Below are 72,089 nucleotides of genomic sequence, written 5' to 3' on the forward strand. Positions count from 1 at the left end.
TATCTAAAACATTTAATTTTCAGAAAAACACACATTCACTGAATGATGTCATCAGTAATGTCATCAGTGATGTCATTTGTGATGTCATCAGTTATTGCATGCGTGATGTTACTGATCATGTCATGAATGATGTAATATGTGACGTCATCAGCGGTGCATTGCGGGCGCGTGAGTTATAGTTTGCTGAACTATCTATAACGGGGGAATTTCAATGGTTTTGTACGAGTGAAATGTTCAACTAACTATAACGCCCCTGAAACCTATGTTTTTTTTCAGTGAATTTCTAAGGTTTTTTAAATGCTAGTTTCTAACTATACGTGCCTGAAGCCTATGGTTTATATATATATATATATATATATATATATATATATATATATGCTGCAAATATCCAAGCATTAACCGCCTCCACCTGATCGAGAGCTGCGTCGTTACAGTAAGACTCCTTGGATCGAGTCTCTTTCACTTCAAAATACAAACGACCACGCCGTGTGAGATTCAAGTTTTCTTTATTTCTGCCGCTGCCAAACGCGTTTCGACTACACAGTAGTCTTGATCACTGGTTACGGTTAAGAAAGCACGCGGCCATTTTTAAAGAAAAATAACAGTTCATACTACGTCATTAGCATCACCTGTCAAACGACAGGAAAGACAGACTTTAACTTGACTAAATGTTACGTTTTCACTTTTTTGTACAAGTTAGCTTCAACATAATTATACATTTCATTAAAGCGCATAATCTTTGCCGATTACCTTAATTCATGGATAACCTTATGTTTTTAGTAAAGTGCTGGGTGCGAGCGTTTGTACTTTTCAACTCCCTTGTGAAAACTTTATTGACAATGACGCACGTTGGTATAATTGCGCTTTGTATCTACATATTATGTGCCCTTTGTCAATGTCATTCACAAGTTTAATATATATATATTCAATGAAAAAACCATTGGTTTTAGGCCATATATAGTTAGGGATTTGCATTTACAAAACCTTATTTTACTCGCATAAAACCATTGAAATTCCATATATAGTTATAAGCGCTAACTATATATCGCGCACCCGCAATCCACTGCTGATGATGTCACATATTACATCATTCATGACATGGTTAGTGACATCACTGATGACATCACTGATGACATCTCAAATGACATCACTGATGACATCACTGATGACATCATCCAGTGACTGTATGTTTCTGTAAAGTTAAAATATCTCTTACATATTGAAGAATGAGTGGATATATAAGTGTCTGGATGAAAGATTTAGTAGGTGCATGACTGACTGTATGAGTGAGTGATTAAATGTGTCTCACTGAGTGCATGGGTTAGTGACTAAACTGTCTTAATTTGTGCATCATTATGTCTGTTGTTCTGTAAACTGTTGCATGTGTTGATAAGTAGCTATATGAGTAACTATATGGGTTATTGATTGGTTGCCCAAGTATTTGTATGGGATACTGAGTGTGTGTGTGGGTGGCTGGGAGGTGTGTGACTCTGTGCATAGATGTGTGAGCAGTTGATTCACTAGATGTATGGTTTCAAAAGTGCATGTGGAAACAGCTGTATGGGCGGTTGACTGTGTGCATGAGTGTATTGGTGAGTGAATGGATATCTCAGTGCTACATGTCAAAGTAAGTACATATGTAAAACACAGTACATGTGAGAGTTGACATATATAAATAACTGTGCATAAGAGCCAGTGAATGTGTGAGTGGCTGTATGGATCATTGTGAACTTGTATCAGGGATTGTATAAGAGAGTAAATATGTGTTAGTATATGTTTGAATAAGTAAAGTTTGTATAACTGTATATTTGAGGAAATGGAGGTGTGATTGATTCTTTGCATGACTGACTAGGTGTGTGAGTAACTCCATGGATGAGTGACAGTCTGTGAGTGTCTGTTTACACTGATTGTATCTAAGGTTATATTAGAGTCTGAAGAGGTTCATCGTATTATCACATGAATGATATCATCAGTGATGTTATCAGTCATGTCAAATGAGATGTTTTCAGTGATGTCATCAGTGATGTCATTTGAGATGTCATCAGTGATGTCATCAGTGATGTCACTAACCATGTCATGAATGATGTAATATGTGACATCATCAGCAGTGGATTGCGGGTGCGCGATATATAGTTAGCGCTTATAACTATATATGGAATTTCAATGGTTTTATGCGAGTAAAATAAGGTTTTGTAAATGCAAATCCCTAACTATATATGGCCTAAAACCAATAGTTTTTTCATTGAATTTTCAAGGTTTTGTAAATGCAAATTCCTAACTATATATCCACTATAACCTATGGTTTTTTCTGTGAATTTCATTGGTTTTTTAATAGCAAATATGAAAAGCTTTAAAATGTCAAGTACGTGATAAATAAAAACATTTTCGTATTTATGCACGCTGATGTGCTTTGAACGCTGCACCCCCCCCCCCTCCCCTCTTTTGTCTTAGTAGTACTCTCTCTTTGCAGATACTGAAGGGTAGTTAACGCAGGCCTTTACCCCCGTTGTAATCCGTCGTGGCTGCTTGTCTCTCCATTTGATTGATTGTTGTCCAAGCATTTACTATTTTAGAATTGGTTCTCTTTGGATCATTCTCTATTTACAAACAAGCACAAAGTCGCAATACTCTGTTTAGTCTTTGCAGATAGTGAAAAATCGTGTAAAAAAAATAAAAGTAATCGAGCAAAATCAGTAGGCCACTAATTGGATCTCTTTTTGACCTCGCTAAAATAGAAATATTAGGAACAACCCTTCATGAGAAATACGAAAATAGTGAGATGAACTGAGCTCCACACCATGAGGGCTGCAAGACAGCTCGGCTCCATCACCCATCCCGCACAAAATAACGACAAACCGTATGCAAATATTAAAAATATAGACAACACACCAGCAAAGAAACAGGGTAAAACATTTTATTAAAAAACTATTTACATAACGTTGGTTTATAAGATGATGTCAGTAGTGGACCGATGTGTGAATAGATCGAAAGCAGCACAAGGCTCCAAGATCCGGATGGCAAGCTCCTGGATGTTGGGTGCCATAGTTTAGAGTTCTGAATTTGAGCCTTTTTGAATGTCTGTGCTTTGTTGAATCAAATTTGCGGCTTGACACAAAGCTGACTCAAGCGTTGCTACTGATGCTATGCAGACCAAAACTGGTTTTCAGTTTGTACATTTTTCTAGATTTTTAATCCAAGTTTGGTTGACTTTGTAGAACGATGGCTTCAAATTTTCAACATACGGTGTGGTGGCGCTGACTGGGAGGGGGCGCTTCGCTCCTGCCCCCTCCCCAAGTAAGATTTTCATACGTGAAAGTACGTTAATGGTTTTGGTCCCTGAGATGTTTCGATGTCACTGCCATTCTCAAATAGCATAAGTTCTGGATGTTGGGTGCCATAGTTAAGAGTTCTGAGCAGCGCTTGTAACACTGTCTGAAGCTTATTTCCACCTACTGCAGCTTCACTATTCTCAAAGTAAGTGAGTGTCGTTTGTGGACCTGACTGCATTAGAAAACAATGTAATATGTTACCTTCCTAAACAGCTTGACGGAGGCCCCTGAGGGGCGGTGTGATGGCCATGGACTCGGAGAAGACGCTTGGCTCCGACACCCTCCCCAAGTCTTATAGCACTGGTGTAGCCTGAGATTGCCCCCGACATAGGCCGCCGGCTCCCGGGATCCGGCGGAACTTTTTGCCTTTTGATGACTCTTCAATTCTGAACCTTGTCCCATCCAGCTGAGTTGCGCCCACTCTTGCGGCTACAGCGTCTTGCCCACCATCCAGCTGAATTGCGCCCACTCTTGCGGTGCAGCGATAGGCGGCTGCCACAGGACTCTCAAAATGGCGGCCGGCTCGTCGGTTTTGGGCCTGGTCCACTAAAATGGCCCTGGGACACCTTTGAACTCGGACGCTTCCCTGATAGGGCTTGGGTCCCATTCTCGAAAAGCGTCCCCTCAGCCGTGAAGATTCTACAAAAGTCTTGGGGGCCTCCGACTCCCGCAGGCTTCTGGTGGGGAGCGGCTGCCATGATTGCTCGTGGAATGGCCACGACAGAGCTACGAGATGGTAGTGGTCTCATGCTGACGCCAGCTTTAGTCTGAAACATCCAGAAACACTGTAGACTACCAATTCGATCAGTTCCGGTAGCGCCCCAACATGACCCGGAAGAGAAGAACTTGCCCTCCCCTCTTTGACTGATGGTTCTTGTTGCCTGTCCCCTCTGTTGTCATTTAACAGAACTTTTTGGACTGCTGAAAGGAGTTGTGTTCCGAACGCTGGTTGGTGGAGACATTTTGACTATATTCTTGACCTACGTTGTCGCGTAATGCGTTATATGACACGCCGCGTTACCGCACCCGGAAGTGATCCGAGGCCCGGCGCGCAGCGCGTAACGTAAGCATAACAGGACATGTTACTTGTTAATAAAACTTTTCATTGGTTCATTTTACTTTTGTTAATTTAATGATGAAAAGCTTGGTCATATGACCTAAAAATTACGCTTTTTATTGTTTTCGAACAATATTTTTTTTTCAAACATATGTTATAATATTCCAGGCTAATGTACTTTCCCGGAAAATTTACAACTGTCTTGTAAGTAAAATATATTCCTTTTTCGAGAAAAAGGGCGTTTCTTCCTTCCATAACGGAGCCGTTCAGTAAAAGAGATTCGGCCTGCTATCTTAGTCGCCGATACGCCTGATTATCAGATTCTTATCGATCACTTTATATTGCAGACATGAAAAACACAACTGCCCTTAAGCATTTATCTTTACTGCGTTCCTACATATTATACCTTTTATCCGTCATGTAATTGGACTGCTTTATTTCACTTGCCTTTACTGATTCGAAAACAGTGACTAAAAGTAAAAACTTTACCAATGTAAATACTACTACCGTGTTTTGTTTTAAAAACCTTTATTGTGAAAATGTCAGTATACAAATACGGGCCTATAACCACGTGGGCCGGCCACGGAGCAAACTGAAATCGTATATGATGAGGAGACATTTACACTGTAGAAGAACGTAACGAGCGGGCCATTAGGTTGCAAGAACAAAGGTGTCTAACAGTTGCGGAATCGGTGGACGTACATTTTGTAATTAAAATACGATACAGCCACTTACAATAACATTTTCTAGATATACATTTGCGGGCAAGGAGTTACGAGTCCCATTTATACCGGCGCCATTTTGGGCGAGGCCGGGCAGGTCCAAGATATAGTCAAAATGTCTCCACCAACCATCGGCCAGACCAGAACCCCTTTCGGCCCTTTATGCTACAAGATGGTGTCTTCCATTCAGAAAATAGTGTTGGCAGCATTTTGAAAGGAAACAGAAACAGCCATTCTCCTAGTGAGTTTCACATTGTTACATTTAGGAAGAATGTTGAAGAGTAGTATGTGGAAAATCTGAAGCCATTTTTCTACAAACTCTCAATCAGACTTGGATGGAAAAAAAAAACCTGAAGAATGTACAAACTGAAAACCAATTTTTGTCTGTATAGCATCAACAGTAACGCTTGAGTCAGCTTTGTGTCAAGCCGCCATTTTCATTCAATCAATAGCGTCCCGCTGCACACATTCAGGGACCTGGTCGTGTCTTCAGATGAAACGGATTGTAGGAAAAGAAGCAGAAAGGAAAAGGAAAAAAGTTCTGCCGCACCTCGGGAGCCGGCCGCCTATGTCATGTGCCACCTTTGGCCACACCAGGGCAATAGTGAAGCTGCAGCAGGTGCAAATAAGCTTCAGACAGTCTTACAAGCACTGCTCAGAACTCTCAACTGAGGCACTCAACATCCAGGACTTGCCATTCGGATCTTGGCGCCTTGTGCTGGTTCCGACCTATTCACACATCAGTCCACTACTGACATCACCTCATAAGCCAACGGGGCACCCCACGCCGACTTTCGGCGCAGCATTGTAGGATGGCCACACCAGTGCGGCAACTTGCTGGACACAACATCGGGGCCATCCAGATCTCGGCGCGTTCGACTCACTGTACCGCAAGAGTGACCGCAACTCAGCTGGAAACGCCATCTTTCGGCGCAGCATTGTAGGATGGCCACACCAGTGCGGCAATTTGCTGGACACCACCTCGGTGCCATCCGGATCTCGGCGCGTTCGAGTCACTGTACCGCAACAGTGACCGCAACTCAGCTGGACACGCCGTCTTTCGGCGCAGCATTGTAGGATGGCCACACCAGTGCTGCAATTTGCTGGACACCACCTCGGTGCCATCCGGATCTCGGCGCGTTCGAGTCACTGTACCGCAACAGTGACCGCAACTCAGCTGGACACGCCGTCTTTCGGCGCAGCATTGTAGGATGGCCACACCAGTGCGGCAATTTGCTGGACACCACCTCGGTGCCATCCGAATCTCGGCGCGTTGTGCTGCCTTCGGCCTATTCGCACATGGGTCCGCTACTGACGCCGCCTCACGTGCCAACGGATTTTCTACGCTTTTTGTAGCCCTATGCCGCATAACAGGTCATGTGACTTGTTTATAAAACTTTTCATTGGTTCATTTTACTTTTGGTTTCCTAAAGATGGAAGGCTTGGTCATATGACCTAAAAATAACACTTTTCATTGGTTTAGAACATTTTTTTTTCCCAAACGATGAAAGCCCCACCTTGTTTCTGAATCATTCAGACTGAAGCTGGCGTCAGCATGAGAGCACCACCATCTCGTGGCTCCGTCGTGGTCATTCCGCGAGCAATCATGGCAGCCGCTCCCCACCGGAAGCCTGCGGGAGTCGGGGGCCCCCAAGACTTTTGTAGAATCTTCACGGCAGAGGGGACGCTTTTCGAGAATGGAGCCCAAGCCCTAGCAGGCAAGCGTCCGAGTTCCAAGGTGTCCCAGGGCCATTTCAGTGGACCAGGCCCAAAACCGAGGAGCCGTCCGCCATTTTAAGAGCCATGTGGCAGCCGCCTATCACTGCACTGCAAGAGTGGGAGCAACTCAACAACATGGTGAGCGAGACACTGTAGCCGCAAGAGCGGGCGCAACTCAGCTAGATGGCCGCCACCTGGGGAGGCCCGTTCACGCCGCCTCCCCCACCCCTGGGCCGCCGCACGCCAATTTTCGGAGCAGCATTGTAGGATACCAAAACCAGTGCGGCAGTTTACTGGACATCACCTGGGTGCCTGTCGTACATGTTGTGTCAGCCATGTGACACTGGACACAGTCCCATCAACATCTCAACGCGTTCTGCTGCCTTGGGACTATTCGCACAACAGACCGCTACTGACGAGGCCTCCCCCCGCACCACCCGGGACGCCCCACGCTGTTTTTCTGTGCTGCATTGTAGGATCCCAAAACCAGTGCGGCACCCAGGCGACATCACCTGGGTGCCGTCCAGAACTCTGCACGTTGTGCTGCCTTGGGACTATTCGCACAAAAGACAGCTTCTAACCATTGTTGCTTTTTGTGTTGAAAAATGTTTAAATGTTTTTAGTTTTTGTTCCGTTCGTTATAGTTAATAGTTAATAAAGTTTTATAATCTTACTTTGTTGGAGTGTTATCTATTTTTTTTAAAACGGGTGAATGGGGCCTTGAATCGGGTTATTGTCATGTGTGGGCTTTGGAAGTGTGCTGCTGCAGGATCGGACATTTCAAACTCAAATGCACGTTCTTTTTCTTACCTTTCCGAAGCATGGAGCGCAATAGCAGGCAGAGAAAGGGTGATGCACGTGTTGAACACTACCTGACCTGGCAAGTTGCTGGTGGTGCCCCCCCGCCCGCTCCTAAAAGAGGCCACACACACACCGCCGCCTCGAGTACTTCACAAATCTTTAAAAGACCATGCGCTTGTTCATGAGGCTTAAATGGTTTATCACCTCTTCTAGAACCCCTGCATCGACCCTCTGACGTTTCCTGGAAAAATTACCATGTAACACAATACCAAGCCCTGTCAGCTGAAACCCCCAAGGAATCGTGGGGCATATTATCAAGGGGGTTTATCTCCGCTTTTTTGGCTTTAAAAGCCATGAAAGCGGAGATAAAATTATCTCCCTATTACCAAGCTGTCGCTAACACCAGTTAGTGACAGCTAAAAGGAGATAGCGACCATCTTGGGCCCCGCTTTGCATGTCAGTGATACTTATCACTAATGACATGCAAAGTGGCGTACCAAGATGTTAGCGACTGGAAACAGTCCCTAACATCGCTATCTTCTATTACCAACTTTTGGAGATATTCGCGCTAAGCGCGAATATCTCCAAAATCTAACACCTGCCCTGAGCAGTTCTTAGCCATGTTATCCAATGGGAGGTGGATAACATGGCTAAGAGCATTTGCTCGATAATACATGAATATCGCTGACTTTTCTGCGATAATAGCAAGGTTTATCTGCGATAAAAATCGCCGATGTGCGGCGATAATTTTTGTCTCTAAACAAGTTAGAGACAAAAATTATCGCTAGTTGTTCGTAATATGCCCCCGGGTTTTTGCTTGCAGAAATCGGGAGGCGGGAGACTAGCACTGAAATCAGTAGTCACACGCCTGAATCAGGAGGGTTGGCATGTCTGAATTCTCTACAGCTGGGGCCATAAACTACATCCGCAGGGGTAGGTGATAGCCTGGGACCAGCCTGGCATCTAAAATGGCTGCCGTGCACGACAAAATTGTGGCATTGGAAAAAAGGCAAGATGGCGCAGCCGCTGGAAGAGATGTATCAACATATATCAGCCTCCTCAGCCACCCTCAGGAAACATAGGGGATTAGGATACGTCTCCCGCACCCCCTTATACCTAGTAATTTAATTAACGAAGCACAAAATGGCGAATTCCCGTTTCGCTACCAGTTTGCGGCCCAGTTCGCGGCCCGTGAAGAGCTTCTACCGTGAAAAATCATTTTTTTTTCTTTTCCCCACGGGACCATTTAATAACCCCAACAACATTCCTAGGGGGTCAAGAGGGGGATACCTTGCCCCCTTTCATTAAATTCCCCCTTAGTTTTTCACCTCTTCTTCTCTCTCGATCCTACCGAGAGACAAGATGGCGGCCGCTCCGGACTGTCACGCAGCAAAATAAAAAAAAGCTCACGCACAGCCGCTGGAAGAGATGTATCAACATATATCAGCCTCCTCAGCCACCCTCAGGAAACATAGGGGATTAGGATACGTCTCCCGCACCCCCTTATACCTAGTAATTTAATTAACGAAGCACAAAATGGCGAATTCCCGTTTTGCTACCAGTTTGCGGCCCAGTTCGCGGCCCGTGAAGCGCTTCTACCGTGAAAAATCATTTTTTTTTCCTTTTCCCCACGGGACCCTTTAATAACCCCAACAACATTCCTAGGGGGTCAAGAGGGGGATACCTTGCCCCCTTTCATTAAATTCCCCTTTCGTTTTTCACCTCTTCTTCTCTCTCGATCCTACCGAGAGACAAGATGGCGGCCGCTCCGGACTGTTTAGAATGTTGACAGACACCGGAGAGCCAATCAGCTTTCTGCGCGCAAAGTTCCGAAACGCGAAAAGTAAGCGGACCGGATCGCTGCCCGGAGCGCTGTTACAGATATATATCTTGATTTAAACGTTAATTTCTCAAAATCCACTGAAGCACATATATTGAGACCTAGCAAAGGCACATCGGGCTACCAGTCCCTACAATTTTGCCAAGTTTCGTGCAAATCCATTCAGCCGTTCGAGCTAAAAGTGAGGCCAACCACCCTATGGAAAACTCAATGTAAAAAACGCGTTTTGGGACCCCCCTTTTTTCTCAGCCCCCCCTTGACGAAACCCCACCAAATTTTCAGGGGCTGCTCAGAAACAAAATGTGCCATTTTCCTGAAAATTTCAGCCAATTCCGTCCACAAACGCCAAAGTTATTAGACATAGAATTTTCAGAAATCCCATAGGGAATTAATCCTAACTATATATACCTACTGGCGATAGCCAGTAGGTAATATATATATATATATATATAGATATATATAGATATATAGATATATATAGATATATATTTGGAAAACCCATAGGCTTCAGGCTCGTTATAGTATATATATGTATATATATATATATATATATATATATATATATATTCACTGAAAAAACCATAGGTTTCACACCAGTTATAGTTAGGAATTAGCATTTAAAAAACCTATTAAATTCACTGAAAAAACCATAGGTTTCACACCAGTTATAGTTAGCTGGAAATTTTACTGATATAAAACCATTGAAATTCCCACGTTATAGTTAGTCGGACTCACTATAACTTGCGCGTGCAATGCACTGCTGATGACATCACATATTACATCACTCATGACATGGTCAGTGACATCACTCATGACACCATCCTTGTGACATAGTGACAGACCTCCTTTCACTATAATGTAACCCTTGAGACACATATTCAAAAATAGAAACTGAAATTTTTAAAAAAATGGAGATACCTATATCAGTTACAACAAGCAATTCAGTAATTCCACTATCTATATACACATCCACTCATTCACCAATAGTTTTATATAGTCACTCATACATATACTCACTCATCATATGAAGTGATACACCTATACATCCTGTTACACACCGACATTCATCCAAAAGTTACTCACACACATATTCACACGTGCAGATAAACTATTGGACATCCATTTATTTGAATATAGAGTTATACACACACTTCCACCTTACTTCTATTTAAAATTACACATATTTATTCTCTTAAACAATCACTTATAGAAACACATACTTATTTAAACAGGAACTCTTACAATCTCTTACTCTCACATATACTCACTTATATACATCAATATTCATATATACTAGATTAAAACATATGTAGTTACTGATAAAGACACTAGTGAGACAGTCATTCACTCACTAACAAACACATATAGACACTCATCCACCCATACAGTCCTGTACATATGCTGTCTTCAAAACATAGAAACAGAGAGTCAGTCACTCATGCATCTATGTGCTAAGTAATACCCCCACCAAACCATATAGACACTCATACTGATACTAAGAGAAACATCTAATAACCCATATACATACGCATGTAGCTACTTACCAACACATGTAGCCACTTATACACAAAGTAAAACACTAATATATATATTTAAATATTTAAACATTACTCACTAATATTTACTTTTTCAGAAAGGCACATATTCACTGGATGGTGTCATCAGTGATGTCATGAGTGATGTCACTGACCATGTCATGAGTGATGTAATATGTGATGTCATCAGCAGTGCATTGCACGCGCAAGTTATAGTGAGTCCGACTAACTATAACGTGGGAATTTCAATGGTTTTATATCAGTAAAATTTCCAGCTAACTATAACTGGTGTGAAACCTATGGTTTTTTCAGTGAATTTAATAGGTTTTTTAAATGCTAATTCCTAACTATAACTGGTGTGAAACCTATGGTTTTTTCAGTGAATTTCATAGGTTTTTTAAATGCTAATTCCTAACTATAACTGGTGTGAAACCTTTGGTTTTTTCAGTGAATTTCATAGGTTTTTTTAATGCTAATTCCTAACTTTTTATATAGACTCATACCTATGTGTTTTTTAGTGAATTGCTAAAGTATGTTTTTGTAAAAATGAACACTATAATGTATATTGAGATAATATTTTTAATTTAAAATATTTTTTTTTATATTTCGCTTTCGGTGCGCGCACCGGTGCGCGTACCGTCAGCGCACTAACAAAAAAAAAGAAAAAAAAATGAAGGAGGGACTGTGTAATAGATAGTAAGACAGATAAAAAGTGTAAAAGGAAGTAACTGAGAAAAGAAAAATGAATAAGGGAGCAAAAGAAAGAAGAAATAGGAAGAAGACTAAAGCAGAGGTTAAGGGAGATTGTAAATGGATGTTGAAAGTAAAAAGAAGGACAGTTAAGTATGGGAATGTCAGGTAGTGACGGAATCAGAGGAAAAGAATAGCAGTGATTGAGGGAAAGTAAATATCAGTGAATATAAGTAAAAAGGGGTGAAAGAGGGTACATGTAAGTGAATAAGGGTAACACATGGGGAGTAATAGAGACAAACAAGAGAGAGAGTAAAAGAAGGACTGTCACAAAGGGACTAAGTGAACCAGTAAAAAAGGTAAGTGAAGGAGTGTGCATAGGCAGAAGTACTGAAAGAAATTGAATGTGGTCGGAAGTAAACATGGAACAAAAGAATAAGTGAGGGAAGCAAAGTAAGGAAATAGGGGTGCGGTAGGGTGACAGAAAAATAGTGAAAATAAAACAAAAGGTGATAACAAAAAAGATTTTGTAAACACACTTACCATATAATCAATGCAAACTTGTATCTATGAAAGATAAAAGAAAAAACACGTTATAATTTCTTAAAAATATATAATAAAATAGAAACAACAGTTCATGAGGTTTAAAAATCTACAAAAGTTTACTAAGAAATGATGCAATAGTGAAGGATACAAAAACAGAAAGAAAGTAATGTAGAAAGAGAAAAAAAAAGGAAAAAGAAATAGAAAGAGAACAAATTCCTAAAGGTAAATAAGATACTAAAAGAATGTAAGATATCAAATCAAAATCAGTAAAGATAAGAAAATAAAAGAAAAATGAGTGAAAAGGAGAGAAGTCTGATTGAGAAACTATAAATAAAAAAGAGGAATAGAAGATGATTGAGAGTGAGTGAAGTAAAGTAACAGAGTGAAGGGATGAAAGGAATGAAGTTAGTATAGAACGATGGATAAAACAGGAGTGAGAGAGTAAGTACACAGAAAGACAAAAGGAAGAACTAAGTGAACTACAGTACAATGGATGCGAAAGAAAAAAAAAGGAGAAAAAGAAAGAGAGGGTTAGGAAACTAAAGCAGTGGTACTGTGAGAATATGAAAAAGATAAAAAGTGGTGGAAGGAACAGAGGAAATGCAGACAGTTCCTATTAGATTAAGAAGTTGTGAATGAAGTGCACTAAAGAAACAGCGATGAAAAAAGAGTGTAAATTAGTAAAGAGAGGTAAATAAGGGTGAAAAAGAAAATGAGTATAAGACAATGTGAACACAATATAAATTACACAATGCAAACTACACAATAACTTCTACAATATGTTACATTATTTATTTTTGCTGTTCTCAGAATATATTGAATTTCACTTAAATTAGTGAGATCAAAGTCTTCATCATATAACAGCGGGAAAAAAAAAACACAATCTAAAAGATTGTGTTTAAAAAAACCCATTCAAACATACATCTCATATAAGTACACTAATCTTTGATTCACTTACTTTTCCGTGAGACCAAATTGCAGATAGTGAAGGTCCTTTTGGTGGAAAAAAGTCTGCTGTGCTCTATAACTTCCATTTCATCGACTTCCTATGAAAAAAGATCTAACAACATCATATGTTACACTTTCCTCACGGCCAATTTGTGTCAGATATATCAGTATTTTTTACTTTGAGATCCACTTAAAGTATCTACATGAGATTGCAGATAGTGAAGGTCCTTTTGGTGAAAAAAAGTCTGCTGTGCTCTATAACTTCGATTTCATCAACTTCTAACAACATCATATCTTACATTTTCCTCACGGCCAATTTGTGTCAGATATATCAGTATTTTTTACTTTGAGATCCACTTAAAGTATCTACATGAGATAAATAATTTCAAATATTAGATTAACTAACTAACTAACTAACTTTTATTAACTATTCCCGTCTTCAAAGGCCAATTCCCTTTACTAAAACTTTGGTTTTAAAAACACTAGATAAGAATTTGTAGAGTCATAAGGCAAACGTTGTTTATAAGTTAAATGAGAATCATTGCAGTAACTCCATCCATTTTCAGATTTTAAGTAGCATGTATAATGTCCTGAGGTGGTCGAAGATCCATCATGATAAATAATAGCTTCAGTTGTAAAGGTCCTTCCAGAAATTGATAACTGAGAAGCCACAAAATTTTTGATAGAAGTTGTCAATTTAGTTCCATCAGGTCTACATCGTTGGAAAACTAAAATAATATACTGCCCATACCTTTGTATAAATAATGTGGACAGCATTGTACAGTTACATTGGGTACACACCATATTATGATCTGCTGCTTTAACTAGATTTTTAAAAGACACTGATTTACAGTCTGGTAAAGTCAAATATATAAATCTTTCAGTGTCTATTGTAGTAGTACTTGATAAACTACAATTGTGGCAGTCATGCTGCCATTGATAAGAAAGACTGAAAAGATTATCTACATCTACACCTTCATCTTCCAAAACACCAAACATATACATTAAAAATTCCTGACAATCCTGCTGAATGTTCTGTGAAAATTTATCTTGACCAGAACACAAATCTAAAATATTTCGAATTTCTGTTACACTTTCTATTTGTGCTGTAACACTGCTACATTTCTGAAACACAGAATTCAATAAACCACACAATCTTTGATCCCGATTTTCAACAATCTGTTCTTGTAAACTTTTAAGAAAAAAAACAACATTAACCACTACATTAGCATAGCAGTTGACACCAGAACTGTTTTCAAACTGAAATCCAACAACATTTTCTCCACAATTCTTTTTCTTCCTGTTTTCAATTACAGTTTTCTCTACTTTTTGTCTTTTTGCAACTACCTCACTACAATTATCCTCATTTCTTCTTTTTCGGCCTACCACACGTTTTTCAAACAGAGGATATTGAGGCAAATGTGGAGCATACTCTCTTCTTAACCTATTGTATTCTTTAACACAATCTAGATCGGCAGAAATCTTTGTCTCATCACACGCAATCAAGTACAATCCTGATAAAGTTCTGACTCGAGATAATGCCACATATGCCATACCCTCTTTAAACACAGATCTTCCAATGTTCACCAATGCACTATCTACACTTAAACCTTGAGATTTATGAATTGTCACCGCATACGCCAAACAAACAGGAAACTGTTTTCGGCGAACATATAAGTCTTTTACAAGTAAAAATCTAGCAGAACAACGACTTATTTGTTGTACTTGTTCAATGCCATCAAATTTTATTTTTAAAAATTCAATTCCATCTCTATTTCTGTAATTCACAAAATCAACAACATAACCCATTGCTCCATTTACCAGACCGCTTTCAACATTTAAATTCCTTCTCAAAATGATACGACAATTTAAACACACATTCAGAGTCTTTTCAAAACCAGCTGTTTTTGAAATACTTTTCTCCAATGAATGCAATTTAGTTTTCAAATTTTCTGACAAAACAATTGTTGCACCCATATGCTCTATTTTATCTATTGCTTCCAGTTTCACAATCTCTTCATTTTCTAAGTCTAACATTTTTTGATTGAAGATGGAACATTCTTGCAGAGTTGGCATCAAACATATCCCAGATTTCTTCTCAGTCATTTTTTTAAAAATATTCTCTGGAAGAATGTTTTCATTTGCATACAAATTTGAAATTAATCGACTATGCAAAGCTTTTTTCCCTTTCTCAGTCATTTTTCCAATTCTTACATCTTGTAGAATATTTTTATAATCTTCATCCTTGGCCTGTCGCATATTTTGAAGCAGTTCAGCATATTTAAAATTTAGCCATATATTAACATTTCCAATGCTTCCAAGGGACTTCCTGGTATCTTCATGCGTGAGCATTTTAAACACTGGTTGTCCTTTTACTGGAGTCAACTGCAATAGATCTCCAAAAACAATAATGTGTTTTCCTCCAAATAACACATCATAGTCTGTTTTAAGAATTTCTTGCATTCTCAAATGCACAAAAGCAAGCATTAGATTTGAGACCATGCTTACTTCATCTATGATAAGAAGTTTCATTTTCTTCAAGACTCTTGAAACTTCAGAACACGCATCTCCAGATAGCTTGTTGTAATGCAATTTATTATCATGTTCAACTGGCAGCATCAATAAACGATGTAGAGTAATCCCTTTAATGTTATGTGCTGCCAGACCAGTTGGAGCAGTTACAACACAAGACAGTGGTGAATCAGTCCTTTTCTGCAGATAACTTGCAACGGCTTTAATTAGAAAACTTTTTCCTGTCCCCGCTTCTCCACTTACATACAGTCGGACAGGGTCAAATAATATACATGAGCACTCTTTTTTCTCATGTCTGAATCCATGTTCAATCTGCTCTGTGACTTCATCATATATCTTTTTCTGCTCAATGTTTAGTTGCGTTACCAAATCTTCTAAGTTAACTCCATCCTCTTGAGCTTGTTCCATAGCTCTTTCCACCTCATCCATGGCAGTGGCAGCTTCATTTTGGATAATTGGTCCTCCTAGTGGATCCTGGCTCAATGAAGTAGAACTCTGACTATCTTGAGAACTGTTTCTAGCTATCTCTTCAGCAATTGTGGTTTCTTGCTCCATTTCTTCATTCAACATTTGCAGATAATTTAGAAAAATAGGACATTCTATGGTATCCTTAGTTGCATTAAAAGAGTCTTCATAACAGAGAAAATCTCCAAGTAGTTCCTCTTCTGTACGCCATGGCTTAAAGAGTTGCAAAAGAGCTAAATAGTAAAATTCTCTTTTGTCTGGAACTTCACAACTCAATTTTCGATGATTAATCAAATGGCCTTTTTTCTGCTTCACTAGACATCCTTCATAGCCAATGAGTGCATATTTTCCATTATTGATATCTTCTGTGATGTTCCTCTTATAACTGTAGTTTTGAAGAACTTCATACAAACATGTGTTCTCAAGGTGAGTACTTCTATTTGGATAGTATGTATCCAACATATTTGTCTTCAAAATATCTGTACTGTTTGGTTCTTTTTCCGCCAAATATTCAATTTCTTGTACAGATTTCAAAACTCGGTTTCGTGTTGCAGCAAGACCAAGACTCACCCAAATGATTGTTCTTGATTTGGCATAGAGACTTGCTGATGATAACCGATCAGAACATTCATATGCTCCAATTTCTCGATGCGACAACATCTTCAGACTGAAACTGTATAATTTCTTGCTTAGACTCTTTTCATGTGAAATGTCCTCCCACATTTCCTTCAGTTCTGTCTTTTCTTTTTTGGTGATGTAAGATGTCACATATCGAGCCACAGCAATAGAGTTGTCAGCAACGAACTGAATATCCATGTTAGCATTCCACATGGACAAAATCACTGGGTTGTAATCGTTGATGTACTTAGATTCTTCATTTCTTTTCAAATTATATGTGTTTTTGGGAGATTTTCTCGTCACAGTATGTCGTAGAGATGACATCAAATTATTTACTCTTCCTTTAGAAATCACTGGTCGAGGAAATGCAAAACGACATTTCGTGTAGTACTTTTCCTTGTTTTTAAATTTTCGACGACAGTACTTTCCACAACGATGAGATTGAAAACGTAAAACTTGTTGCCTTAAATTGTTTTCTTCAGTAGATTTTGGAACAGCACATGTTGAATACTCTTCAATGAAACTCATCACTGTTTCATCTGAATCTGATCCAAATTTGGGTGCATCTTTAATCCACAACAACATATGTATATGAGGAGCACCTCTCGCTTGATATTCCTTCCTCCAAAAGAAATCCAAAACCTCTCCAAGGGGAGGATTTTTTTTGTTGGTAATAAAAGACATCATAGCTTCAAATCTATGATTAAAATATCTGCAAACATTCACTGGATCTAAAGAACACAGTTCTCCTGGTGTTTTCAATTCTATATTTGGTATGTTTTCATTTGCCTCTCGTAGAAATTGAAGTAAATCGTCCCAGGCATACTCAGCACAGCTAAGAGTGAGGAACCATGTAGGAGTTCCTAAGTTTCTTAGCATACATTTCAATTCTCCATGACGACGAAACCAATACTCGTTGGTTCCACGTTGACATGCCATGAGATTGATTAGCTGAGATTCCAAAATACTGTCTTGCAGATTAACTTTCTCCATAAAGTCCCTTGCACATACATTTTGCAAATGAGGTCCACTTTTTAATATATGATTAACTGCATAAGAAAGCCCAGACAAATCACTTTCAAACAGTAGATGAAATAAATATGGAATGCATTGACGAAACCTTGGATCTTCTGCATATAATCTTAGAGTCCGGTATTCAGCTGCAGGAATTTGAACTGGTCGATCATCATATCGTCCACCACAACCTGTTGGAAATAATTGTGGAAAACAACGAGCTTCCAAACTTTCTTCCCATACACTAATGGGACTTCCTTTTGCTGCCTTCATTTGAAACAAGTCAATTGCATTTCCCATTACTTCTTTGGAATGCAAAGGATGAACAGTATAATGTTCATATATTTCTTCAGTTCTAGACACATCAACTTTTTCAATTTGACCAACTGAAGAATCACTATCTTCTTCTGTAGCTGTTTCCTCTACTCCAACACTTACATGTTTGTAGTACTCATTGTTTTTAACTAAATACAACGTTGCCTTCTTGACTTTTTTAACATCCACTAAATCTTGCCAAATTTTCTTACTCTTTGTTGGAACCCCATTAACTAGAATAACTAAAGGATCTTCTTCTACTCTTTCTACACCAATTGTATTAATATTTTTCTTTACATCTAGAGGCAAATAAACAACTCTTCCCTTTAATCCTCTCAGTAAATCTGATGGAGGCAATTTCCCTGTCTTAGGCTCCATGCGAACAATAGCCTGAAAAGGATGGACACATTGAATCAAAATAGATTCATAAGTATTTAGATCCATCAATTCAGAAGGAATATCTATCAACTGAAGATTATTATAAACTGCTCTTGCAGGCATTCTATTTTCATTTAATTTTTTCAAACAATAAGTGCAAATACGCTGATCCAAACTCAAATCAAAAGAATTCTCCACCAACAAATAACTTACAAAATCCTCCCATTCACTATTATTTTCCAATTCACTTTTTGCATATAAATCAACTAACCTAGTCTGAATTTTATAATGAGTCCGTCGACAACACACACAAGTTACATTAGGCCTCTCACTTGATTTCACCTTAAACTTGATAATTTCCTCATCAAACTTTTCAATACTTGAAATTTGTCCATTATCTTCTGCATTACCATCCATTACTATATCTATTTCTACACTGTCCTCTTTGTTCCCAAAATAACAAAACTCAATTTCTTCACAAATAGTCTTCACATCCACTTCAGATCCATGCAAAAGAGCACTATTTAACTGTTTAAGCTTAAGTGCAGGACTTTTTGCATAATACAACTTCCTCACTAATTTCCTTACGTTATTATGATGCACTGCTAACATCCTAAAATGATGAAAAACACTCCGACAAACTTTTCTAGAAAGACATGCTAGTGAATGCCCTTGCAAACCTGTGCTTTCTCTCACTCTGCAAGGATCTAACTCTTGCAGGATCTTCATTTTTTGTTTGAGACTTTTTTTACTATATGTACGTAAGAAATTTCGAAGCAAATCAATTGATTCCTGTCGCACACTACAAATACTACTGCATTTCCATGTGTACACTGGACCCTTAGTACGTCTCCCTAAAACTTCATCAGCTAAGACCTCTTCTGCATCTCTAGATACAAGTTTCTCTTTTTCCATCACACAACTATCTTTCACCTCATATGCACGACCACTGGTGTCAACTGCATGCACCAAATCATTTTCCTGAAAGTAACTCTCCTCATTAAAAAAAGGCTCAGAACTTGAACTATGCATCCATTCACCAGAAAATACTTCACAAAAATTACTCCGATTAATAATTCTTTTCCATCTACTGTTCGATTTGAAAACATCCATTGCCTTATTAAGTATCCTAATTCTATTGATTATTAAAATAAATAATTTTTTCTTAACTTCAAAAGCCTGATCAACAATCTTTTCTACACTTTTCTTTTTCTTGTAAAAAGCAGCTTTTAGTTTACTTTTCTTTTCATTTTTTAGCAAATTTAAAACTACCCTATTGCGAAACATTCGCCTACGAATGTCCCTAAAAACATTTACCCTTCTATTGCTAACCATTCTCTTCTCTCCTGGTCCAATGGAAACATTTTTTGTGGGCTTCTCTTTCCTTTTTAGATTTGTTGACTTTTTCTGTATATTCACATTAGCAATTTCATTTTTTTTCCTACGACATATGTTGCGAAGAAAAGACTTAATTGGCTTACCAGAAGCTTTTCTGGTGTTTTTTGAAGTAGTTGTTGAAGAGGATTCCATAAACTCTGTTGTTGATGTTCTCCTTTTCCGTATGGTATTTTTGATATTTCTTTGCCTTGAAGGCATTTTTGCTTCCTTTTCAGAAGTTGATTTGAATCTGTTGTTCTGTTAAAAAAACACATGAAAGACCACTATTAGCAAACAACAAAGTAATGTTAAAAAGCAAACAATATAAACAATAAATTGCAACATATTTAAGTTTATACAATAGCAACACATGGCTTTATTTTTAAAGGCCTTGCGCCACCAGTGCGTCACTTATTACCCATGTTTAAAGTCAAGCATCAGCTGCACATGGCATTCATAAATAAGGGCCAAATGCAAATACCAATCAATTGCACCCAAAAATCGATTTTTCAATAACATGTAAGAAACACTGCGCAAAACCTAAGTACAACCACTCAATATCATCAAACAAAGTCAGGGTCTGATTTATAAAGGCCTTGCGCCACCAGTGCGTCACTTATTACCCATGTTTAAAGTTTTGCATCGGCTGCACATGGCAATCATAAATAAGGGCCAAATACATATACCAATCAATTGCACCCAAAAATCGATTTTTGAATAACATGTAAGAAACACTGTGCAGAACCTATGTACAACCAATCAATATCATCAAACAAAGTCAGGGCCTTATTTATGAAAGCCTTGCGCCACCAGTGTGTCACTTATTACCCATGTTTAAAGTCATGCATCAGTTGCACATGGCAATCATAAATAAGGGCCAAATACATATACCAATCAATTGCACCCAAAAATCGATTTTTCAATAACATGTAAGAAACACGGCGCAGAACCTATGTACAACCAATCAATATCATCAAACAAAGTCAGGGCCTTATTTATGAAAGCCTTGCGCCACCAGTGCGTCACTTATTACCCATGTTTAAAGTCATGCATCAGCTGCACATGGCAATCATAAATAAGGGCCAAATACATATACCAATCAATTGCACCCAAAAATCGATTTTTCAATAACATGTAAGAAACACGGCGCAGAACCTAAGTACAACCACTCAATATCATCAAACAAAGTCAGGGCCTTATTTATGAAAGCCTTGCGCCACCAGTGGGTCACTTATTACCCATGTTTAAAATCATGCATCAGTTGCACATGGCAATCATAAATAAGGGCCAAATACATATACCAATCAATTGCACCCAAAAATCGATTTTTCAATAACATGTAAGAAACACGGCGCTGAACCTAAGTACAACCACTCAATATCATCAAACAAAGTCAGGGCCTTATTTATGAAAGCCTTGCGCCACCAGTGCGTCACTTATTACCCATGTTTAAAGTCATGCATCAGTTGCACATGGCAATCATAAATTAGGGCAAAATACATATACCAATCAATTGCACCCAAAAATCGATTTTTCAATAACATGTAAGAAACACGGCGCAGAACCTAAGTACAACCAATCAATATCATCAAACAAAGTCAGGGCCTTATTTATGAAAGCCTTGCGCCACCAGTGCGTCACTTATTACCCATGTTTAAAATCATGCATCAGTTTCACATGGCAATCATAAATAAGGGCCAAATACATATACCAATCAATTGCACCCAAAAATCGATTTTTGAATAACATGTAAGGAACACTGCACAGAACCTAAGTACAACCACTCAATATCATCAAACAAAGTCAGGCCTTATTTATGAAAGCCTTGCGCCACCAGTGCGTCACTTATTACCCATGTTTAAAGTCATGCATCAGCTGCACATGGCAATCATAAATAAGGGCCAAATACATATACCAATCAATTGCACCCAAAAATCGATTTTTGAATAACATGTAAGAAACACTGTGCAGAACCTATGTACAACCAATCAATATCATCAAACAAAGTCAGAGCCTTATTTATGAAAGCCTTGCGCCACCAGTGCGTCACTTATTACCCATGTTTAAAGTCATGCATCAGCTGCACATGGCAATCATAAATAAGGGCCAAATACATATACCAATCAATTGCACCCAAAAATCGATTTTTGAATAACATGTAAGGAACACTGCACAGAACCTAAGTACAACCACTCAATATCATCAAACAAAGTCAGGCCTTATTTATGAAAGCCTTGCGCCACCAGTGCGTCACTTATTACCCATGTTTAAAGTCATGCATCAGTTGCACATGGCAATCATAAATAAGGGCCAAATACATATACCAATCAATTGCACCCAAAAATCGATTTTTGAATAACATGTAAGGAACACTGCACAGAACCTAAGTACAACCACTCAATATCATCAAACAAAGTCAGGCCTTATTTATGAAAGCCTTGCGCCACCAATGCGTCACGTATTACCCATGTTTAAAGTCATGCATCAGCTGCACATGGCAATCATAAATTAGGGCAAAATACATATACCAATCAATTGCACCCAAAAATCGATTTTTGAATAACATGTAAGGAACACTGCACAGAACCTAAGTACAACCACTCAATATCATCAAACAAAGTCAGGCCTTATTTATGAAAGCCTTGCGCCACCAGTGCGTCACTTATTACCCATGTTTAAAGTCATGCATCAGTTGCACATGGCAATCATAAATAAGGGCCAAATACATATACCAATCAATTGCACCCAAAAATCGATTTTTGAATAACATGTAAGAAACACTGCGCAAAACCTAAGTACAACCACTCAATATCATCAAACAAAGTCAGGGCCTTATTTATGAAAGCCTTGCGCCACCAGTGCGTCACTTATTACCCATGTTTAAAATCATGCATCAGTTTCACATGGCAATCATAAATAAGGGCCAAATACATATACCAATCAATTGCACCCAAAAATCGATTTTTGAATAACATGTAAGGAACACTGCACAGAACCTAAGTACAACCACTCAATATCATCAAACAAAGTCAGGCCTTATTTATGAAAGCCTTGCGCCACCAGTGCGTCACTTATTACCCATGTTTAAAGTCATGCATCAGTTGCACATGGCAATCATAAATAAGGGCCAAATACATATACCAATCAATTGCACCCAAAAATCGATTTTTGAATAACATGTAAGGAACACTGCACAGAACCTATGTACAACCAATCAATATCATCAAACAAAGTCAGAGCCTTATTTATGAAAGCCTTGCGCCACCAGTGCGTCACTTATTACCCATGTTTAAAGTCATGCATCAGCTGCACATGGCAATCATAAATAAGGGCCAAATACATATACCAATCAATTGCACCCAAAAATCGATTTTTGAATAACATGTAAGGAACACTGCACAGAACCTAAGTACAACCACTCAATATCATCAAACAAAGTCAGGCCTTATTTATGAAAGCCTTGCGCCACCAGTGCGTCACTTATTACCCATGTTTAAAGTCATGCATCAGTTGCACATGGCAATCATAAATTAGGGCAAAATACATATACTAATCAATTGCACCCAAAAATCGATTTTTCAATAACATGTAAGAAACACGGCGCAGAACCTAAGTACAACCAATCAATATCATCAAACAAAGTCAGGGCCTTATTTATGAAAGCCTTGCGCCACCAGTGCGTCACTTATTACCCATGTTTAAAATCATGCATCAGTTTCACATGGCAATCATAAATAAGGGCCAAATACATATACCAATCAATTGCACCCAAAAATCGATTTTTGAATAACATGTAAGGAACACTGCACAGAACCTAAGTACAACCACTCAATATCATCAAACAAAGTCAGGGCCTTATTTATGAAAGCCTTGCGCCACCAGTGCGTCACTTATTACCCATGTTTAAAGTCATGCATCAGCTGCACATGGCATTCATAAATAAGGGCCAAATACATATACCAATCAATTGCACCCAAAAATCGATTTTTCAATAACATGTAAGAAACACTGCACAGAACCTAACTACAACCACTCAATATCATCAAACAAAGTCAGGGCCTCATTTATAAAAGCCTGGCGCCACCAGTGCATCACTTATTACCCATGTTTAAAGTCATGCATCAACTGCACATGGCAATCATAAAAAAGGCCAAATAAAAATACCATTCATTTGCACCCAAAATCGATTTTTAAATAACATGTAAAAAACACTGCGCAGGACTTATATACTAACATACAATTTCACTTCTAAAACATAACTATCTGCTTCCAAATATTCTCCATAGAGAAAATAAATCTCTATCTAAATTAAATGAATCATTACTTACCTTTAGAAATGCTTTTGGAGATTGAAAACAGTGTCAGACACACACACCAATTTTTCTTTAGCAGAGGAGAAGGTGTGCTCTCAATACACTGAAACCAAGACTGGCATAGAAAATCTCTATCTTTGTACACATATGCCTTAATTCAACCAATGAAAACTCTTCCCTCACTATTTTCAAACCAACACCCATCCCCCTCTCAAACCTTTCTATCTGTTACCATAGCAACTCCCTCCTAACTGAACTCTAAGGTTCAAAAGTTTATCTTACAATGTTGCAAATTAACTCAGCAAGGATGTTTGACCTGTCAATACAGCAGCCTATACAGGGTATTTTTGCTTTTGGTGACTTTTTTTAAACCATTCAAATTGCTTCTTTCACACAACATAACCATACACCCTAACTTTCAGTTTTCAACTATCTGAATCCACCAATCATTGCTAGTGATTCAAGAGCACAGAAACTCCACAATTATTTTTTTGTGAACTCCTACTGTTCCAACTGCCATTTCATTCCCACACTTCATCTGACTGGACCAGAACCTTCTCACATCATGTACTCTGTTTGGGTTATTGGACATAGCTACATCCACTGGGCTCAAAGGTATGCAGCTAGCAGAAATTTTCATAACCTTGATTTATCAAATGTGGAAATCAAGTGGATTGGCCACAGAGGATTAAAATGTCACCAATTGATACCATTGGTGAAAACCTTTTTGCATCTGCCAGAACCTGACCTTATAATTGTGCACTGTGGTGGAAACGATCTAGGCACATTAACTGGGGTAGGTCTGGAAATGCTATTAAAGGACACCTTTCATCAATTGATGATACTTTTTCCCCACACTGCCTTGGTATATTCCAATATATGCCAAAGACAGAAATGGAACTGGTCCAACCAATTTGGTCCACAATTTGAGAAAGCACGGAAACATGTAAATAAATCTGTTTCTGCTTACATGAGAGACTATGGAATGGGTTCATTATACAATAATAACTTGCGTTACAACATGCAAGACATCTACAGAGGAGATGGAGTGCACTTCTCAGATGAGGGGAATAGAATATTCCTCCTGAATTTAAGAATGTGTATTGGAACCTACTTGTAGGTACCTAAATCAACCACAGAACCCAAAAGCTCTTTTCAGAGCTACCCTAACTCTGATCATTCAAAGCGTTTATTTTTTTCTAACTTTTTTCACTATTTTTCACCAAAGTACGCTTTCGGGTACGCTTAAAGGTGCGCGCACCAGGCGCTACCCCCGCGAAAAATTAAAGAATTTTTTTTTTTTTTTTAACGTTTATGAGCCTCCTAAGCCCCCCTCAGAAAACCTAGAGGGTCAAGAAGTCTCTACAGTTCCCCCTTCTATCCATTCCGAACATTGTTTACCCTCCATCTTGTGTCTCGATTGTTCCGAAACACAAAATGGAGGACTCCCGTAACGCTGCCAGTGCGCGTAAAGGAGCGCGCACCCCTAAGCGCTCGTTAAAAAAAGGTGGGAAAGTAATTTACGGAAAACCCAATGGAGACACTTTCATCAAATATAGAATACGCCCTACTACATAGCAGTCCCTACCATTTGCCCAAATTTGGTGAAATTCCATTGAGACATTTAGGCTACAGGCCTGTCTAAATATCCTGAGGTAAATTACATGACAAAAACACACTTGTAATGTTAGAATTTACAACCAATTAAAAAGTATCTCTCATTTTCTACGATTATTTCCTGACGTTTGATTGGTTAAGTACAACAATATATATAAAAGAAGAGAGGGAAACACAGCCATTTTGACTACTGCTTCCTGAAGTACACTTGAAAACAAATTTCACTGACAACTTCAACTAATTTCTCTAAGGTAACTTCTAATTATGGAAGTATATTGTACACGTTAAGTTTATTTCTTAAAAAATATTCTGTTAGTGATATGCTATCCCTCTTTAATAGTTAGAGATAGAGATAGACTTCTCTGTAATAGTTATGGATTGAGTTAGGCTTCTCTGGTATACTAGCTCTACTAATATAGTTAATTTATATGCAATTTTCAGAAAGAAAATGGAAGGAGAAAATAAGGCAAATGATACTTCTATCAAAGTAAAGGTGGAAAAACCAGAAGATGAAAAAAAAGAAGTTGATTTCATGGATGACTCTTTGGATGAACAGTTTATAGAATGTTTGGAAGAAATTGAATCATGTACATATAATTATGAGGAAATTCCGGACAATATTATGTTAGAAATTTTATTAAATTATGAAAAAGAATCAGAGGAATAAATTTATCTTTAATAATTTCAATTGTTTCAGACAATATTCTTTTTTATATGTAATTCATGAAGTATTACCAAAAATGTTTAAAATATAAAGTGAGACTTATAGTATACTGTTCAACTATTTTTCTGTTACATAGTAAGTTTACTCATAGTTACTACCTTTCTCCCACTATATTATCTCATATGAATATTTTACACCTCATTTTCATAAGTGAACAGGATAGACTACTCATGATCCCCTAGAAATTCTCAGGGAGTGCTTAAAAGATCTGTTTCTCCTTTCCAGACAGACTATATTATGAATTCCATATACCACAAAAAATACAATAACAACATGCAAGATGTCTACAAAGAAGATGGTGAACATTAAATTTAAGTCTCTTCATTAGTACCTACATGTAGGTACTTACATAAAATAAAAAAATAAAAAAAAAAACAATTCATAAACATACAATTTTTGAAGTGATTATTTTTCCATAGTACCCTCCTCGATACGCTCCCCGGTGCGCGCACCAGGCGCTTCCCCCGCGAAAATCGAAAAAAAAAAAAAAAAATTTGAGGCCCCGCGGGGCCCTTTAATGGCCCCCATATCAAACCTAGGGGGTCAGGGGGGGTCTACCCTGCCCCCTTATGGTCAATTCCACCCTTTGTTTTTGCCACCTCTTATGACTAGATTTTACCGATAGACAAGATGGCGGCCGCTCCGGACTGTTTAGAATGTTTACAGACAACTGAGAGCCAATCAGCTTTCTGCGCGCAAGTCGCGTGTCGCGCCGGGAGCGCTCACCGGTGCGCGCACCGGAGAGCGCCTATAGATATATATATTTTTTTGAACGTTAATTTCTCAAAATCCACTGAAGCACATATCTTGAGACATAGCAAAGGCACATCGGGCTACCAGTCCCTACAATTTTGCCAAGTTTGGTGGAAATCCATTCAGCCGTTCGAGCTAAAAGTGAAATCGACCGCCCTATGGAAATTAACATGGGGAAAACGCGTTTTGGGACCCCCCTTTTATCTCGGCCCCCGCTTGACGAATCCCCCCCAAACTTTCAGGGAAGGACCGGACCGCCATGAGACCATTTTCCTGAAAATTTCAGGCAGATTCGTCAACCGGCGCCAAAGTTATTCAAAATAGAATGTTGAGATTTAACATTGAAAATTATCCTAACTATAACTACCTACTGGCGACCGCCAGTAGGTAATATATATATATATATATATATATATATTCACTGAAAAAACCATAGGTTGTAGACCATATATAGTTAGGAATTAGCATTTACAAAACCTTGAAAATTCACTGAAAAAACCATAGGTTATAGACCATATATAGTTAGGGATTAGCATTTACAAAACCTTAATTTACTCGCACAAAACCATTGAAATTCGCATATATAGTTAGTTGCACTAACTATATATCGCGCACCCGCAATCCACTGCTGATGATGTCACATATTACATCATTCATGACATGGTCAGTGACATCACTGATGACATCACTGATGACATCTCAAATGACATCACTGATGACATCACTGATGACATCTCAAATGATATCACTGATGACATCACTGATGACATCTCATTTGACATTACTGATCAAATCACTGATGATATCATTTATGTGATAATACAATGAACATCTTCAGACTCTAATATAACCTTAGATACATTCTGTATAAACAGACACTCACAGACTGTCACTTATCCATGGAGTTACTCACACACCTAGTCAGTCATGCAAAGAATCAATCACACCTCCATTTTCTCAACTATACAGTTATACACACCTTACTTATTCAAACATATACTAACACATATTTACTCTCTTATACAATCCCTGATACATGTTCACAATGATCCTTACAGCCACTCACACATTCACTGGCTCTTATGCACTGTTATTTATATATGTCAACTCTCACATGTACTGTGTTTTACAAATCCATTCACTCACCAATACACTCATTCAGACAGTCAACCGCCCATACAGCTGTTTCCACATGCACTTTTGAACCCATACATATAGTGAATCAACTACTCACACATCTATGCACAGAGTCACACACCTCCCAGCCACCCACACACACACTCAGTCTCCCATACAAATACTTGGGCAACCAATCAAAAACCCATATAGTTACTCATATAGCTACTGATGAACACATGCAGCAGTTTACAGAACAACAGACATAATGATGCACAAATTAAGACAGTTTAGTCACTAACCCATGCACTCAGTGAGACACATTAAATCACTCACTCATACAGTCAGTCATGCACCTACTAAATCCTTCATCCAGACACTTATACACCCACTCATTCTTCAATATGTAAGACATATTTTAACTTTACAGAAACATACAGTCACTGGATGTTGTGATCAGTGATGTCATTTGAGATGTCATCAGTGATGTCATTTGAGATGTCATCAGTGATGTCACTGACCATGTCGTGAATGATGTAATATGTGACATCATCAGCAGTGAATTGCGGGTGCGCGATATATAGTTAGTGCAACTAACTATATATGCAAATTTCAATGGTTTTGTGCGAGTAAATTAAGGTTTTGTAAATGCTAATTCCTAACTATATATGGTCTATATCCTATGGTTTTTTCAGTGAATTTCAATGGTTTTTTAATAGCAAATATCAAAAGCTGTAAAATGTCAAGTACGTGGTAGGTAAAAACATTTTCGTATTTATGCACGCTGATGTGCTTTGAACGCTGCCCCCCCCCCCTCCTCTTTTCTTTTAGGAATATTCTCTCTTTGCAGATAGTGAAGGGTAGGTAACACAGGCCTTTGCCCCCGTTGTAATCCGTCGTGCCTGCTTCCCTCTCCATTTGATTGATTGTTATCCTAGCATTTATTGTTTTGGAATTGGTTCTCTTTGGTTCATTCTCTATTTACAAACAAGCACAGAGTCGCAATACTCTGTTTAGTCTTTGCAGATAGTGAAAAATCGTTAAAAAACAAAAGGAATCAAGCAAAATCAGTAGGCCACTAATGGGATCTCTTTTTGACCTCGCTAAAATAGAAACATTATGAACAACCCCTCATGACAAAATACGAAACTAGTGAGAGGAACTGAGCTCGACACCCTGATGGCTGCAAGACAGCTCGGCTCCGCCGCCCACGCCACCCAAAATAACGACAAACACTATGCAAATATTATAAATATATACAACACACCAGCAAAGTAACAGGGAAAAAAGTTTTATTAAATAACTATTTACATGGCAGCCTGCTGCAACATCGATCCAAACAAGCCTTTGTATTTTGGGCTCAAAATAAACGATCAATAGTAAGATTTTCATAGGTGAGTGTAGGTTCATGGTTTTCCATCCACAGACTAAAAGCCTAGAGTGGGAGTGAAAGAACAATAACTAGGTAAGAAGGAAGGCAGAGGTTGTGGGAAGGACTCTGGATATGGTATGTTGCTTGGCCCCTGAGATGCTTCGATGTCACTGCCTTGCACAAATGGCATAAGTCCTGGATGTTGGGTGCCATAGTTGAGGGTTCGGAGCAGCGCTTGTAACACTGTCTGAAGCTTATTTGCACCTGCTGCAGCTTCACTATTCTCAAAGTAAGTGGGGGCTGTTTGTGGACCTGACTGCATTGGAAAACAATGTGACGCGGTGCCTCCCTGAACCGCTTGACGGAGGCCCCCGAGATAATTGCGCCTGCTCCACACCTTGTCCCACAATCCGTTTGACCTGAAGACACGTCCTGCGGTGCCCTGATCCGACCATCACATATACCTGCGCCAGGAGACGGCGTGGGGTGCAGTAGAAGGGAAAGGCGGCGCGAACGAGCCTCCCCCACCTCCCCAGGTGGAGGTTTCTCAGCTACACCCCAGCGCTTCACTCAACCAGCTGACTTGCGCCCGCTCTTGCGACACAGTGCCTCACTCGGCCAGCTGAATTGCGCCTGCTCTTGCTATTACAACGTCTCACCCGCCATCCAACGGAATTGCACCCAATCTTGCGGTACAGCGACAGGCGGCTGCTACGGAGCTCACGAAATGGCGGTCGGCTCCACAGACTTGGGCCTGGCCTGCAAAAATGGCTCTGGGCAACCGTGGAACTCGGACGCTTGACTGCTAGGGCATGGGCCCCATTCCCAAAAGAGTCCCCTCAGCCTTGAAGATTCTACAACAGTCACCGGGACCCCCCGACTCCCGTAGACTACCGGTGGGGAGCGACTGCCATGATTGCTCGCGGAATGGCCACAACGTAGCCACGAGATGGTAGTGCTCTCATGCTAACGCCAGCTTCAGTCTGAAACATCCAGAAACACTGTAGACTACCAATTCGATCAGTTCCGGTGGAGCCCCAACGTGACCCGGTAGAGAAGAACTTGCCCTCCCCTCTTTGATTGATAGTTCTTGTTGCCTATCCCTTCTCTTGTCATTTAACAGAATTTTTTGGACTGCTAAAAGGGGTTGTGTACCGACCGCTGGTTGGTGGAGACATTTTGACTATATTCTGGACCTGCGTTGTCGCGTAATGCGTCATATGACGCGCCGCGTTAGCGCACCCGGAAGTGCTCCGGTGCGCGTTCCCGGAAACGACCCAGAGCGCGGCGCGCAGCGCGTAACGTAAGCATAACAGGTCATGTGACTTGTTAATAAAACTTTTCATTGGTTCATTTTACTTTTGTTATTCTAATGATGAAAGGCTTGGTCATATGACCTAAAAATATCACTTTTCATTGCTTTCGAAAAAATTTTTTTCCCAAATGATGAAAGCCCCACCTTTTTTTTTCTCATTCTGACTTGTAAAGCAAAGGACCCAGATGCATTTACAGTTTATCAGAAACAATGTTCCAGGCTAATGTATTTTCCCGGGAAATTTACAACTGTCCTGCAAGTAAAATATTCCTATTTCGAGAAAAAGGGCGTTTCTTCGTCCCATGAGGGAGCCGTTGAGCAAAAGAGGATCGGCCTGCTGTCTTAGTCGCTGATAGGCATGAATATTGGATTCTTATCGATCACTTTATGTTGCAGGAGTGGATAACACAACAGCCCTTGACCATTTATCTTTACTGCGTTCCTGCGTATTATACCTTTTAACCGTCATGTAATCGGTCTGCTTTATTTCACTTGCCTTTTACTGATTCGAAAACAGTGGCTATTATTCAAAACTTTTCCAAAAAAGGTACTATTACCATGTTTTGTTTTAAAAACCTTTATTGTGAAAATGTCAGTATACAAATACAGGCCTATAACCACGTGGGCCGGCCACGGAGCAAACTGGAATCGTATATGATGAGGGGACATTTACACTGTAGAAGAACGTAACGGGCGGGCCATTAGGTTGCAAGAACTAAGGTGTCTAACAGTTGCGGAATCGGTGGACGTACATTTTATAATTAAAGTACGACACGGCCAGTTACAATAAAATTATCTAGATATACATTTGCGGGCAAGTACCATGAGTGACGTTAATTCGATCTTTCAATAGTACAGTAATCAATAACACATCAGATCTTAATATCAATAGGGATGTCCAAATGTTCAATCAGTACTCGTCCCCGCCCGCCATGTGCTTCAAAACTGCATACGTATCTCGTGATATCAAGGTTGGGCAACCAGTACACAACAAGGAGTTACGAGTCCCATTTATACCGGCGCCATTTTGGGCAAGGCCGGGCAGGTCCAGGATATAGTCAAAATGTCTCCACCAACAAGCGGTCGGACCAGAACCCCTTTCGGCAGTCCAAAAAGGTTCCGTTAAATGACAACAGAAGAGATAGGCAACAAGAACAATCAGTCAAAAGAGGGGACGCTTTCGTGAATGGGGCCCATGCCCTAGCAGGCAAGCGTCCGAGTTCCAAGGTGTCCCACGGCCATTTTAGTGGACCAGGCCCAAATCCAAAGAGCCGGCCGCCATTTTGAAAGTCTTGTTGCAGCCGCCTTTCGCTGCACCGAAAGAGTAAGCGCAATTCAGCTGGATGGTGGGCGAGACGCTGTAGCCGCAAGAGCGGGCGCAACTCAGCTGGATGGGGGGTGAGGCACTGTGCCGCAAGAGCGGGTGGAACTCAGCTAGAAGGCGAGTGAAATGCTAAGAGGCGCCCCACTGCAGATGAGGTACCTCCACCTGGGGAGGCAAGAGAGGCCCGTTTGCGCCGCCTCCTCCCCCCCCTCCCCGGCACCCCACGCCGTCTTTCGGCGTAGCATTGTAGGATGGCCACACCAGTGAAACTTGCTGGACACCACCTCGGTGCCATCCGGATCTCGGCACGTTCGAGTCACTGTACCGCAAGAGTGGGCAAAATTCAGCTGGATGGCGGGTTAGTCACTGTACCGCAAGAGCAGGCGAAACTCAGCTGGATGGCGGGTGAGTCGCTGTACCGCAAGAGCCGGCGCAACTCTGCTGAACGGCGAGTGAAACGGCAAAGGGCGCCGCACTGCACATGAGGTGCCTCCACCTAGGGAGGGGGGAGAGGCCAGTTCGCGCCGCCTCCCCCCCCCCCGGGCACCCCACGCCGTCTTTCGGCGCAGCATTGTAGGATAGCCACACCAGTGCGGCAACTTGCTGGACACCACCTCGGTGCCATCCGGATCTCGACGCGTTGTGCTGCCTTCGGCCTATTCGCACATTGGTCCGCTACCTACGCCGCCTCACAGGCCAACGGATTTTGTAGGCTTTTTATAGCCCAAAGCTGCATAACAGGTCATGTGACTTGTTTATAAAACTTTTCATTGGTTCATTTTACTTTTGGTTTCCTAATGATGAAATGCTTGATCATATGACCTAAAAATAACACTTTTCATTGGATTGAAACATTTTTTTTTCCCAAACGATGAAAGCCCCACCTTTTTTTTTCTCACTCGGCAATCCAAAAAGGTTCCGTTAGATGACAACAGAGGGGACAGGCAACAAGAACCATCACTCAAAAAGGGGAGGGCAAGTTCTTCCCTACTGGGTCACATTGGGGCTCCACCGGAACTCATCGAATTGATAGTCTACAGTTTTTCTGGATGTTTCAGACTGAAGCTGGCGTCAGCATGAGAGCACCACCATCTCGTAGCTCCGTCATGGCCATTCCGCAAGCAATCATGGCAGCCGCTCCCCACCGGAAGCCTGCGGGAGTCAGGGGCCCCGATGACTTTTGTAGAATCTTCAAGGCTGAGGGGACGCTTTCGAGAATGGGGCCCAAGCCCTAGCAGGCAAATGTCCGAGTACAAATGTGTCCCAGGGCCATTATAGTTGACCAGGCCCAAATCCGAAGAGCCGACCGCCATTTTAAGAGTCGTGTGGCAGCCGCCTATCGCTGCACCGCAAGAGTGGGCGCAATTCAACTGGATGGTGGGCGAGACGCTGTAGCCGCAAGAGCGGGCGCAACTCAACTGGATGGTGGACGAGACGCTGTAGCCGCAAGAGCGGGCGGTAAACAGCTGAATGGCGGATGAGGCACAGTGCAGCAAAAGCGGGCGGAAAACCGCTGAATGGCAACTGAAACGGTAAAGGGGCGCCCCACTACAGCAGACGAGCCTCCACCTGGGGGGGCCCGTTCACGCCACCTCCCCCCCCCCCCCCGGGGCGCCCCACGCCGTTTTTCAGTGCAGCATTGTAGGATGCCAAGACCAGTGCGGCAAGTAGAGGACATCACCTGGGTGCCGTCCAGATCTCAGCGCGTTGTGCTGCCTTCGGACTATTCGCACAACAGGCTGCTACTGACGCCACCTCACAGCAGCCCATTGTTGCTTTGTTTAAAAAAAAAAAAAATTTTAACGTGTTTACTGTTTTTGGTGCGTTGTACATATTTATAAGTTATTAAAGTGTTATAATCCTACTACTTTGTTGGAGTGCTATATATTTTTAATGTGACACATAATTGTGAAGACTTTGATGTACAAAAAGGCATCCCTGGAATCTTCCGCTTCAGTCTCGGTCCCACACACCCTCACAGTGAGAATCCCCTCCCCAATCACAATACAGGATCGTTATCAGATAGTAGGAACGCGTGTGGTGTGACGGATCTCATGGGGTGGGGGTCTTGATCTACTGTAACTCCTTTGAAGAGGGGTGATTCTTTACAGTTGAGGCCATAAACTACATCCGCAAGGCTAAGTGATAGCCTGGGACTGGCCTGGACAATCAGACACAGAGGAAGAGGAGTGTCAGAGGGTGCGGTAGTGAATAGGGTGAAAGGGAGGTGTCGGGCGGGCATAGGGTGTGATTCTCAGGGAAGAGCAGCGCAGATGGGGGGAGGTTTATGGCCCATGCATGAGAGAGAGAGCGGGGGTGACCAGTGCGTGGGGGAGATTCTTGCGAGGGTGGGAAGCCATGCTGAGGATCGGCAGCGTGCAGAGAGTGGGTCTGGTCAAGGCATCTAAAATGGCTACCATGCACGACAAAAGTGTGGCATTGGAAAAAAAGCAAGATGGCGCAGACAATGTTTATCAATACGGATTAATTTATAACAATTATTTTAACAATATATTTACTCGCAGTGTCAAAATGGCGGTCAACACTTCCTGATTTCCTTCAAATCGAACGTTAACAGACGTCACACAGCAAAAAAAAAAAAAACGCTCACGCGCAGCCGCTGGAAGACAAGTATCAACATATATGAGCATCCTCAGCCACCCTCAGAAAACATAGGGGGTCAGGATACGTCTCCCATAACCCCTTATACCCATTTCTCATATTGTTTTTCCTCCATCTTGTAATTTAATTAAAACGAAACTCAAAATGGCATCCTGGTTCGCTACCCGGTTTGCAAACCGGAAAGCGCTTCTACCGCAAAAAATCTAATTTTTTTTATTTGTCCCACGGGACCCTTTAATAACCCCAACATCATTCCTAGGGGGTCAAGAGGGGTCTACCTTGCCCCCTTTCATTAAATTCCCCCTTCGTTTTTCTCCTCCTCTTGTCTCTCGATCCAACCGAGAGACAAGATGGCGGCCGTTCCGGACTATTTAGAATGTTGACAGACACCGGAGAGCCAATCAGCTTCGCTTCACAAAGTTCCGGTACGCGAAAAGTTCGCGAACCGGAGCGCTACCCAGGACGCTGTCACAGATATATCTGTTTTTTAAAATGTTAATTTCTCAAAATCCACTGTAGCACATATATTGAGACCTAGCAAAGGCGCATCGGGCTAACAGTCCCTACAATTTTGCCAAGTTTCGTGCAAATCCATTCAGCCGTTCGAGCTAAAAGTGAGGCCAAACGCCCTATGGAAAAATGAATGGGAAAAACGCGTTTTGGGACCCCCTTTTTTCTCGGCCCCCCCTTGACGAAACCCTCCCAAATTTTCAGGGGCTGCTCAGAAACAAAATGTGCCATTTTCCTGACAATTTCAGCCAATTCCGTCCACAAACGCCAAAGTTATTAGACATAGAAATTTCAAAAGTCCCATAGAGAAAAAATCCTAACTATATATACCTACTGACGACCGCCAGTAGGTAATATATATACATATATATATATATATATATATACTAGCAGCCCGCCCCAGCGTTGCCTGGGGCAGAAGGGGGCTGGGGGCAGCATTTCAGGCTTGCGTGCACTCCCGCCCTGGCCCCCGCCCGCCACGACATTGTCTGTGTCCCGGACAATGTCGTGGCAGGCGGGGGCCGGGGTGGGAGTGCACGCAAGCCTGAAATGCTGCCCCCAGACCCTGAGCCTTACCGCAGTTGTTCCGGCCCCACCTCCTGCACCAGCTCCCTCCCGTCCCGTGTCCCAGAGCCTTACCTGAGCCGCCGCTCCTCCCCAAGCTCCTCACTTCACTGCAGCTCCTCCTCGCAAGCCTGAAATGCTGCCCCCAGACCCTGAGCCTTACCACAGTTGTTTCGGGCCAACCTCCCGCACCGGCTCCCTCCCGTCCCGTGTCCCTGAGCCGCCACACCTCCCCGAGCTCCTCACTTCACCGTCGCTCCTCCTCGTCGTCACGTACGTTGCGGCCAGCGCTACGTCGTGGCCGTCAGCGTTGCGGCCGGCACTACTTTCAGGGAACTACTTTCTTTTTAAGTTACATTTTTAAATTTACGTTTTCTTTTCTTTTCTATAGCCTATGTCCATCTGCACACCCTGAGGATTACAACAATGTATTGGGTGTGTGGATTGGCGCTGTGGTTCCCGAGTTTACCTTGCCAAAAGTTTTGTGTTCTCTCTTTATAATAGTAGTATAGATATATATATATATATATATATATATATATATATATATATATATATATATATATATATATATATTCACTGAAAAAACAATCAAAGGTGGAATTAACATTATAGTTAGTAATTGTGATGATATAATATCATAATATGTCACTTTCCATTGATACAAAACTTAGAAATCCACTAAAAATCCATGGGATAAAGGGACGTAGTAGTTGGGTGAAATTTTCACTGAAAGCAAACCAAGGCACTGAAATTCACCAGTTATATTTGCCTCCTACACACGTCTGGGTTCAGTGACAATTGGGCTTTGCACATTCCCTCTAGACAGTCACACACAAAGGGAGCTGAGGTTTGTCATTCACATCCTGATGGCCCATCACCAGCCTGATGGGCCTTCTGGGCTAGATGGGCAGGAGGAGCTAACTTTTGCTCTTGAATAGGACTGTGCCTGTCGCCACACAAAGAATTGCATTCCCACTGTAATGTGTCTGGAGCCTGGACAGGGACAGGAGGACCTGTGTACACTTTTTATTGTTAAACTTTATTTTCCATTTGAAATGTACAGTATCAAAAAATTATAGTTGCTCACAGTCATATACTTATCTTTGCAAATATGAATTATGACTAGAAATGTCATCAATGTGTTATACAAGTAAAGTCATCCGGACCTGTGTAAACTTCAAATGACCCTTCCAGATACTTCTCCCCTTCCAGAACCAGGGGTCTGAAGTATAAATACTGGACCTCAAACACCTCCATTTTAGTACACTTCTGGACCAGTGGATACTCTGGAAGAAGGACTAATGTGATGCTGAAGGGCTGCAACTCAGTGATATTGCTGCTCTGATAAAACTGCTTTTCTGCCCTGCTGCCCTGCCTGCTGCCTGCTGTTTCTACCTGTGTGAGACTTGACTTTCGCCACCTGAACCCAAAGTGACACTAAGGGCTTGACTGCTTGTCTCCTGATTTGCGGTCTCACAGACATCAAAGACTTCCTGCAATTCTCCATCCAGCACCTATATTCTTCCATCTGTGGGTCCTACACTTGCCTTAGGTTCCCCCTCCAGGCCAGGGCCCCAGAAGTGGGTTTCTGTGCTGTTCTGCTGAAACATCTGCATAGTCCCGACTTCGCGTCAGTCAGAACCAACGCATTTGCCATCAGTGACAACCCTGCGCCTTCATCACCAAGACTCAATAACGACGCAGGACCTCCAGCACGGCTCGACTACAACAGATGTGCCCCCGCCCACATGCAATACAAAAGGGGATGATGGACGGAGTGTTTGAGCAAATCAAACACTCACCCCAAGTCAACTGATCTGGGTTTAATCCATCACCATTCTTTAGCTCACTCAGCCACCCCAGTTCAGACATGGCCATATGCAAATCAGTCTGACCCTGTGCCTCATGGGAACAGTCCATCCCGAACTGCCAAGCCATGTCTTCCCTGGACCGTAAACAAGCATCCTGGGACCGGTTTCGGATTCATAATCCTCATCGGCCAGGCTATCTTGAATCCAGTGGTCAAGTGAGCAAGGGACTCACGTCTGAGCATACCCTGCCAACTTATGGCGAAAAAAGCGATACAAAAAGGGATGATGGACGGAGCGCTTGAGCAAATCAAACACTCACTCCCAGTCAACTGATCTGGGTTTAATCCATCACCATTCTTGAGGTCACTCGGCCACCCCAGTTCAGACATAGCCATATGCAAATCAGTCTGAACCTGTGCCTCATGGGAACAGTCTAACCCGAATTGCCAAGCCATGTCTTCCCTGGACCGGAAACAAGCATCCTGGGACCGGTTTCGGATTCATAATCCTCATCAGCCAGGCTATCCTGAATCCAGGGGCCAAGTGAGCAAGGGACTCACGTCTGAGCATACCCTGCCAAATTAGGGTGAACAAAGCGATACAAAAGGGGATGATGGATGGAATTCTCCATCCAGCACCTATAGTCTTCCATGTGTGGGTCCTACACTTGCCTGAGGTTCCCCCTCCAGGCCAGGGCCCCAGAAGTGGGTTTCTGTGCTGTTCTGCTGAAAAAATTGCATAGTGCCGACTTTGCGCCAGTCAGAACCAACGCATTTGCCATCAGTGACAACCCTGCGCCTTCATCACCGAGGCTCAATGATGACGCAGGACCTCCAGCACGGCTCGACTACAACAGATGTGCCCCTGCCCACATGCAACCCAGGCCCAGTAGTGGCAGGAGGCCTTGTTAGGGCCCTATTAGTTGCCTCTCCGCCCCCCTTTTCATGGCAGGCTCACTACCATGAAATGGGCTGTGGAAACTCAACTCGTAGTATGCCTGATGATGCTGGAATCGACAATATCAGCACATTGGGGCTGGTTTCCCACCGCCGGCATAGCAGGATCCTTGATCCTGGCAGAGTCGGTGGTCTTGTGGTGGTCCGACCGCCACATTCAGAATACCACAGGCAGACCCACAGTAGTTGGACTTCCACAGCGAGTACAGAGGTCCTGAGGACTGCCGTACTTTTTATAAGGCTGAAAATGTGAAAAACACCAAAATAACAACAAAAAAGTATGCATCCGATCTTTTCAACTGCCACACAGAGGTTGAGTAGAGATGGGGTCAGTTTGTGCAAAGCGGGGGAACAGCCTGTGTGGGCTTTGTCGCAGGGCCTATTCAAACGATATAGCTTGGTATGAGAGTAGAATCTTGGCTTGCTTAAAAAAAAGCTGGAAATGTACTGAGGAAAACAAAGGTAAAAAGGACGTTATAGTTAGGTGATGAAATAAGATGCAAACTAACATTTAAAACTGAATTACGCAGAAAACTTACTAGTTAAAGTTTCATTTATGACTACACTTAAAACCAATATAATGCTGCACATGGACTGCATCCAATGCCCCACAGGCAGCCAACCACATGCTGCTCATGATGTGGAGTAGGCTGATGTACCTAGCCTGCTGCCTAGACCTGCAGCTAAACCGTGCGGGTAGCCAACCCCTGCTATGCACAGCCTTCAGCCGTGCATGGCTTTGGGTGTGGCCTGCAGCCAGGCCCTTCATCCAGCCCCCCATGGGCAGCCAACCCCATGCTGCTCACAGTCTTTGGCCACACACAGCCTGGCAAGGGACACATTCCCAGGTCATTCTCCCATGGTAAATCTGAGAATGCAACAAAATCCTCCCTGGGGCAGAGTAACTCTAGGCAGTGACTTGAGCTGCCTTACTTTGCTCTTGTTTAACCAAGCACCACCGGGCGTGACACAAGGTAGCCTTACGTTGCTTGGTAAATCTGTCTTTAGTGTTGTGTTGCTCTTGAGTAACTTTGCATAACACAAGGGAAACTCAAAATTATGATAAATCTGGCCCTATGTCCCTTGTCCTAGAAAATGTTTTTTTTAAAACATATAGATGAGCAGGCTAGGGATACCCTGCTTCCTAGGTCTCATCGTTTGGGTCCCATAGGGGCCAAAAATTAAAAAAATTAAAGCCTGGCTACACATGCATGGAAGATCTGCACATCCAATAAAAAGTTACAATGGTTTCCCACCTTTAAGTTAAAATCCCCTTAGGGTGGTTAAGCACACAAAGAAGAGGTGCATAGTTTTCTTTTGGGGAGGGGGGTGAGAGTCACCTGCCTAGTGTTAGATATAGGGTCTCCTGTCGTAGTTTAAATAATAGAGAAGAATGGATGTAATTCAGTGTGCTTCTTGAAACCCTACATCCCAGTAAGGGTATACTGAGCACTTCAAGAGATGCTCAGGGAAGGCTGGGATTCTCAGAAAACCAACATCTCTCAACAAAACTGAAAAGTTTGCCATTCCTTTTTACCAGACATTTGTCCCTCTGTGAATATAGTCCAGGAAATGGCACAGACCATTACAACAATTCAAAGTGATCATGGAGCAGCTACTCGGGAAAGGCCAATCCAGCTAAATTGTATCAATTAAATCTCATCATACCATTACCTCTCCAAATATTCAAAATAGTCGCTGTCTCCCACAGAGGACCTGATTACAAGTTGAGGTAGTATTTATCACTCTTGATAAATAAAAATAGCACTGGTATGTTATTCTTAAAGTGTGATAAATAACACCAATTATTAGTATATGAGAAATAACATTCGGATGTTGGTGTTTAACGCACCAAAACCCGCATGATACAGTAAATGCTGCATCTTTTCCCCTGTTAAATTTCAACAGTTTTTGCCTACTAAAATGTAATGAATATTTGGATATTTAAAACATTTGGTAAAATAAAACCAAACTAGTAATTCTGTCCCTTGTACAAAGACAGGTTTACAAACAGCAGACATTTAAGGAGCCACTCATAATAAGACTCAGAGTGACTGGAAAGGGTTCGGAGAAAACCACGCAAGAATGACCTCTTCAGTTTACCCAACATTCCTGCTAGTAACCTCAGAACTAAATCTCTGGTCTGGAATCCCTTTAAAGTTTCAGTCATTTCGGTCCCATTGTCATTTACATTTTATCAGGAGCTAACTATTTTTCTAATGATAAAGACAAGGTCGCCTTTATTTTGTCATACCTCACAGTAGAAACTATGCCATGGGTGACTCCACTGAGTTTTAACAATAATCTTTGCATTTTAAGTTATGGCCTTTTTATGACATGGTCTCCCTTCCCACAGTCTCAAGGCATGTGGTCATTGTCTTTAAGGTTTGCCCATAAACATGTGGGGCCAGATGTAGGTGGCTCAATACTGGTCGGTAACGGCCGAAATTACCGAATTTCGGCCCTTACCGACCGGTATTGGGCATTTGGGATGTAGGTGGCCTAAATTGCAAATCGGTAAATTACCGAATTTGCCATGTAGGGAGCACTCAAATGAGTGCTTTTCCCATTTTAGGATTCGTTATTTACCACCAACTATAAGTTGGTGGTAAATAAGGAATACCTTTGAAAATGCAAATCTGTGCATTTTCAACTGTGCCACGTGGCAGACATGTATGTGTTCCACATCTGCACACAAGCAGGATTCAGGGGTGCAACAGGGTGTCAAAGTGACACCCTGGCACCCTTGAAAGTTTCCCACATTTTACCGAATCGGTATTTACTGATTCAGTAATTGCCATTCATTCCTATGGGCCTCCAGGCCCATAGGAATGAATGGCAATTACCGAATCTGTAAATACCGATTCGGTAAATACCAAATCTTACCGATAGTAGTGACAATAGGAGTGCAGTGACAACAACCCAAGAGAACACAATGCTAAGTTGATATAAAGGTGGCCAGGCTGAGTCAACATAATCTCAATTGCACATACAGGGTCAATTTTTCATCTAATCCATCTCTGTGGCTGGTGCAGGATCTCACTGAATGTTCACTACTGTTATCTGATGTGGTTGCGTACTCAAAAACCTGTCCCCATCCTATGGTAAGGGGCACAACAGGATCAGGTTAACTCAAGGTTCTCCACGGATGGAGCATTACTTTTGAAGGCTGAATAGTTGCATGGTGGCCAATGGAGGCAGCATGGCATCAACAGGGCTTTGACTTAGTGTCAGTAACTAGGAGAAGTTTGAATGTCTATAACACATTTTAGATAGGGTTCAGTAACAAACAGTCTCTGCATGGCCAACTACAGGAAGATTTTTTTGAGTTGCAACCTATAGAAAAGTGCCTGCCTATATTATTTAACAGCTGAGTAGTTGACAGAGTATTAATGCACAAAGACAGTAAGTAGAAGAATGCATTGCACTTTGTAAGCATCACTTAATCTCTGTTTTACAAACACCATTCCAACCACAAAAAAAATCAGAAACAGTTATGAGTAAGTGTAAAAGCAGGTGAACCAGCAAGGCTTATGAAACATTTTGTGAGATTTCATACACATTAATTATTGCGAAGAGCTTCAGAGCTTTGTTATACACACAGAGGCCATTAGACAACTCCGCTGGGTGCACCTAGGCACTTAGAAAACTGCCTGTCAGTTTCCACAAGCCAGAGCTTGTCAGATGGAGACTAACCCCTAGATGCATCATTGTAACATTTTGCGATTTCTTAATTGCGAAAATTAAGGAATCGCAATTAAGAAATCGCAAAATGCTATGCAGCAAAAAATCCCAAATTATTTTGCGATTCGGTAATTTTCCTTAATTGCTATTCACAATTTGCGAATCGCAATTAAGGAAAACCCTTCCCATTGATTCCTATGGGACAAAAGGCCTATAGGAATCAATGGGAAGGCATTCACATTTTGCGAATTTCAATTTGCGATTCGCAAAATGTGAATGCAATTTCAAGGGTGCGGGGGGGGTTCAAAGAACCCCTCCCTGCACCCCTGAAATTGAACTGTAAGTGCAATTTACACACACACATGACCCAAGGACATGTGTGTGTGTAAATTAAAACTTTCAAATATGCAACTAGTGCATGTTTGAAAGTTTTCTGTAAATTAGCATGAAGTTCAACTTCATGCTAATTTACCCCTTCCAAATTGCGAATTTGCAATTCTAAATTAATCATGCATTGCATTTAAGAAATCGCAAAATTGCAATTTCTTAAATGCAATCGCAATTTAAGAAATCGCAATAAAACTGCGATTTCTTAAATTGCGAAAATAGCAAAATGCTTCATGCATCCCAAAAACGAGATTTGCATTCGCAAACGGCCGAATTTTGCGATTCGCACCGTTTGCGAATGCAAAATCCCTTGATGCATCTAGGCATAGGAGGGGTGCCTCCTTAAGACTAGGGGTAGGGAGACCAATGGGGATCTCCAAACTCTGGGATCCCCATGAGTGACTCAAAAAGGCCCTGCTTGCAGTTTGGTGGGTCCTAATTGATCAAGAGTCTCACAAACTATTGCATATAAAGACTGGGAACTACAGCAGACAGAGCAAAAATTGGTGGGATGCTAGTTGTGCAGGTTGGTGGGAACTTTTGTTCTTACAGGCACTACGTATATGTAAATTAACTCCCTCAACCCTGTAGGTTTGTAGGTACTCACTTTTTGCTGGCATCCATGTATCCATGTATATAAATGCACTTCTGTCAATTGCATGAGCAAGTGGGTTTCCAGATGGAAAAGGGGAAAGGAACACCCACTTTTTTACAAAGAGGTTTCTACACAAGGTTTTTGAATAGGCAAAACATTTTTTCCTCATCTAAAAAACATGTTACATGTGAAAATGTAAATTATCTTCACATTTATACCTGGAAAATTTTCCACCTTTTTGAAACTACGATTCATTTTCACGATCACTCCTGGGATTGTTTATAACTCCAAAGAAAGTTTTTAATTTGCTCCAAACATAGGAATAATACTGTGGAAGAAATGACTTACTTTCTGCACAAGCCCTTTGTTACTGGAGATTTCCTTGTGGGAAAAAAAGTCTTTTTTTTCATTTTGCAATCTGTCAGGCCGGACAGGATTTACTTTTCCGCTGACTGCTATCTGCTACAATGTGAAATGAAAGATTGATTTTAGCATTAGGTATCCTTCACATAGAAAAAAACAAATTATGATAAAAATGATCCAGCCTGTTGTGCCCTGAACCTTCTCTCACTCCTTCTCGTCCTCTAGCTCACTTCACCTATTTCTTTTAAGTTCTCTCTTTTTTTTCTTACTCTGTCTCAATTACTCCCTTTCCTGAATTGTTTCAGTCTCTCTTTCCATGACCCGTTTTGTGAAACATTTCATAAGAATTTGGATACTTTCCTGTATGGCAATTCAAATTTATAATAGATTATTACGGTAAAAGAAAATACCAACGCATTTGAAAGAAATTATATTGGTACTGATGGCTTTTCTGCTTTTCACGAGAAAACTCAAAGCTAACGGTACGACAAATTGCAGTATGTCATCCCTAATTTCAGTCACACATGTAATTTTCACTGGCCCGGTAATTTACAACCCCTATAAAAACATCTGTCCGTCTAGATGTAATAATTGCAAGCAGCTCGAAGATTACCGCTATCGATAATTACAGCGTGTGAGAAAGAACACACCCCTTGGGTGAATTTTGGCAGGTCAACCTTGCCTAATTTTAACAAGGAAAAACGTCTGATGAATGCTGGCAGATATGTATTAGTGCGAAAAGTTTCAGAATCCGCACAATATTCCTATTGATTGGGATAAACTATCAATAGACGATATTTAGTGTAATCATTATATTCCAAACACCGTTGGATTGGATTTCATTGGGGTCTCATAAAGATCACATTTCCAACCTGTGAATTTATTCGGAGAATTATGTAGCAGTAGCACCAGTGCTTTAAGTGGAATGAAAAAACTGGGGGTCTCTCAAAGGGGTGTGGCTAATGTAATTAAGGGCGTGGCTTACAACACCTAAGCTAAAAGCCTGCGCCTAGCAGAGTGTCACCCGACTGGTATTTTTCCTGTTTCTATCTTTGCATCCAGATATGTGATACACCAAGTAACATTTACACATACAACAAGCCAGGCCTATTGGCTTTGCCAACGGTTGTTAGTTGTATAAAATAAAATCAGCAACATCTGTGGCTTCATTGTATTTGATATTGAAAATGCTTCCATTGTGAAATGATGAGACTGTGAAAGAACTATAAGGAGTTTCTTTGACGTTACATTAAAGGCACTGAAGGGTGATACTGTTGCAAAGTTAAGATTATTTGTTTTCACCCTAAGAGTGAGGGCAAAAACGGAGAGCCTGATAGGGACCCATCTCAGCACCTGCTTATTAGAACTGCTGGTGCTTAGGACCCGGTCCATTTAAAGCCCTGAGTAGGGTGCAAGTGTATCATAGCTCCTAGTGAAAGGAAGGAAGTGGACCCCCACCTGGCTGATCTTTGAACTAAAAAATTCAGAAATAATCTGGGTTCAGTGGACCGGACCCCTCAGACCTCTGGGACCTGGCATCACAGCACCTGCTACTCCAATAGAAACGACAACCCTTATATGTAGACAAGTAGAGAGGGTGTCTGCATATCAGCAACCGGCCTTCTGCTTCAAAATACTTCAAAATATTTTCTTGCTTCAGTTTTCAATCCGAACAACAGACTAACATGTCCACCGCTCCAAATTAATTTCATATTTCCCCAGACTAATTCATCACTAATTCTTTTTTGGATCCAGAGTAGCGTGCTACTCCCATAGAAAGCGCTTCAACACCTCATCAGGGTTAGCAAGCGCTATATAAATGTACACCTTTTCTCTCTTCTATCCCTCTACTTTTCTTCTCAATACAAATAAACTAAAATATCCACCACTCAAAATAATGTAATATTTCACCATACTAACTCACCACTAATCCTTAATGGGTTATGAAGTAGCATGCTGCGTGGTGAAAAAGTGCTTCGACGCCTCGTCAGGGGTAGTAAGCGCTACATAAATGCAATTACAATACAATACAATAATTGACTCTACAACCAAGCCATCAATATGCTCAAATGCTGTTCTCTCATTTAAAAATGAGTGACATTTTGCGCAGAATATTTTTTGAATGTCAGACTCAAGGTACATTCAGAAGCAGCGGCATAATATGAAGGAGCGTTCTGATCTAAAGTCACAAAAAAGTATTTTTTGTGAGCTGAATTATTCTGCTCAAGAGGAGCATCCTTCAATGCTGCCTTGTTGGACAGAGATTCGAGTTGAGACAGGTGAGCCATCTATTGATGTGCTAATCAGCTGTGACCTACTTGTTATTGCCACATAGATTTTGTGAAAGCAAGCAGAAATAATGATCCACTGAACTTTGCCTCAGTGAGCTGGAGATCGCGAAGAGCGATTTGGGAATACAATGACCAGATCCTGTCTCCTCGGCCGGGCTGATTGCCAGCCTGCCTCGGACATTCAGCTTCTATCTCGACCCAACAGACCGAGCAGGCCGCTGGCACCCGGGCTGTGCCCATATTCTGTTTCACGACTGATAAGTTAAGCTAATGACAAATTGTCTGACATGCTAAGGGAAGTTCCGAAATTGCGATGAAGGTTGTAGATTAGCAACATACAAAATTCATTAAGGCAATTTATTTTCTGTTATCACCCTTGCACACAAACAGAAGCGGAGGCTCCATGCAACGCATGACAAAATAAGCCTGAGTGAAAGTGCTGCTGAAAACTGTTGTTGTGTCAGTTTCGCTCAACAGGATGTAAGTTTCTTAAGTTTTAGAAGCATCATTGAACCAGAATGAACACATCTGACGCAAAGTCATAGAACATGTGCCAATTTCTGCTTGTACGTCCCACTTATCTTTCAGGAAACACTCGAAATACAAAATTAAACTGGAAAACTACTAAGGGGAAGAATACAAATCGAAGCCCTTTAGTGGAAGCTAATCCACAAATCTGTGGCATTGATTACACGGTTTCCAGTTGTATTGATCCCTGTGCAACCCCCCTGTGGCGTAGGGATCGCCGTTACTAGTTACAAGTTGTGGGGAGTTTAATGGACCAGGATAAATGGCGGGTGCTGCTTATAGGAAAAACCCGTCACAGGTGGTATTTACCACCCCTGATAAATCGCAAACCTCAGGAATCTGATTGTGGCAGATGTGATGAACATTGTAACATCCTCTGGGGTACTCATAATAGTGGCGTTTCCATGTCTACCAATTTAGCAGCTGATTCCTATTACAAAATGCTGACAAACTCTTGCTAACTAAAAATGTATGGTGTCAAGGTATTCTATAGCTAGAAAAATAATCTGGCAAACAAACTCAAGCTAAGGGCAAGCAATTTTTTTTCTCTCTTTGACCAAAGATAGTGATGCACCAAAGTTCCTGTCCAGCATCGAGAGAGAGAGAGAGACAAAATGTGACATATCTTCTCAAATATGATGAATTGTTTCTCTGCCTCAGTATTGCCACACTTTTGGCAGCATGCTCCAGTGTATACTGGATTGCACCATAGTGTCCAACACATGCAAAAATGGAAAAATGGGGAAGAATGAAAACATGCCCCTCGTTACACCTGCCTTGAGGATGCACAGGATTTTGGCCCTAATCCCTTTCTACCAATGTTTGTAAATAGAGATTGTTCTAAAAATCAAGGGTAGTTAATTGGGAGCCCCATGCACCACCTATGGAACGGGCCTATGATTTAAAGCAATGCAAAGCAGCACACAACTCAACTTTGCATTACTTTGGTATCCTATCCAACACAAATGTTGATTGACGTTGGATAGTAAATGTCATGGTAACACTTGGTACCGGGGTTGTCACAAAAGTGGCACAAACCCATAAAAAGCGTAAGGACATCTGGGCCTAAATGATGAAAGCTCACCTTGTAAATGTACTTGTTTTGGTCCTCGTTCAGCTGCACCCAGATTGCTGACATATCCCAGTCCACCTTAGTTTTCTTAATCCATTTTAAGATGTCCCAGTAGTGTTCCATGAATCATATATATAATTATGAAACCCATATAAGCATACCTGCCGATTCTCACTACCAACTATTTTTTTAAGGTATCCAGTACGATAATAGGCAACTTCTTTCCCCACTAGAAAGAGAAAAAAGACTGCCTCTGATAAATACACGCTCGCTTTGAAATCAAAAATCGCGAAGTCACCTTTTGTATTACCAAACCAAATGAAAATGATGCCATCTGTACTTTTGCACATGCTCATACTCCTTCCTGCTTTTAACTGAGAAAATATTGATACCAAGCGTCTAATACTTTCATATATCCCTCCTTGTTGTTTCAAAGTATCCTTTTGTTGACAGCACTGGTCGACTAGTCATATTTGCCCAATAGATAATTAAATATAGCTCTTAGGAATAGATGTACTAAAGCCTTTTGTGGCCACAAACACTACCACAGTGTTTGGGACCATAACATGGTTCTGGACCATGCCCTAAACCTCTTTGTTGTATCACAAATGTCTTTCCAAATCGCAAGCGGGGTTTTGGGAATCACAACGAATCAAAATTCAGAAGTGGAATGAAAGAGGATTTCCCTCCAAATTGCAATCCGCAATGGCACATTTCCTAGGTTTGGGATCAGGAAGGCCATCACAAACTATTGAAAATTTACCAAAAGCTCAAATGGGGTAGTAACTGATGTGTAAAGAAGAAGGGGACAACTTCTCCTCAGGAAATCATGTCATTCAGCCTTGGTAAGAATATGCAGCAATATAACGGGCCACTTCATGCTCTCCAGTTGTGTTCCTAAATGGGAATCCTTTTTTTAAGCAGCAACTGTCACTTTAATGGACGCTGACAGTTTTTTTAAAATGTGTTCCCTCTTTGAAAAAGCAATTGCAAGAATGGTGGTCTTCGGTCTCTTGCAGACACCCAGCCCTACATTTGCAGCCACTTGCGAGGGGTTGAAAACTGCGAGCTGCCAACTTACTATTCATAAGCAGGAATTTTATTAAACAATCTCCCTCGTACCACCCCAAATTTGCAAATTGCAAATCTACTTACTGTTACATAGGGAAAGTTACAGATGGCATACTCAGTCACATACCAAATGAAATACCTGGCATGCGAATAAGACTTAGTATATTATGCCCCAGGGCCTGATCCATAAAAATGCCCTTACACTTCGAAGTATGATTTATTTATGTATTTATTTATTTTATTTATGTATTTATGTATAGAGCAAAACATTCATCCGGCGCTTAAGGAGTGAGATCTCATGGTAGAGGTGAAGTGGGGTGAAGGGTGCTGCTGGAAGGTCTGACATTAGGTCTTGGGGAAAAGACAGGTTTTGAGCTTCTTTCTAAATGCCATGTAATCATCAGTGAGATGTAGGTCCAGTGGTAGTTTATTCAATTGAGTGACAGCCAGGTATGAAAAGGTGAGACCTCCTGCCCTTGTTTTTTTTCTACGTTTTGTCTTAGCTTGCGCCTGATAGCATGACCTCAGGCACCTCGTCGGGGCGCAGAACTGGACTTTGTTCTGAAGAATTATGGGACCGCATTGTACACCAAGGTGTGCCTTGTGTGCATGGCTCAGAAGCTTGAATCTTGTTCTTTGATGTACGGGCAGCCAGTAAAGCTGTTTCATGCAATCTGACACTGATCTATATCTGCTTTTATTGCACACCAGCTTTGCGGCTCCATTTTGTATCACCTACAGGCATGCAAAGAGGTAGTCCGCCATGCCCCGAGACAAGGCGTACACGTAATCTAGCTAACCAATGAGTAGGGCTTGTGTGATTGTTCTTCTTCATTCCAATGGAATCCAGGGGAAGAGCCTTTTTAGGAGCTTCAGAGTGGCAAAGCATCTTCCACACAGGGCCGCCCATGGTTCTGCATGGTTAGGGGGTTACCAATAAGGACGCCCAAGTTTTTTGCACACTGCTTGGGTGCCGGGGCGTCTCCCAATGATTGGAGCCACCATGATGCACCCCAGATTAGGTTGGCTCCGTAAACAGAGCAGGATTTCCGATTTCTCAGGGTTCAGTTTTAAACAGTGTTCTGACATCCAGGTCGCCATATCAGAGAGGCAGTTGGTCAGTTGTATTCTGGTGTCCTCATTCCACCAATTATGACACCAAATATGAGTGTAATTTTACTACTAGTCATTTTAAGACTGTGGAGAATGCACTGGTGACAGAGACTCAGCAGCCGTAAAATTAATATTAGTAAAATTACACTTGTAGATTGTGACTACTAAAACAGTAGTAAGCTTACTACAAAGCGAAAGTTTACTTTTGTGAATCAGGCACTTCATTTTTAGTTGTGAAATCGCAATGTTTGATACATTGTTACCACAAGTGTGCTGGTCTAATAATTTGCCAGGCAAGATGGCTCAGTGACTTAAGTGATATCTTCCACCAACAGGTCAAGAGATTAACCCCCTTCAGGAGGCGATTTGCCCCCGCTCTCACCCGCTTTCAACAAACTGCGGGGGGGGGGGGGGTGGTTGTACCTCTCCTGGGTCTATTGCCCATATTTATCCCCCCTCACCCTACCTGGCTCGCCCCATGATTGGGAGGGGGGCAAGCTCACCCTGGGGTGACCAATCCTCGTCTCCCCCTTCTAGCAGGTATGCAAATGGGGCAGGGAGGGGTTTCCCGCCTCCAGATGGCGTTTGTCCTGGGCACCCATTAGGTCCGGCTTCGCCTTCCCGGCCCAGGTTACAGACCTGTGCTAGCTGAGACTTCCATCCTGATAGTAAGATAGGTAAACTGGGCTCAGTTACATCGGATAATAGCTACATCTGCTATGTACAGGCCTTACAGATGCGAATCATGCAGTATGAAAAAATTGTGTTATTATTATCATGACGGTTACAAAAAGGCTGCTTGAAATTACATTTGGAAAAACGCTCAAATGGCCACAGCAAGAGCGTTACTAGTCACACGCTATCTTTCATATTTGCCCACAGAAAGCTAAGAAGTAAAACCACTGAAAACGATATTTCCATTGTGAGGTTTAATATTTCCAACTGCGTTATCGTACCCAGGTGCCCATATAATAAATAACTGATTTAAATAGAATAAGGGTATGTTGGGATATTTTCCTTGTTCTATCATACTTTAAAATAGTACTTCCACCGTGAAAACTCGTAAAAGAAATCAAAGACCTGCCTATAGCGTTTTTCTTACAGCCTCTGATTTAGGTACAGAGTTACACCCAACAAACACATGGACAAAGCTGCTCATTTGACTCACACAAATCATGAAGTAATTAGTGTCTCCTCATTGCAACAGAAAAATGCAGCACAAGTGGTTCTAAAACTCGTTTAGGCAGACTCCTATTGGTGTTATAATGATCTGTTGTTTCCTTAGAAGAAATAAAGATGGCGGCGAAAAGGAAAAACACGAGACACGCTTTTCAAAGAGAGCAGGCGTTTGCTTCAGCGCTGATAGCCATATTCCAGCATAACCCTTTTTGCAGCGTATACTATGATCCCCTGAAATAGCCCACTCAGTCAGAAAGCGGTGCCTTTGCTTTTTGAGATTCAATCCTCCACACCTATCCATCAGCAAGTGTTTTCTTTGAGCACATCAAGTGCTGCTCCAGATATAGCAGCTCTATTGCTAGGTGAATAATCCCACTGAAAGGAATTGCGGGAGCCACTCAGTGCCTCACTTTTCTCAAAATGAACCCATGACATGATTCTGATTATATGTTTTCTGTCTAATTTTGTAGCTGCCAACGGTGCTGAAAGTGGGAGTGCATCACCTGGGCACTGCAGACCTTGATTAAATGGACGTAGCCCAACCATCAGGAAAAGCAGTAATCAGTGTTCTCATCGCTGCTTTGACAGTGTATTTCTGAGTAGGAAAGGGGTATTTTAATTTGTTTATTGGGAATTTTTCCAGTTTCAGAGCACAGTATTTGCTCCTAGTATATATTCCTTTTTGTGAAAGGCATATTTGCAACCGAATTGCGATTGCAAAACATTAATATTTTGCCACTCACTTAAAGGAGGTGGTGAGCCATTTCTCTTCCCCTTTGAGAATGTTGACAAAATGTTTTATAGGAGTGGGCAAGCATTCCATGGGACCACTTCCAAGCCTATAAAAGATTTGTGTAGCTTTTCATTTGTTTTAAAACATCCAATGTTTTTTTAAGGAAACCAAGAAGCACTTACAAAAAAAGGTTGTTTTATTTAAAAGCAACCCCGGACATTTAATCTTTCTACATGTGACCCCCATACCTCCTAGATGTTGCATCAGAGTGTCATGGGCGAAAACTGAGGGGGACGAAGTGGGTGAGGGAGAGAGAGACAAAGGACACAGAACGTTTGCATCATTCACAAGGAAGCATTTCAGTTCCAGTGAAGGTTGGTGCTCTTCAAATATTCAACATTTATTTAGTTCAGAGTTCCAGTACAGGCAAAGAATAACATGACTCTGCTCATAATTACTAGACAACTATGGAGGTATGGGACTTCGGGCATATTATCAAGACAATCGATAAAATTATCGCCGCCCTATCGGCAGAAAACTGCTGATGAAGCGGCGATAATGGGCTTGATAATATGCTCTAAGGAATTCCAATCGAAGCCCATGTTAGATGTCTTCTCATCTAACATGGGCTTCGATTGGAATTCCATAGAGCATATTATCAAGTCCATTATAGCCGCTTCATCAGCAGTTTTCTGCTGATAAAAGTGGCGATAATGTATCGCCCATTTTTGATAATATGGCCCTTCATTTCCTACAGCCAAATTGCCAAGAGAATCAGACGCGAGCAGTCGGAACACAATGGTCTTTAAATTTCTTCTGAATTTCAGATAGTCGTCTTGACTAAACACAGGTGTCTGGTCAATGCAAACATTTTGGCCGCAAATGCTTAGAGGTTTTTCCCTGACTCACTGTTCGTTAAAGTGAGCTTGGCTGATTATCCTGTCAAATGTCGATCACAGGAGTTAACTGAGGGGCATATTACCAACAACTAGGAAACATTATCTCTAAATATATTTAGTGACAATTTTCCTATCACCAAGCATCGCCGGATTTTATCGCTGAGTTAACGTGCTATTTATTAGCAACGTTTATCTCAAAAGCGATAAAATTTCCGGCGATAGCGGCAAAATCTGTGAATATCGCTGAGAATACAGCGATATTCACACATTATCCCTAACAGGGTCCTAGCCATTATATCCACCTCCCATTGGATATAATGGCTAAGAACTGGTCTGAGCAGGCGTTAGTTTTTGGAGATATTCGCTCTTAGCGCGAATATTTCCATCGCTACGCCTGCCTTGCTAATAGGCGATAGCGATGTTAGCGACGTTTTCAGTTGCTAACAGTTTGGGTACGCCCACTTTGCATGTCATTAGCGATAAATATCGCTAACATGCAAAGCTGGCCCCAAACCGCTCGCTATCTCCTCAAAGCTGTCGCTAACATCAGTTAGAGACAGCTTGCTAATAGGGCGATGGAATTATCGCCACTTAGCGGCCGAAAACGGCAGCTAAAGCGGCGATAATCCAATATCGCCAACCTTGGTAATGTTCCCCCAAGTTTGTAATTATTGTTTTTTTTAGATAGTTGAAACATTTTAGAAAGGTGTGGCAAAATGCACGTCCTTAAATAGCCTTTAGTAGTGTCTAGCTTGATTTCCAGCCCAACTACATTGTAAGAGAATTATATAATGCATTGCGTTTTGACATTGTCTTTCAGGATTTATTTTATTTGATAACACTAACTTACAAAGATCAGTGGCTTGCTGGGCGTAGGTAGAGTTGGTTAGGAAAGGCACCATGTACCACCTGATTTATTGCTCTGATCCATCAGAAGACAAGAGACAAGTTCAGCAGGTCACACAAAAAGGTTGACTTCATCAAACTACAACTACATTAGCTTGAGGACATTGGGGATCTGCTTGATGGAGTTGAATGAGTATGTTTGTCATAACTGTTTTCTTTTGACATCCCTCTACATCGTAGTACATTTTCTGTAAAATATGTAGCTGACGCGGGTGCGCTAAAACTTGTAGTTAGTGGGTGGGATTAGCTCGATCTGGTTCATGTGCCTCCTTTGCTAAGCAAGTTAGTTAATTTGATTTAGAGCATTGTTGCTTACTTCACTGATATTTGAGGTATTCAGTGGGGGAGGGAAGGGATAATTAGGTTTCTGCTTTGATGCGGCATCCGTATGTTTCGATCATTTATTGCTGTTGCCAACAGGGCAACAGCAATAAAGTTTCTATCAACATATACATTTACGAACACGTATATTTCCACAATTAAGTGCATTACTTGGAATGTCAGGGGTCCTGGCTGTCCAAAAAAAGAGAGACTGGTATTTGCTTATTTAGAGAGACACAGGCAAAGCCTTGCATTACATCAGGAAACTCATATGGTGCCAGGATGAGATCAGCTTTGCAAATTAATGAAGGACTACAAACTATTTTGCATCCTATAGTTAATATGAGGCTGGAGTCACTATATTAGTTCAAAAGGTATTATGCTTTGGTACCAACTATCGTACTTGATCCCCCCGGCAGAGACATATATTTACCAGGCCTATTGCAGAACTCACCCATAACATTCAATAACTGTTTTGCTCCCAGTTAAGACTCACTGGACTTTTTTAACATTTCGCACAACATTACTACAGGCACATTGACACCAACATTATTTGGGGGAAGATTTTAACTAACTTCGTACTTGACTCAAGGCTTACTATCAAAATTCAGCGTGGGGCCGGCCACCCCAGAGCTGTACATCTCCTTTCACTGATAATTCATTCCGCCTGGTAGATGTGAAGCACATCCTGAAAGCCAACACGTCTGGCCACTCCTTATATCCCTCAGTTCATGACACTTATTTGAAAATAGATTTCTGGCTTCAGTCATCAGAGGCAGACCCTTGGATCCAATCACTTGAAACACACATGGCGATACACGGGCGTAAAGGAAGAGCACAGAAGTCAAATTTTGGCCTGGCTTTGGAAAGGAGCACTACTTAGGACAGTGGTGCAATCCCTGAGCTCAGGAATCTGGGAAACACGCTCATCCTGATGAGTATTACGAGCTATTATCAGTTGTAGTAATTTCCCCCTAGGTTGCCCCTTCCTCAGGAAGAACTTGAGGATTTCCTAGAAGAAGTCACTTTGGCATGGGTAGATGTAAATTCCTACTGACCCTAATTATTCGGCAAGAAATACTTGTGGCCATAGATAGCTTTGCAGGTGTCAAGCCCCCAGTTCAGACTGGTTAACAATGGAGTTTAAAAAGATTCTTGCCCATACTTTGCTGGAGCTTTACCAGGACACCTATGAGACGGGATCCATACTCCCCACAATGATGGAGGCGCCTATCTCAGTACTCCTAAACAAGGGAAGAACCTAAAAGAAATGAAGTCCTATGGACTTGTCTCGCCATTATATGGGGTTAATAATATCCTAGAGAGAGTGCTGGCAAGCAGACAGTACCCCACTGATGTCAGAGCTGGTTTTGCTAGATCAGTCAAGCTTCATCCCTGGTAAAGCTCCTTCAGACAACGCGCAAACATGGATGGACAGGTTCCAATCAGATCAGACATGCTTAGGGACTTCCCTCGTGAGCCCAATAAGTATCCACCTCTGACACAGATGCACCTTACTGCTACCACTAAGTGAGGGGTGGCCAGACTATACCACCTAATAGATGAAGCATTACTAGTGACTGATACAGAGCTCAAAGAAAGATGAGAAGGGATTTGGGGTTGACACTCCATCTTAAAACCTGACAAAATTACTGTGAACAAACAGGATTGGTCTCTACAAATCAGAGACATAGGCATTCTACACTACAAGTTCCTCAGCAGGGCCTATTACACACACAGGCGGTTACGATTGAGGGATAGTACCTGCCGCTCAGAGTGTCTCCACAAACCCCTCAGATTTTATGCATATTTAGCTTGCATTCTCCTTTGTTGGGCCGTTTAGTCTGAATTGGTCTCTTTAGTCAATAAGATTGCAGGTACCTTCTTGTGTCCTGCACACCACTCTCTTTATTATTGGGCTTTGTGGAGGACCTCCCCCGAAGTAGATGAAGGCTGGTTGTCCTACTGTTGGTGCTTACACGGCGCCATGTAGCAGGGGCCTGGATCAGAGGTCCTAGACCGAAAAACCAGTGACTGGCTGCGGGACATTATGTACTGCAATTAAAATGTAGAAATGTATACAACACTGCAGGCCTCAAGAGCATAGCAGAAGGATGTATGGGGCCCTTTCAGAGATTTTATCACAGGATAGAAGAGACCAATGCTAAGCCTATGTTGCAGTAGGTTGCTCAATTTGCTAATTATAATATGTGAATGAACTACATAGAAACTCACCTGTTAGTTCCAGTTGGCTATTTTTGGTATGAGAGTCATAAACTAGCTTTGCTCCCTCAAGCATGACTGTATAACAATAATTTCATACAGCCATGTAAGAAATTGGGTTGTTAGTTGAGTGGAGAATGTGATTCCTTCTCAAGCAACAGAACACAATCTTTGTCAGGGTGAACCACAAAAGTCATTAAATGAAACCTCTATTTAACCTTCTGGTTACTCAGCACAAAATCACTTAGATTTAACTAAGAGGCAATGTGTAAAGTATTTATGCAGCACACAGACAGCAAGAAAGTGAAAATACCACACAAGAAAAATCCCACACCAATTTAGTAAATCCTAACAAATTATTTGAAACCAGAATTAGAAAAATCTTATCAGTAGAACCAGAGATAAGCAACTTCAAAGATTTAGGGTAGGTATACTGCCTAAAAGTTCAAAGTGCCACTCATGGTTATCTGGTTGTGCAAGACCGTTTGAAAGTCAGAAGCTCAGGCCGACTGCAATGGAGCACATGCCAGATACAGGGACCAGGTAATCCCACTGAAGAAGTTCCTTTCTAAAGTCCAGTGCAAAGAGTTCCGTTTGCAGTGGGGGAGGCCGCAAGGAGCAGGTAGAGAGCTGCAGATGGTTGTTGCTGTAATGCGAAGAACAGGCTGGATGTCATGGAGGTCATTATTGTAGTGCAAAGATCCTGTAGGGTGTCGCGTCTGGTCTTCAGTGGAGATTTTCATTGGCGGTCACAGTGGGCTGGCGAAGCTGTAGCGTGAAGTGCAGATCTTGCATTGTCAGTCATTGCTGGCAATGGCTGTAGTGCGAAGATTCGCTTTCACCAGAGCTTTGCGTTGGCGCAGGTGGCAGGATCTTGGCTCAAACTGGCCCATTCACAGTTATGAAGAGCCCAAAACTTTAGGATTTCTCCATTTCGAGTCAGAGGAGGGCACTGTAAAGCCAGCCAAGGGTCCAGGAGCAAGGGAGGCACATCTTATGGATTAGGAATTCACTCTTGCAGAAGTCAGCAGGGTTCAGGCTGTTCCATTTGCAGGTCCAGATAGCAGATCAGCTGGGTAGATGCAGAAAGGCCTCTGTAGCTTGTTATGCCTCTGTAGATGAGAAGGGTCATGTGACCCTTGGAGTCCCTTCTGACTCGGATGAGGAGAGGAAGTCCAGTCTTTCTTATCAGCAAGCAGGGCAGGCCACAAGCAGCAGGGCATCAGGGCCTTCTTTTTCTGTAGTATCCATAGGTCGAGGGGTGAACTGAAGAGGAGGTCTACGCATTCCATTTTCAAACCTGGTGCTCCCTTTGAAGTGGGAGAAGGTTCTGGAGATTTCCTTCTACAGAGGTGTCTGGATTTTCCTGCCTCCCTGCTCTGATCCAGTCTGTCTGGGGCGCAATATGCTGGTGTGAGGTCCTTTGTGTGTATGCTGTGGCAGCCCCATTGAAGTGTGGCAGGTTATGGCTCTGCTCCCTTATCCTGCCTGAGACGGCCCACCCTGCAGATTCTTAGTTCCCTCTTGTGATACTGTCTGTCTGAGAGAAAAATGCTAAGGCCAACCACCAATTACACCAAGTTACAGGAATCCAATTCACTTTAGCGTGGTGGAAGTGATGACTCACACCCTCAGGGATTACCGGCTCATCTTCTGATTCTACCTCCCAACTAAGGAAGACTACCACCTGCACCCGGGGATTAATTCCTCATCAGACCACTCTGGCCACTCCTATAGAGCTCCCATCAGAGGGTGGTATCCTGGGATAGACCAGTTCCCATTGCTTTTACACCAACTGTGATCAATCAAAGCACTGAGGTTGAGAATAGGGCGCCTTGGATTACTGCACACAAGAACCTCTCCTCTTATTCTGGGAAGGGATAGTGAAACCTGTTCCTCTCCCACTATTACTGGACATGTCTGCGTCACTGTAAATCTCCCCATCACTCTGCCGGTTGAAACCGCCCCCCTCTAACCCCAGGATCGCTCCCAGATACCTTCTCAGACACTATGGTACCAATACAGAGGTCTTTCTCCTTTGCAAGCTCCCTAGGGTCAGTGAGCTTGCGGTCACACAGGTGTTAACTCTGGTAAACAATAACTAAACATCCACTCTCTTGCAACTAAACTTTACAGCCACTCATAATTGTTTATCTTACAAACCAGACACCAAACATGAAATTCCCTTTTCTCCATCACAAAAGTTGTCACTTATTAACTGTAATAAGGTAACTCAATGTTATCCTATGGGAGAGGTAGGGCTTGCACTAGTGAAAATTGAATTTAGGACTCTTTCACTACCAGGACATGTAACACATAGACGTATGCGTCCAACTTTTTAAATTCAATGCACCCTGCCCTATGGGCTGTTTAGGGTCTACCCTAGGGCTGACTTATGTGAATTAAAAAGAAAAGTGTAAAACTGGCAAAAGGCTTATTTAGCCAGATCACAATGGCAGTTTAAAGATGCATACAAAGGCTGGGAAATGTTTAAAAATGTTTCTTAAGTGGGTGGCATGATCATCAGCATTTAATTTACAGGCCTTGGGTATATGTAGTACCAATTTATTTACATTAAATGTGCCCATTGGGTATAAGCCAATATTACCATCTTTCGAGGAGAGAGCACAAACACTTCAGAACTGGATATCAGTGGTAAAGTGCTTTGAGCGCTAAAAACCAACAAAAATGGGTTCATAAAACAGGAGGGGTGGATTTAAATGTGTCAAGTTAAACAACCTGCTGAAGTTGTATTTTTTACTCTTTACAGTATTGTTATTGTGTATACTACATTTGTTGTTATACTTTCATGGCTTGCCCAATTTTCCTTTATGTGATCCATCAATCTTTACTGTCTACTATGTATGTATGCTTTTCCTTTTTATTCTTTTATTGCTCTTTTTTACAATCAATAAAGAGTTTGTTTTAAAGATATTAATAGGCCAAGGGGGGAGAGTAAATTCAGCCTAATATTATCTACAAGAACGTCTTCTTCAATTTGTGCAACATGGTATGGTAATGCTTCTATGTGATCTATTGTTAATAGTGAATTGCTGCTGTCTGCCTGTCCTGCTTTGGCCAAGTTTCAATATTTTAATTTTGTTGATTTGATAGTGTACAACTGACTTCAGGAAAGAGCCAGCAGTACATACCAGAACACTGCAAGGGGTGAATGAGTGCTTCCCTCACAAAATCTGGACACAACACTAAGAGGTGAAGGGGGGATCGGATCTTAGGTCTTGGATTTTAGGCCTTATGTTCTGTTAAATCCACCACAACAATCTGCTAGAAGCTGCTGGACTGGGTCAAGTTGACCATTTTGAACTTCATCAGTCAACTGGATTAGCTAAAAGATGGCTAGATTCACGTAAATTGGTAACTTTGTGAAGGGGTTTAAGTAAAAAACCACCAAGTGCCTCAAGTACATCAGTCACAGCGTTTACAAGCCATAAAGTAGCGTGTAGAAGTACAGCGCACAGTAATATTATTGCCTTTGCTTCCTAATGCAGTTTTTATTTTCATGCCCCCACTTGGCTTATGCTTGCTCAGTGTTTGTTAGTCCTTCAAAGATAGCTATATCAAGTCTTCCACTGCATTGTTAGTCAAGCGCATCTTTCATCCTGTGCTTACAGCCATTGTCCTTGAAAAGTGGTATCCTCCTAGCTTCCAGCCCGCTCTCTGCACTGCTAGACCCTTAGCAGTGGGATCTCAAGTTGCACCAGCAGTAGTGGGACCTCAAGACGCACCGGGCTCGCATACTCACTGTACATCTCACACCAGCGCTCAAGCTTGCTATCAAGTAGCATCCACCAATTAGCTTTCCATTGGGCAGGTGTATGCAAGTCAGGAGGCAGCTAAACAGGGCTAGCTGGAAGGCTCAGTGAGGCAGCAGTGTGCCTAACTTTTTCCACAGTGGACTGACAAACTGAGGTCCAATGCTCCTAACTGTGACTCTGCACAGTTATTCAAATATTGTTGTGCTCCTGCAGAGGGTATTTGGGCCGTTTTTGTAACCTCTGATCCTGATCTTTTTAGGGAGCTTGAAGAAAGGAGTTAGATGTTAATTCAAATTCTCAAACATAGTGCAACCCATTTGGCAACAAGGTAAAGGTCCAAGTCGGAAAGCTAGGTTAAACATATATTTATTGCAAATTCAAATCCAGCATGATATAAATATAAACGTACATGTGCACTAGGAAATTCGGGGTGCCTCCAGAGGTGTCTTAATCCTAGAGACCCCCTTGCCTTTGCATTTCTTAAATTATGAATCCCTATTAGGAAATCGCAATTTTCGAAATGCAATGACATTTCCTATTAGCGATTCCATAATAGCGATTCCTAATCTGTAGGAATCACTATTAGGAAATCGCAAGTTTTGTACATATACTTTTGCATTTCTTAAATAGTAGTTTCTAATTGAGTCGCTATTTAAGAAATACAAACCGGATCCTTGGGACATCTTGAGGTAATAGAAATTTTCAGGTTGCTAATGTGTCCCCCACTCGCACCCTATCCATGCACCCATGTTCCTTGTATGTTGTGTAACTTCTTTCCCGTACATGCTAGAAAAACGCAAATACATTTGCGTGTTTCCTTAACATGTCAGCTATCCAGTCCTACATAGAAATCCCGTTAATTAGGCTTCTAGGCCTATGGTGCCAACGTCTTTACATGGTACACTTCGGAATCTCGCACACGTTTTGTCCATGTTTCCTGGCTCAGTCGAGCTAGGCCCTTAAACGAGGCCCCGAGTCTCATCTCTCCTGTCTCTGAAAGCTGTATGCATCCCTGACCCCTGCCTTACTTCCTGCCAGCGAAGCGGTGCCCGGCTCGGCCTGGACTGCCTGCCAACCTTGTATTTTGCCTACAGTTATCTGCTCAGCCTCCTAGAATACACATTCCAGTCTAGTGAAAGAGGTAAACATATTCCCGGCTGCAGAGCAAAGGGCCCGGCCTTCCTGTCCTCCTTGCAAGTGATTTACTGAACCCGTTACCATGGTAGGCCCATGGCCCCACGCATTGCACCAAGACACGTATGCACGCACTAGCATTCAGTATTGAACGGCCTCTGCCCGAGAGACCTTTTACTTCAGACACTACATCCTCCAAACATGAGATACCAGATATGCTATAGGTACAGGTTGCCCTGACATTTCAGACACCAGTCTCCTCTACTGGTGCTAAAGTCAAAGCCCCCAGTTCTCCCCAGTTACACGTCATGCTCAGTTGCGCGCGCATATAGGTCATAGGTTTCTGCTGATCCTGCAAACTTTCTCCAAGCATCCACCCACTTGTGACGTTTCTTGTGACGTTTCTCTGACATGTCCAGTGCACGCCCATGTGTACGCCTTTTTATACGCCTTCTGTTATGCACATGTGTTCTTATCTCTCTCTTTTCACCTGTTACGCCTACTGCATTCATTTCAATTATACTGTTTTACTATATATAATGTGTAATGCTAAAAAAACTTTGAATGTCCCTTCCTGAACCTTAGCGGTGATGGAACAAGATATCCTGCAACTCGAGTCGCATAATTAAAGCCCGTATGACTCAGATACCACAGACTCTGCCTCTCATTTGATTGAGCTGTCCTTTCTTGATAATTAATTGTATGGAAAAATGATACGGTAAAATTATTTACCACATAATTTGGCGCCCGAACAGGTACCCCCCCTTCCCCACTCGCCGGCGATGTTACGCAGGCTTTGACCCCTTCTACAGCCGCGACGGAAACCGTGCCTGCCTGCGGGTTTTCCTGCTATCTCCCTAGGGCCCACGGAGGAGACGGAGACTGCGGTCCGGCATCCAGACGAGGCGGTGAGGAATGCGGAGGATCCCGACCAGAGCCCCAAGTCGAGAGAGCAAGGTCCGAGGTATCCGGAGGCCCACCTGTTCCGAAGCGCATGCGTGGTAGCAGTGGTAGCAGACGCCGTAGCAGTCCAGTCCAGTCCAGATTCCGAGGCCTTCAGTTTCTTGCTTCCCGGTGAGTACCGTTGTTGGGAACGCATCTAGACGGGTTCATTAATTTGTGCCCGGTCAAGACAGGTCTGGGTACACAGACCTGGTCCAGACGTGTTCACTTAGGTGAATACGGTCCGACGTGTCTCTTTATGGGACCGGTATTGTCTGTACTGTTTTAGCAGTGCATCTAGTTATCCAGTATTCTAGTATTGTATCTCGAGATTTTCAGAATTTGTGTTTTCTATGTACCAAGTAATATCAGTCTGACATGTTTCAATGTGTTTTAATGTCGTGGTATGAATGATTGTTTGCTATTCATTACTGTGTTTACTGTGCTCACGTTCAAATCAGTTAGAAAATGCCACTTTTCTCGAAATTACGTCAGATAGGAACTAGGAAAGGGATACTCGAAGAAGCAGTTCCCGTCCCGCCTAGGGACACTCCTGGACATTTTATGTACAATAAGCATGGCTTAGATGCCGTACTGTATCTAGATTTATGGGTGGACTATACCAAGGGTCTGGAAGAGAAGTATAGATGGCCTGTCTCAGGGACATGGGATGCTGAGTGCATCATGAGAGTAGAAGAAGCATTGTGGAAAAAGAAAGCCAGACAATCCCAGAAAGATGCCATAGAATTGTGGCGTAAAGAATCGCATAGAAGAACAGAGAAAGCAATCAGAAAAGCAGAGAAAAGTAGAGAGGATTCTGAAAAAGCCAGAGAAAAAGAGTTACTAGAAGAAGGAGAACAAGTCAGACTAGAACAATTAGACCGTCAAAGAAACGCACTCATTACAGGCATGTATCCTGTTCTTGCCGAGGGCCTGCCCAAGGCGACCTCGGAAGTACCCCATAACTTGCCACCACCATTGGTTCCGACTAAACTTCGTCACAAACAAACCGCAGCAGACATTTTCCTTTCTTCCTATTTAGATGATGTAGCTCCAGCATATACCAATGTACGCGTACAACCAGCTGATAATGCACAGCAACCTCTCCCGCCTGTTCAAAACGTACAGCAGTCTACTCAGCCCGTTCAGTCTGCTCAAGACGCGTTACCCCCACCCACTCAAGACTCGACTTCTCCATCCGTTGTCACTTCCCATCCTGTCACCACTGTCCCTGTCACAACTATTCCTGTTACTACTACTACTACTGCTGTTCTTCCTACTACCAGTCCTCACAATCCTTTCGCTATACCGACAACTCAGAGTCAGCCTGCTTTACCCGCACCTACTTTTCAATTTATGACACCAACAGCATCAACACATCTAGTTGATAGTCACGCTTCCGCTTCAGGAGGTGCCGTAGGGGGTCTACCTATCACCCCGCCTCAGTTGAAACGATTAACTTACAGAGAAGCAGCATTACAACGCACACCGAAAGCTGCGAATTTCGCATCTCTTAGACAGTACATTACAGATTGCAGATATGATCCAGTACCAGGTGAAGGCGAAATGATGTTAATTTCGTTACGTTTACGTCGTGTTGCAAATTATTTGATGCTTTTACCAGAAATGACAAACCATCTAGACAATATATACCATTTTATTAGAACGGGGGAGAGACCAGAATGCATTCGCGAGGCCATGGCACATCACAAGGTTGAGACACAAAGTATGATCTTACGATTTTTGATAAATTGTTTGATAAGGGAACGAGATCGGCCAGGTACTAGCAAAGACGAGATGGATGTACTGATGAATTGGAGTAATAATATAGCAGATTGTAAACATGATAAATAGACTTGCGTAGAAGCCATGTACAGGAAGATCCGTAAAGAAATTGTAATAATACACGAAAAAGAAAAAGCGGCTGATACGGCCGAGACAGAGAAGAGTGAAACCTCAGAGGAGGAAAATGTAGATGAAAATGTAGAAGACACAGGTAGAATAGCGTACGTAGGCAGAGTGAAGCTTCCTAAACAGTATTCTTTTGACAGACCTTTTGACAGACCCATTCGACTAGAAAACAAGAAACGTTTCCTTTCTCCCATACATGAACAATGTTCTCTTGAACATGTATTCCAAGAAACCGATAAAATACTGAAAGATAGAATAGGTTACAGTGCACTTAGTTCTATGCACGATCAGGAACTAGCACGGTCAGCAGTCCAATGGGCTGGTGATACTAATATATATAAAGATGATTCAGTAGCGCAAACATTTTTGAGCCTTTCTCCAGACGATCAGCGATTAGCTGGGATGTACATGATCCAACATCTCATTACGCTATATGAAAGTCAGCATTCTGATCCAGGTCCCCTATATAATATATTGGACAAATTATTCCAAAAAAGATGGAGAGGCCTAGGTACCGATCTAATTAATCCAATTCTAGAACAACGTCACAATTACAGAACTTTCCTGACTCCACATTTCTGTTCCACCCCCCGTAAGACAACCATTTCACATAGACAGACAGAATCCCTTACGAGAAGTTCATCCCGTCCTGACCCCAGGGGGTGAGCTCCAACGAGTATTCGTATACACTCCTTTGACCAAAATGGAATTATTGGAAATGAAGAAAATAGTGCCCAGTCATGATAAAGATCCGGCAGGTTTTCACCGTGAATTAAAAGACATGTTACTCATGGGAGACTATACGTATCCCGACATTCTTAAAATGTTAAAAGTATTGTTGCCGGCTGGTATTTACGAAAAACTGAAAGAGAAAGAATGGGAGGTGGGAGATAAAAAGATTGTTTGGACAGAATTAGAAGACGAAGACAACAGACGAGTCCCAGGCACAGGTCTTGGGGACAAAACCAAAGCATTACCAGGATTATTAGTACAAATTTTGCCTAGATTATTGACAGTTAAAAAGGAAGACTGGGATGCAATCTCAGCCTGCAAACAGAAACAAGACGAAGACACTAGTGATTTTTATTCCAGATTCGAGAAATGTTTCATTATTAATAGTGGCCTGAAAACAAGTAGCGAGTCATATCCACATCTTTTTGTGACCAAATTAGTCGAGAATTCCTTACCCCAAGTTAAAAACAGAGTATTGAAAGTCAAAAGCACATGGCAAGCAAATACGCCTTCCCAAATGTTGCAAATGTTACAGTATCACCAGAACAGAATTAGAGAGGAACATGATCATGAACAGAGACGTATGAAAGATACGAAAATGAAAGTACTAGTTGCCCAGTCCGTCCCAGCAGATGGTCAGAAGAGGGGTAACACACAGACTAGTCATTCTGCAGCTCCTGTTAAAGGGAATTGCAATTACTGTAAACAGCCAGGTCACTTCATTAATGAATGTGCCGTTCTAAAATACAATATTGCTACAGGCAAAACGAAAGAAAGACCGCGTCCGCCTAGACCAGAACACGTTCCACAGAATCAGAATATTCCACAGAATACACCACCTCCACAGAATGTACAACAACAGACAGTAGCTGTACCCCAGCCCCAACCTATTGCCGCAACGCAACATGACACACAGCAAATGTACCAGTATGCACAGTCCGATTACCCCGATTATCAACAGTATACATGAAACAGTCTAGAGAGGGAGGTTGGCTTGCCCCTTATCGAGGTTCCTGTAGATCAAGATGGTCCCTATGTACATAGTCAGGTATTAGGGAAAGACAGAACATTTTTGATTGACACAGGGGCGAGCAGAACTACCATTAGTCATGACGAGGTTCCAGGGGCACCCCTCTCAGGCTCACAGAATGTTTCCCTTGGATTTTCACGAAAGCCTATTGTTAACGAAGTGTCAAAACCAGTTCCCCTTGCAGTTGGTCCATTGTCCCGTACTACTGATTTGTTACTTACGAAATCATGTCCTGAAAACTTGCTTGGTATAAAAACGTTGAAAGCTCTAGGAGCAGTAATATGTTGTTCTCCGGAAGGAGTGAGATTATTCTTACGTGACTTTAAAGGCCATTATGTGTTGAGAGATTTTGATCCAAGATTGAAAAATGTTCCACAGCATTTATGGGCGCAAGGTCCAACTGATGTAGGTTGTATGCATATTACTCCCTATCGTGTCACTCTCAAGCAAGGTGTTGTGCTGCCCCGAATCCGACAATACAAATTGCCCCCCGAGGCTGTAGCAGCCTTACTGAAAATTATTGACGAACTTATTGCCCAAGGAGTAGTTGTAGAAACTGACTCCAATGTATGTAATTCTCCAATCATTCCGGTTCTTAAACTAACTGATCCAAATGCACCTCCAGTCTACAGATTGGTGATTGATCTTCGAGAACTCAATAAATGTATAATACCACAGTACCCAGTAGTCCCAGATATTTCGTCACTATTGACTGCCATTGATTCCGAAGCTGCGTTCTTTACTGTAATCGATCTCAAGAACGCCTTCTTTAGTGTCCCCATTCATCCCGATAGCCAGTACCTTTTCGGGTTCTGTTTAAATGTCCGAAGCTTCAAATTTGCACGTGCACCTCAAGGGTTCACGGAAAGTCCCAGTATTTATAGCCAAGCACTGAAACAACAACTAGACAGTATTCACATGCCTACTGACACTGCTCTACTGCAATATGTTGACGACTTGTTAATTACAGCACGGACCGAACGTGACTGCGAACGCGCGTCACTGACAGTCTTGTATTATCTGGCCGAAAAGGGGCATAAAGTGTCCCCTTCGAAGCTACAATTCTGTGCCCAGCAAGTGGTATACCTTGGAAACTTGCTGTCCAAGAGGGGTAGACAGTTGACACCAGATCGTATCCAGTTAATTGCACATCTGCCACAGCCCAAGACACAAAAGGAAGTACGGGCCTTCATTGGCCTCACTTCTTACTGCAGACAATGGATTCCTCAGTATGCATATCTAGCCAAGCCACTCATACAGTTGACAACACAAGAGGCAGCGACTTCGACTGCCCTCCCTTGGACTCAGGAACATACACAAGCTTTTAATGACTTGAAGAAAGCTTTATGTCAAGCACCAGTTTTAGCGACACCATGTTACAGCAAACCTTTTACACTTTTTGTCACAGAACGCGATGGCACAGCATTATCTGTTCTCACACAAGATCAAGCAGGACACCATAAGCCTTGTGCTTATTTTTCTAGTACATTGGATCCAGTAGCCCAGGCCTTGCCTGCGTGCCTAAAATCAGTTTCAGCAACAGCTCTAGCTATCAGACAAAGCGATTCAATAGTGTTAGGACATCCCTTGACAGTACAGGTTCCACACTCCGTGGAAGTTCTTTTGAACCGAACCCAGACTCAACACTTGACCATAGCACGACTTACAGGTTATGAACTGACACTGTTCCAACCACACATAGAAATCAGACGTTGCAACATACTCAACCCTGCCACATTGTTACCCTCGAGTACAATTGATCCAGCACCACATGACTGTGTAGAAGTCATTAATACAGTGACAAAGCCCCGACAAGACTTGACAGACATTGCATTGTCCGACCCAGACCTGACACTTTACGTGGATGGTTCATGCATGAGAAAAAGCACAGGAGAGTTAGTGGCCGCATATGCAGTGACCACTGAAACTGAAGTCATAGAAACACATCGTATTGACACATTATCTGCTCAAGCAGCAGAGCTCATCGCTCTGACCCAAGCTTGTATACTAGCCAAGAACAAGAAAGTAAACATATATACAGATTCACAGTACGCATTCGGAGTCGTTCACGACTTCGGTGTTCTTTGGGAAGAGAGAGGTTTTTTAACTTCTCACGGTGCCAAGATCCAGCATGGTCCCCTCATTCAAGCCCTGTTAGAAGCAATACACTTGCCTACAACCATAGCCATTATGAAGTGCAAAGCACATACTAAAGTCACTGACACTATTTCCCAGGGTAACGACCTGGCAGATCGAACAGCCAAACTCATAGCTCAGACAGATATCCCGACTGACATGACAAAGACTGAAGTAACTTCACTGACACATTGCCTGACAGTTAAGGATCCCACACTAGATGTACTCGACATACAGACACATGCAACCCCAGATGAAATCAAGAAATGGACTGAACAAGGAGGGATCCAGACAGTTCAGGGATGGATGACGAAGGGAAGAGCCACATGGTTCCTCCCCGACTCTATGGTTCCAGTTATCATTAATACAACACATAGTCCAGCACACTTAGGAGAGAAAGCCATGTTAGACAGTTTACAGAATCTTTGGTTCAACAAACATTTACGAGCAGCAGCGAAACAGAAAGTGCGTACTTGCATGATCTGTTGTCAGTTCAATCCAGGCAAAGGTATTCCCGTGGAACAAGGTGGATTTCATCCTCCTGACCATCCTTTTGAAGTCCTCCAGATGGATTATATCCAGATGGACAGATGCCGAGGATTCAAGTATGTCCTCGTAGTCGTATGTGCTCTTTCCCGATGGACAGAAGCATATCCAGTCCCCGATTACACTGCTGTAACCACTGCCAAACAACTGGTCCGTGAATTTTTCCCGCGATACGGCTTGCCCCGTGTCGTGTACTCTGATAATGGTCAGCCATTCTCGTCCGAGCTCATGAAACAGGTATCACTCCTGTTAGGTTACCAGTGGAAGTTCCACTGCGTACGACACCCTGAAGCAGCCGGTCTCGTTGAGAGACATAATCAAACCCTGAAAACACGCCTAGCAAAAGTCTGTGCAGAAAAAGGTGTAGATTGGATAGTAGCTTTACCAGTTGCCCTCTTTTACATGCGAATGGTAGCCCATTCTAGAACAGGATTGTCCCCGTACGAGATTATTTTTGGACGTCCCCCAAACATGTGGGGTACAAATATGCCACGCCGAATCAAAGATGTTGATAGCACTATGTTGACAGATTACTTGGCTTCCTTGATGTCTGCACTACAATCTTGTCGTTCACAGGTCGCGGCTGCCTTCCCGGACAACACCCAAGTAAAACCGCATGAAGTCGTTCCGGGTGAACTAGTGTATGTGAGAAACTTCGACCGAACATGTCCGCTGGAACCCAGATGGAAGCAGCCCAAGCTGGTGTTGATGACAACGAGGACCGCCGTAAAGCTAGAAGGTCGCAAGGGATGGCTACACTCCAGTCATATTAAGAAATTTCACGGGCTGAGTCCAGAGACTTCGATTAAGGACTGCCCCCTTTCAGACACTGACTCTAAACTCCCCCTGCTAGAGAAAACTCCTCAACAGGAGTATCGTTCCAAGTTGAGGTCTAGTAAATCAGACAGCGTTTAATTGTTTAAGTCCCCCTCGGGTGAAGCGGTTAGACAGGTTTCTGACATGTATAAGATAGACCCAAGTAGTCAGAGAGATAGGCGTAGCGAAAAGAGAAAACAGTATTGTAAAAATTTGCACAGCAGATGCATTATCGCATTAATGTTTATGTTTCTTCTGAGTCTTACGATTATATGCATAAGTCTAATGCTACATGTTTTCTTTCCTCTTGATTCTCATGTACATGCTTCCTCTAATGACACTGTAGAGCACACTTTTAGCGACCTGCCTCCCCACGAATTATCCTATCGTTTAGCAATGCGCAACAATACATTCATCCGTATGTTACATCATTCTCACCAGACCAGCAATGCCACCAATTGCTGGGTATGTGGCCGACTCCCTCCCTACCAGAAATACAAGGGAGCTCTGCCCCTCTTTCCTTATCCGTTCACACATAATGGTTCGTGTGGTGCATGGTTTACTTTAATGTCCTCCCCAGATAGTAAGTCCACAGTTTCCCAAGGCAATTGGATATGGGGGAACCTAAATACAGTTATGAATAAAATATGTTTCCCAGACGAGGAAGGTCTTTCCCAAAGGACAGGGACCGATCTAGAAAATGAAGTGTATGAATTAGGTAATTTTACACTTAACCTCATGATTCTGAATGTGCAGTCTGAGACTAATTCGGACTTGCCGTTTATTACAGTTTTGCCAGTAAAAGGTGAATTATGCATCAGAAAGAAAGGTTCAGTACATCTAGGACACAGTGATTGTAATACTGTGGTCGAATTCAGTGATAAAGGAAAGTCTACTTTCAAAGCCTCCCGCCATTCTTATTTCATATGTGGTCAGACAGCTTATGTACGTCTGCCATTAGATTGGGATGGGACGTGTTATATCGCGTTCCTATTGCCTCCTGTTTTCCTAACCCCGCCTGATTATCATCGAAATCCTCATCTTGTGCATGTAAGACATAGAAGGGAGATCAAGACCCCGATTGTCGATCAGACTGAAACAACGTTGGAGCAATAAACGGATTTCAATAAAGGATTCTTTTTCTTCATAGGCCCCATTCAAAATAGTAAATTAATACGTAGGTTAACACGAACTTTGGAAGCGGTAGTGAATGAGACTACTTCTGCTTTAGGTAACCTGAAAGGAGGAGCAGTCTGCTATGAGACTTGTTGTTCTTCAAAATCGCCTTGTCCTTGACGTCATCCTGGCCGATAGGGGCGGGGCTTGTAGAGTCATCGGATCCAGTTGTTGCATGTTTATTCCTAATAACACGCCATCCGTGTATAAAGCAATTACAAGGCTTCATGAGATAGCTCATCAGATACACCAGAATCCAGGCACTTGGACTTGGTCCGGTTGGCTTTGGAGTGTGATATCTGCCTGGGGATGGAAATTGTTATCGTTCTTAGGAATAATATTGGTCATAGTATTCAGTTGTTGTCTCTGTCTGCAATGTGGGCCAGCGATTTGCGGCTTGTGCGCCACAGCTTGTATCCCCCGTCCAAGTACACGTTCCCGTTCCCGAATTAAGAAAGATGAACAAATGATGCTTTACGAACAGATAGATGGTCTCATGAATATAGATATATCCTAAAGGGTGTAGTAGGGTCCAATGAGGGAATGAGGTAATAGAAATTTTCAGGTAGCTAATGTGTCCCCCACTCGCACCCTATCCATGCACCCATGTTCCTTGTATGTTGTGTAACTTCTTTCCCGTACATGCTAGAAAAACGCAAATACATTTGCGTCTTTCCTTAACATGTCAGCTATCCAGTCCTACATAGAAATCCTGTTAATTAGGCTTCTAGGCCTATGGTGCCAACGTCTTTACATGGTACACTTCTGAATCTCGCACACGTTTTCTCCATGTTTCCTGGCTCAGTCGAGCTAGGCCCTTAAACGAGGCCCCGAGTCTCATCTCTCCTGTCTCTGAAAGCTGTATGCATCCCTGACCCCTGCCTTACTTCCTGCCAGCGAAGCGGTGCCCGGCTCGGCCTGGACTGCCTGCCAACCTTGTATTTTGCCTACAGTTATCTGCTCAGCCTCCTAGAATACACATTCCAGTCTAGTGAAATAGGTAAACATATTCCCGGCAGCAGAGCAAAGGGCCCGGCCTTCCTGTCCTCCTTGCAAGTGATTTACTGAACCCGTTACCATGGTAGGCCCATGGCCCCTCGCATTGCACCAAGACACGTATGCACGCACTAGCATTCAGTATTGAACGGCCTCTGCCCGAGAGACCTTTTACTTCAGACACTACATCCTCCAAACATGAGATACCAGATATGCTATAGGTACAGGTTGCCCTGACATTTCAGACACCAGTCTCCTCTACTGGTGCTAAAGTTAAAGCCCCCAGTTCTCCCCAGTTACACGTCATGCTCAGTTGCACGCGCATATAGGTCATAGGTTTCTGCTGATCCTGCAAACTTTCTCCAAGCATCCACCCACTTGTGACGTTTCTTGTGACGTTTCTCTGACATGTCCAGTGCACGCCCATGTGTACGCCTTTTTACACGCCTTCTGTTACGCACATGTGTTCTTATCTCTCTCTTTTCACCTGTTACGCCTACTGCATTCATTTCAATTATACTGTTTTACTATATATAATGTGTAATGCTAATAAAACGTTAAATGTCCCTTCCTGAACCTTAGCGGTGATGGAACATGATATCCTGCAACTCGAGTCGCATAATTAAAGCCCGTATGACTCAGA

General features: G+C 42.1%; 1 protein-coding gene across 1 annotated transcript; it reads right to left on the bottom strand.

Annotated features, from left to right (window-relative positions):
* Positions 1-12,111: 12,111 nt before the first annotated feature.
* LOC147722667 (uncharacterized) lies at positions 12,112-24,319 on the bottom strand. The gene is made up of 2 exons (XM_086965166.1): positions 24,215-24,319; positions 12,112-20,144 (listed from the first exon to the last, which is right to left on the bottom strand). Exon 2 carries the CDS (start codon positions 20,103-20,105, stop codon positions 13,647-13,649), a length of 6,459 nt encoding a protein of 2,152 aa, XP_086821292.1. The 5' UTR covers positions 20,106-20,144; positions 24,215-24,319; the 3' UTR covers positions 12,112-13,646.
* Positions 24,320-72,089: the final 47,770 nt, after the last annotated feature.

Source organism: Lissotriton vulgaris, chromosome 4_1 (genome assembly GCF_964263255.1).
Source record: "Lissotriton vulgaris chromosome 4_1, aLisVul1.2, whole genome shotgun sequence".
Taxonomy (NCBI): Eukaryota; Metazoa; Chordata; class Amphibia; order Caudata; family Salamandridae; genus Lissotriton; species Lissotriton vulgaris.

What these genes read in the sequence shown, in the direction of transcription:
- LOC147722667 (XM_086965166.1), bottom strand. Translation starts at nt 20,105, where the DNA reads ATGCCTTCAAGGCAAAGAAATATCAAAAATACCATACGGAAAAGGAGA.